This window comes from Monodelphis domestica, chromosome 8 (genome assembly GCF_027887165.1).
Source record: "Monodelphis domestica isolate mMonDom1 chromosome 8, mMonDom1.pri, whole genome shotgun sequence".
Lineage (NCBI taxonomy): Eukaryota > Metazoa > Chordata > Mammalia > Didelphimorphia > Didelphidae > Monodelphis > Monodelphis domestica.
This window is the reverse complement of record NC_077234.1, coordinates 104629994-104702082: the sequence shown is the minus strand read 5'-3', so window position 1 is coordinate 104702082 and position 72089 is coordinate 104629994. Positions and strand designations below refer to the sequence as shown.

The 72089-nt window shown below is 35.8% G+C and overlaps 1 protein-coding gene and 1 long non-coding RNA gene across 2 annotated transcripts; one reads left to right on the top strand and one right to left on the bottom strand.

Annotated features, from left to right (window-relative positions):
• Positions 1–904: 904 nt before the first annotated feature.
• On the bottom strand, positions 905–12004 carry LOC130455935 (uncharacterized). Its single transcript, XR_008914224.1, has 3 exons — positions 9822–12004; positions 3103–3169; positions 905–2032 (listed from the first exon to the last, which is right to left on the bottom strand). It is a non-coding gene; the product is annotated as an uncharacterized LOC130455935 (long non-coding RNA).
• Positions 12005–37276: 25272 nt separating this feature from the next.
• Positions 37277–38874, top strand: LOC100012818 (casein kinase I-like). The gene has a single exon (XM_016425012.2). It carries the CDS (start codon positions 37614–37616, stop codon positions 38574–38576), a length of 963 nt encoding a protein of 320 aa, XP_016280498.1. The 5' UTR covers positions 37277–37613; the 3' UTR covers positions 38577–38874.
• The last annotated feature ends 33215 nt before the right edge of the window (positions 38875–72089 follow it).

Genomic DNA, 72089 nt, shown 5'->3' with positions numbered 1-72089 from the left:
TTTTAAATCTCCTCCTATTCAGATTCCCTCTCCTGCATGGAAGCTTACTGCTGGAGCAGTCACAGACTCTCCTTCATAGGCTGCCCAGTTGGAATGTAGGTGAAGCGAGCAGGGAAAGGCGACACAAAAGAAATTCCCCTTTGTGAAACTGCATCTTAAACTCTTTCTGCCTCTTCCTTTGTTTAATCTAGCCACACAAAAACAATAAAGATTCAACAGAAACCCATAGGACACACTCTCACACATTCATACACCTTTGCTAACCTACTTCCCTTATTCAGACGACTTCAATCACAATACTACTGAAACAGATACGCTTAGGACTTGACAAAAACGAAAGATACAAGTTTTCCATATCGCCACTCACCTCCTCATTCACTTTTATCAGAAGAAATCCTGGTCACCATCCAAAAGGCATCCAGTGTTCCCCTGGCAGATAGGCAGGATCTGTACCTTCGGGTCTTCTGCCAGCATATCTGCTTGGCACCAGGGAATTCTAACCCCTGCTGGGGACTCTAACCCTTTCTGCCGGGTCTTTTACATAAAAAGTTCCCAGTCAACTTGCAGTGCTTCTCTGGGACCTTTCGAAAAGGATGCTAGCAACTTTTCCGTCTACGAGTCACAGTCTGGGTTTGGATATGAGTCTAGGCCTAGCAATAGGCTTCCCTGTATAAACCCTGGGTTCAGAGGGGCTGAGCCCAGCCAGAAAGCTTTATACCTCAGACTCCTGAACTACCTCTCGCAACACATGTTGAATCTGATGCCTATTTCCACACAGAAGAGACCTCCACGGGAATTCCCTGTTGGGTGTTTGCCGTTCCAAGATCTGAGGATCCCAGATGAGCCCCCAAATGTTTGTCCCAAAATCAATCCTGAATGCAAGGAAGGCATCACACCAACTATGTAATCACAAGGGAAACTTTATTGCTAGTTCAAGTTAGGGTCCAGGACCAAAAGTACAAGTCTGGACCCCGCCTCGGGGTTGATGCAGGGTTTATATTCTGTTCTATAGGTGTAGAGAACAGTTTTCCAATTACAGCTACTGGCTAATAAGGGTCACCAGGCTGTTACTGATAAGGGGCTTAGGGGCATCCTGTTCTGCCTGACTTCCCGGAAGGAATGCTCCTCTTAAATTGCGATTTATGGGGGTCCTAAGTTTTTATCTGAGCCCAACAAAAATAAACACAGTCCCCTGTATTCCTGGTTCCTATGTAATCTCTTTCTAACAAGGGGCAACATGACTTTGGGGAAAGAGCTCAGACTTGGAATCAAAAGAACTGAATTTGAGTCTGAAATCTTTTAAGAATTACTGAGTCACTTAAATTCTTTGTTTTAGACTCCACTTTGGGGAGTGATCATTGTATTGCATTCCCTGTTTCACAAAGTACTTGTGAGTCAAGTATTGCAGGTAATACAGTAATTAACAGGATATTTGGCACATAAATAAGGTGTTCAGGGAAGACTAGCATCTCCGGAATCAGGGCTGGCCTGAACCCCTTTCAGGACTACCTTCTCCTTTAGAGTCTACCTCCCACCCAGCTCTAATCTTACTCTCTAAGAAGCTGCATTATGGGGGTAGGACCTTCCCGTAGTGGGGGAAACTCTCCAGTAACAAGGTCAAATCCTGTGGTTTCTACCTCCCGACTAAATAAACTGGCGACTTCAAGATTTCCACATTGACTCACCCCTCTTTTGTTCAGGACTAAACATCATTGACCAAATATATGGACAAATGAGTAATGCTATATGGGGTTGGGCTCCATCGCTAATGGTGGGAAAACCTAGGGTACAGATACTGGTAATTGGCATTTGGGGGCATTTCCCAATGCCAATGGCACATTGACAATTTGAGTCAGAAAGGCAGGCAGTCTGCCTTTGGCAAAATCTAACAATCAAAATACTACCCCATTTCCCCAAAGTCTTTAAGTCTCTCAAATCTGGTGGGACTTGATATGATACCTTCAGCCTCTTCTCATGTAGACTTCTGTCCTCCTGCAGGCTCCTCCTTTTTATTAGACCCACTTCCTTGCAGCTACAAGAGAAAATGAGAGAAATCCATAAATACATTCTTTAACAGGATTTGATCAACTCTCTATATGCTTATTCACTATAAACATTATCCATGCTGCTAACCTTAAATTTGCAATCCCATCTTATTAATTTTAGTAATGTCTTTTCTTCACTTATAAAAATTATGAAATTTACATGATTAATCAGAAAGATTGCCTTACTTTACCAAAATAATAATATAAAAACCCTACAAACTATAGAAGTATAAAAGCAAAACAAAATCCACATCACAGGTTATTCAAGACTTTGTAAATCTGGAAATGGCCCTACCTCCTGTTTGTGGCCAAAAATTAAAATATCATCCAGCATTAAGTAAAATTACCAGGCTTTGAGGAATCTTTAAAAATAGAGGAATTTACTGAGTGAATTGGCTGGGAGGAAAGTGCAGGTGAAATCTGCCTCCCAGAAGAGAAAGGGTCCAGGGTTTTATACCTTAAAGGAAAAAAGCCTACATAGCCAGGACCAAAGGTGGGGAGGGGGATAGACAAGATGAATAAAATGACAGTCCCGTGTGAGATTCCATGGTATGTGGGATAGAGGCACAGGTATACATTGTTTCTGACATGCCTTAAGCATAAAGAGTGTGAATTGAATATCTCAGAAAATCTAGTGATGTTTGAGATGCAAACAGAAGGGTGCTAAAAACTTAACAGAACACTAGAGGAAATGCAGCTGAAGCAGAAAGAGGTGTATTTCTCAGAGACTGTTTCGATAATGCAATTTGTGCCTTTAGTTGCATCAGGGCCAGCTTTCTTTATCACTAGTACTCCTAGGCGTCCAGGTTTGGAAAATTCCTCAAGTACTCTTTGACCTGGGATTCTTCTAGAGATTTGGAATGTCCAGGGGAGCCTGTACCCCCATTCCATGGTGTTAAACACATTAAGGACGGTGGTCTATTTTCAAAAATATTGTTTTTGTGAGAAATGCCACAATAGCCAATATTAAGGTGATAGTCAGAGGAGGGCATGAGCAGGTAAGATATATTAAGAACTAGTTAACAGAGGAATAATGTGAGTAAAGAACCTTACTCACAAAATGTGAAGAAAAAAAAGTCTAGGATTCAGCCTCCAGTGCACGCAAATGCTTCTTCCTGAAGAATCTATAAGAAAACATATACAAGAATCACAGAAGAAAAGAATGCTTGGGAGAATATCTCTACAGGTGAATAAAATACCTGTATTGACAAGGTGACAAATCTGAGAAAGAATCAAAGCTTCATAATATTACTATGACAGGTGTCAACATGGAATCTAGGAATCCCAAACTTGTGGCCTATGGGATCTGATGAACCCCAAGTTTCAGGGCTAACTTATAGGTTGGAGACCCCAAAGCTTGTCCTTGTCCCCTGTTCCCCTGGGAATCCACCCTGAAGGGAATCCCAGGCTAGCAGTTTCAGACTTGAGTGGGAGACCTTCAGGGGAATGACAATCCTAGCTGGGTGAGACTAAACATAAAGGATGACCCTCTCTGTTTTAGGTAATCTCCCCTATTGAATCAGACCCTTTCCCAAGAAGATCCACACCCAGGCAGAAACCATCATTTAGTATCCATTGTTAGCAGCCTCTTCTCTTACACCCTAGCCTCCAGCTATGATTCCTTTCCCAAGCTTGATTGTATCCTGTCAGTGTAGTTTGAACACTCCCATTTTTAGCTTATAGTGATGTCAATCATCTCTTCCTGCCCCTGGATTCCCCAAATGGTATATAAGTTCCCCAAATTCTTTTGTGCCCTGGAGTCCATCTAGAGCGGTGGCACTCCCCTGGCTCAGTGACCAGGGCGGCCAGAGTTCAGTCCTCGGGCTCCGTGCAGCAGCTCTGTTGAGGAGGCCTACTAGGGCTGAACCCCTTTTTGCCCTTGATTGAAGAGTGATTTTGACCATTTAATAGTTCTGTGTTTTTTCCCAGTCAACACAGGGTATTTTGGAGGACTGGAATAGGTTCCAAACAGTATAGTTGTGATCTATGGTTTCAAATGCTATAATGTTTGTTATACCTTCATGTTTTAAATAGGATACAGCCTTAAAAAGTGAGAATGTGAGGAGTTGTTTAAAAAAAACAAACCTTTAACCTGAAATGAGTGCTATATGGTGTTAACATATTTGTCTAAGGACAGAGTCAATGCTTTATTCTAGGTTAGGCAAAGAAGGATGGAGGTTGTGTATGGTTGCTTAAGAATGAAGGCACATGTAAGATTAATGAGTCCTCCTGGCAAAGAAAATGCCTCAGCCCATGGCAAGTATTCTGAAATGAATGGGGCATTCAGAATTAGTTGAACATGCATTAAGCTCCTGATCACCAAGGCAGATATGCTAATTCTCCTTCCTAATAGAAGGAAATGTTCTTCAGAAGCCCTAGGCTAATACAATAGAGTAGGCAATGAGAAAAACAAGGAGAGAGAATAGTTATGGGAGGGAGATGATCAGCCTCCTCCAGGGACCTCATTTCTTTTTCTTGCTCCTGATCTCTCATTGCCCTCCTGTCCTCTCTTTGAGACCTAGACAAACGCAATGAAGGAGAGGCAGTCCTCTCCATCTGAGACTTTATGTGCTACTTCTCATGAATGGGTAAATTTTTGATATGTGTGAATTAGGGGAATGGAAATATTTGAAATTCCAATGGTAACTAGGTTCTTATTTATTAAGTATTGCCAACATATGTGATTCTCCTAGAGCTATATTTATTTTCTTCAGTTTATTTTCAAGTTGTTATTACATATAAGGAAGGGTCTTCATTTTTTACTTGTTTAATTGTTAACAGTGCAGTGATGGTGACTATGACAATATTGGGAATCCTGCAGGTGGAAAGCAATTGCTCTTTTTTCAAAGCATATATGTCAAACCACAACTCTGGTGCATCCATGGACATGCTTTAGGAAGATGTATATATCTATTGCAATAGATGAAGGGATTAAGTAGATGAGGGGGAATTTCCCCACTCTATTTATTTATATCCCTCCCAAGGGAGAAAATAGTTCACAATATTATTGAAGACAGTTTTTGTTAAAGAGAGAAGAAAAACAAAAATTTGTGATTTAAAAAAATGTTATTCTGGCCAAAATGACCTACTTAATGTTTTGGAATTATCATTCCACTCCTTTACCCATGCATTTGCAACAGTCTCTCCTCATACCTGTAGAGCATTACCACCTAAAATCTGTCTTAGAATCCCTAGCTTCCTTCAAGTCTCAGCTCATAAGCCATTGTCTCAAAATTCATTTCTGATCCTTTTAGTTGTAAAGATTGATTTTACTCAGAAGTTATAATATATTTATTCATTATTATCTGTTTATATGTTGTAGTGGTCAGGATGGAACATAATATTTATGAAAGAACTATTAAAAAAAAAAGATTTTCCCTATATTCTTACCATCTAGTTGAGGGCTTTACATAGCCACTTAATAAAAATGTTCTCCCTCCACCATTCCCAGGGGAAGGAGGAAAGTGGACTGGAATAGATGGAATGGATCAGATCCAAAGATTTGTTTATGAATTGCATCTGAGTAATGAAAGCTTCTCTCTGTGGTGCCCTTCATCCAAAAACTTTTCTAGATCTAAACATTCTTAGTAACCTCTGCTTTTTTTTCTCTCTCTTTTTTTTCCTATCCATCAAGGTCTTCATGGCCACCATTTTATCAGGCCGAGATTCCATCAGTGTGTTGATGCCATCTTCCTCTACCACCATTGTCACCAAGCAGGCTTTTCCCTTTCTCGGACTCTTGCCTTTCCAAGTTACCTGTTTTACCTATCAAAATCAGAATATGTGGGGGCAGACACTTCATTGGCCAGAAGCCACACAAACTGGAAGGGATAGTCAAGAAACAAATGCCCCAGTACTCACTTCTCTTTGCCCAGGGTTCAACCTGAATTTCAGTAATTGTGTAACTTTTTGTGTTGGATAAACACTTGCAAATCCACGAAATTTGTCAAACTGGTTCAGAAGAAGAAAAATAGCTAAGAATGAAGGACACACATAAAGTTTACAAGACATTTTAATGTCAATGAGAATCAGTGAGTGTTGCCTATAATTAGCACTACTAAAAGCTGTTGTAGTCTTTATCTTCTGCTAATTGGAACTGAAAAAGGTGCATACCATTTACTACCTTTTAAAAAGCTGCATGGAATTAGCAGCACTCTCTCTGATGTCATTCTTGTAACTTAAAAAAAAAAAAAGAAGGTAAATTACTTCAGGAAAAGGTTTGTGGTTTGGAAAAATAAGCTTTTCTTTTTGTTTTGTTTTGCTATAATCAAAAGATTGCCTCGAGCATAGATTAATGAAATTAAAATACTTTGAGCTTTCACCATGGGAAACAGGGCTAGAAGGCCACACTATGAGAAAGCTCAGAAGGGTTTTCATGATAGGAGAGAACTATCCTTCCTAATATAGATAGATGGGCACTTCACCAAGGGAGTTTACCTACCTACTACCCACTGGAGGGAAGACCTCAGGGGACTAGAGAGGAGACCAGAGGGTTGGTGGGACAGGAAGGAGTTATGGAGAGGACACTAGAAAGTGCCTCTCCAGTGATTCTATTCTGCTAGCTTTGGATGTCTCCCCTGAGGCCAAATGTTCACACTCAGTTTCTTTGTGGTGTTAAAAAAAAAACAAAACAGGACTATTACATAGTCAAGAAAACCACTCTGTAATCAAGGAAAAGGGGTTCAGAGCTTTCCTCTCAGGAGGCCTCCACACAGAGCTGTGTACTACACACCCACACAGACCCCTGAGTTGCTGTGGTCACTAACCTCTGGCAACACCAACCATAAGAGATTGGACAATTCTGAAAAGTCATGAAAATTGGAAAGCTGATATACCCTTCAGGGAAAGTGAGGGGCAGAGAAAAATGATTGATTGACATTGCCATGGCTACAAGAAAATGGGAATGTTCAACCTACACAGACAGGCTTGGGAAAGAAACCATAGCCAGAGGCTTGGGTGTGAGGGAATGGACTACTTACCTATATAGTAGTCTCTCAGTAACCAAGGATGATGATTGTCTTTGTGTGCTTTCATCTATGGTGTATAGATGAGTGTGCACAAAGACACTTGTGCGTAAAGGAGATTTAAGTGGAAAAGTCAATGCACAGAGACAGTCCCACTCTCTCAGCGTTGGAAGCCTGGGTCCAGTGGCATGAAAAGTCATTACACCTGGAGACTTCCTCAGCTGCATTGGATGGCCCTGTTGTCCTTTGTGCTCCAACACGCCCTAAGCACTCCACAGTGCCTTGCTGAGTCGCCCTCTCAGCCATTGAACCTTCTTATTGGTTTCTTCAGTCTGTTCAGCCGAAGCAGTCTTCACATGCTGGGTGAGCAAAGCCCTAGTTCACCAGGGGTCGACGATGACCCAATGGCTACCCTCACAAGGTTTTGCCGGCCTGTCGAAGCCGTTGCCTGGGATGTGACCACTGTCGCATGCTAGCAGCTACTGGGAGCCCCAAGTGAGAGCTGGGTGTCAGGTGAGGGTCAGAGGCTGGAGAGCTGCCCTAAAAGGGCAGCTGATAAAAATGGGAGAAACTATTGGGAGAAAAGGATATTTTAGTATTTTATTAAAATCTTTTGACTCCACCTAGCTAAGTCCATTAAGTATCTTAAGGTCCATTATTCAGTCTGAAACTGCTAGTCTTGAGATTCCCTTCAGGGAAGATTCTCAGGGGAAAGAGGGCTAGCTTTGAGGTCTCCATCTTTCAAGCTGACTAAACTTGGGGGTTCTCTTAGATTCCACATGGACAGTGTTCAGGGAGAATTTTTGTTTGCTTGTTTGTTTGTCTTTCCCAGGCACTGTTCCACACATCTGTTTTGGTGACCAAGCAATTTTCCAGGGCAGAACTGGAAATGTGAGGAATAAGGCATCGGATTGCTCCTCTTTTCCCTTCCTCTCCTCCCACAGCTATAAATGGCCATGTCCATCTGAATATAATTAGAGAGCAGGAGAAACTCAATTGGGGCAGCCTAGGAGGGGGAGGATAGGAAGAAGTGGACCCCATGCACTGGCCACTGACTGAAGTACACTCTAAGACTCTCCAATATTTCTACCAATGTGAGAGAGCATTAACAAAAGAAACCCACAGACTCCATATAGACAATTTAGGCAAAGAAAGTCAAATAGCCAAATTTCTCCAAGTCAAGGTAGAGAGTTAGATTTTCCTGGAAGAGGGCCAAGTCCTCCAATAAAAGCGTTCTCTTGCATGTATTACATTGTTGGACCCTGGCAAGAGACAATGCCCAGAGGCTGAGATCTGGTTTATATAGCAAAATGAATACTTCCATACAAGATCACAAGACATAACATCATATAGACCTTATTTAGAAACAGTTACCCAATCACAAAGCTGATTGGTTAGTCCATTTCAGAAAGCCCATACTAGTCTTTTGACTAATGACTTAGTCAAGTCAAGTGACCTTTACCTCTCTCATCTGATCTGGGGGAAGAGATGACTATTTCCAAACAGGAAAGGGTGCCTGATGCTTGTGCTATGAGTTTCAGATAGTCAGCATCTTATGATAAAGGGAAGTATAAACTTAGGAAGGGGTTAGATATCCCATTAGAAGCAATTTTTATGCTTTAGTTAGAAATCCTTGTAAAAATTATGAATTTTACTGATTGTATTAAGATTATAATGGGATTAATACTAATCACTTTAGAATCATAATACTGATTATCTTAAACCTATCCCTATCACTAAACTCCAATCAAGTATAAGGGGCTAGGGGTCTTTTTTCCCCACAGCATGCTGCCCAGGCAGAGATGGGCAAGGGATCTAGGACTTTGGGGGGAAAAGGGGAGGTTGCTGCTGCCTGGATCTAGGTGGGCAGTGTAGGAAGTGCCTATTTTAGTATGGTACAGAGTAAAGGACATATGAATTGAAATGGACAATCCAGGTTACAATCTCAACTGATCCCTGCTACCCCTAGGGAACTTGGATTTCATAGAATCTCTCTATTTCAACAAGGGGACTGAATGATATGATTTTTGTATGCTTGACAAGGACTATGAACTCTGTTTCTCACCCTAAGGCAAAGCCTAGCTTTAGCTTCTCTGTCCCACCTCCTCCATACTTTGGTTTCTGTCCAACAAAGGCATCTCTGAAAAGACATCTAAGATGGAGGTCTGGACAGAGAAATTTCCATTCATGAGAAGTGATCAGAAAAAATGAAAGAATTTCAGATTTCTTCTAACCTACACCATGCTAAGGTTCAGTTAATTAAGTCTTAACTCAGTCAATCTGGGAAACATGGATGTTCACCTGGACAGGTGAAATGCTTGTCTCAAGACATAGATTAAAGTATCATTTTCTTTATGGATTCAAATGGTTCTGGTACAACTGCTTCAGAGCTACTGTTACCAGTGTGTTAATAAAAAAACTGTTCTGTTTCTAAAAATTGGTCCAAATCTCAATGAAGACATATGAATCAAAAAGACAAGCACATCTAGATTAAGCATGCAGCTGGTACAATAACGAAAGAAAGCTTTAGAGTGATTATGAGATTTCCAATCAGTCTCCAATTGTTTGCTGAAAGCATGCTATCTGTGCTGGCAATAGGAGGGCAGAAGTTTAACGAGCAAAATGATTTTCATTCTGCAAATATTTACTTGAATGCCTACTATGTGCAAGTCACTATTTTAGGAACAATTTCTGTTGATGTATATTGACAAATGGGCATGGGCATTCATGATAAATATTCTGAGTGTAATAACTGTTCATCCTTCATTTTTGAAGATAACCAATGGCATTGTGGGATGATATCTTGACTTACGTATGAACTTGATTGAAGTGAGGCAGTTTCACAAAGTCATCAGCCTTACTCTCTCTTGTAGAGGTGCTCATATCCAGTGACAAGATGTGTCAGGATGCCTAGTGATGGCCCATGAATCAGTGGATAACATAGTGGCTTTAAGGTCTCACCAACCTCTAAGTTCTCCATGGCCCCTGCTTTAGAAAGAGACTCCAAGGACATTGGAACAAATAGTTCTCATCCACCATTCCCCTAGGGAAGTCTTCACATGCTTAGGGTAGACATTGCCTTAATTCACCTGACAGGTTCAAGTCCTATCAATTATCCTCAACCTGGTTTAACCTGCCTGGTGAGAGAGGAGACAAAGGTTAAAAGAGAGGATCCAGGAGCTGGGTCAAAGGTTGACACCAAAGGTGGATGAGTAGTGTAAACCTTAAAATTTCTTAGACTTGTGAATGTTGGAAATTTCACCATTGGAATGTGAACCCCATTGGCAAGGGAGGTTCCTCCTCCTCCCTTCTTAAGATTACTTTAGGACAGAAACCTTTTGCTGAACAATGGAAAGGGCTGCAGCATAGATCAAAATTTAATTATTCCACTCTCCACCCTACTCAGGGTAACAGGAATTAGGAAGGGCTGTAGCAAAGGATCAAGATTTAATTATTTGAGAATATGACCTTCAACAGACATGTGCAAAGCCACAGTCCTCTGGGAGGTCCTGGGTTAAGGTAGAGCCACAATTGGCACAGGGAAGACATGGACAGTGATTGGTAGATGTGAGAACTGAGGGGAGGGAACTTGGATGGTTTCCTTAAAGATAGCGGGGTCTGAGGGCTAGTGGGTGGTTGGTTGGAGAGGTGCTCTGAGAAGCTTGCTCTGAAGGAAGCTGGAGGTGGAGGCCCCTGAGACTGTTTCTCCATTTTGGTCACGTGAGTGATAGGGACTGATCTCTTTCCTTTGCCTCAGCTATCTAAGGGCTTGGGCCTTTTGGCCCAGCCTAAACAGAGGGGGTATTTAAGCCCTATTCCCTTCTCTCCCCTTTCTCTCTCCCTCTCTCTCTCTATCTCTAATACCTTTCTTCCTCCTGTTTGTAATTAAACTCCATAAAAGGTTGACTGCTGACTTGAGTTTTTATTTAGGAATTACATAGCTGAATTCCTTGGCAACCTTAAATTAATATATATCAGGCTTTTAAAGTGATTTCCTTGTCACAGTAGCCCTGAAAAGGTTTTGACAAGCTCTCATACAAGAGGGGCTAGAACTCTCTGAAACACCCCATGTACCCACATCCACACCCACAGGGAGACAGAATATATTGTATCTATATCTATTTTCCATTTAATTCTAAGTCTATAATAACAACAACAACAATAATAATAAACAGAATAATACAGCAGGGAAACAGAGGGATAGTGGTGAGGAGGAGGAAAGGGGTTCCACAAATTGAAATCCAAGGATTTGGTTTCAATTCCAGCTCTGTTACTTAGTACTTGTGTGATTTTGGGCAGGTCCTGTCATATCTCTGAGCTCCATTTCTTTCATGTTAAATGAAGAAGCTAGACGAGATAATCTCTAAGGTACCTTCTAATGTCTGGTTCAGTGATTCTAAATGTGTGATGATATGAAATGAATGTGAATTCAAAACCCATTTCATATTATCAATGTATGCACTTCTCTTTCAATAAATAAAACATATGCTATTATAATAACCTATTAGGATTATAATTATCTTGTGGCAGAAAGGTAGTATGGTGTAGTGATGGACTGCCTTGGGATCAAGAAGTCTTGAATACAAGTACTACATTCACACAAAACATGTAACTAACTATGGGCAAGCCATTTAACCTCCAAATACTACAAGCAACTCTCTAATACTTTACATTATACATAAAATGAAGATCCACATCATTGAAAAGAGTTTTTGTACTGAATGTTTCTAACATAAATGGTATTATAGGTCTGATTCCTCCCCCACCCCCAAAATGAGAGACAGAGACAGAGATAGAGATAAATATAGAGACAGAAATATACATACACACACACACACATACACACACAGAGAGAAAGACAGAGACAGAGGCAGAGAGACAGAGAGAAAGAGAAAGAGAAAGAGAGAAAGCAATAGAGACAGAGAATGTGTATGCATGTGCAGAATAGTACAATGGGAAAAGCACTAGCTCTAGAGACATGGACTAAAGGTTCAAATTCTATCTCTAATGATTACAATTTGCATGATTTTGGTTAAGTCTTTCTTCTTCAGTTTCCACATCTGTAAAATGGGAAGTTTAGATCAGGCAGCTTCTGGAATTCTTTCTAGTTCTGTATTTATGAACATATAATAATAAAAAAATTAATTATGTTTAATAGCTATGTTGCAATCATTTCTATAATTAGTTAATTAACCTCATGTTTATAATAATATAATTAATCATAAACATGATTATTTAGTGATTTATTGGTATTTAATAAATGTACTAATCATTATTTTATATAAGAGCAGAGAAATACTTCACAATGAGTGACAGAATCATATAACTCCAGTTAAAAGGGCCCCTAGTGTTAGGCTATCCTACACAATAGGTATAGTGGGTACTCTATTTAATAGCTAGCATGCATATTGTGCTTTAAAATTTGCAAAGTATTTTCTAACTATTAATCCATTTTATCTATCAAGTTATATCTTTCAAGTAATCAATGAATTTATCCTTATGAAATTCAATCTGATGTGTATTATACAACCCCCAGAGGCAGTATTTTTTATTTGGGATCAGCTCAGTAAAGACAGTTTATCCTTACATAGAGGCCAAAATATGAAACCCTAAAATGTCCAATCACTTTTTCTAGTTCTGTCATCTGGAGCCAAATCATTTAATCTTTGAATATCAGAATGTTGGATTTTCAAAGCCCTCTTATGTTCTCTCTCTCTCTCTCCCCCTCTCTCTGCCTCTTTCTCTCCCTCTCTCCCTCTCTCTGCCTCTTTCTGTCCCTCTCTCCCTCTCTCTCTCTCTTTTTCTCTCTCCAATCTCTCTTTCTCTCCCTCTTTCCCTCTCTCTCTCTGTCTCTCTTTTTCTCTCTCCAATCTCTCTTTCTCTCTCTCTCTCTGCTAATAAATGCTTAGCCTCCAAACCACCTTTTAACCACCTTTTATTTGTTACAAGGCAACATCCAGGAGACATATGCATTCATATATGTATAAAATCTTTCATGTTTCCATTTTTCAGTTTTAAGTCTCTCCCCAAACCTCCAGGGGAACACCTCCCCACCCCCACAAAAAACCAAACCTGTTCTAGTCAGATGTAGATCAAAGAATACTATTTTTCATGTTAATTAATTTATGATTTTATTTGGAGATTTTGGTTTTATATGAGTATTTTTTTATAACAATGACCAATATGGAGTATGTTTTGCATGATAATACATGCATAATCCATATCAAATTGTTCAGCATCTCTGAGAGTAGGGAGAAAATTCTTATCTTATAATTTTGGAAAACTTTGTTGAGTTGTTATAACCTAATTGGGAAAATAAAATATCTTTGAATAAAAAATGTACATTCAAATAAAAAAAGAAAAAGCCATAAAAAAAGTATACAGGTCAGATTATGACAGAACATGACATCAGAGATTCTGAGATAGAATGGCATAAGAGGCCACAGATATTTCTAGATATTTGAGTTTATAAATAAGAGATTACTTTAAGTGTTTTCAGAATATATCCTATAACGTTGTGCTTTTACAATCATTTCTCCCCATCCCCACCCATCAGTTCTCCTCCATGATAAACAATGTTGTATAAAAGAAAGTTGAATTTATAAACCCTTAGCTCTGTGACACAATGCAGACTTCTTTGTGTCTGATTTGGTTTCAAAGTCTCTGAGAATTTACATTCTCTCAGAGTTTTCAAGTGAGTTTAAATAACAGAATAAAGGAATGACAGAATGCAGGCTAAAATCCAGAGATCATGAATAGGGCACTGGGAAAGGAGTTCTTCTAATGGTTCATATTTAATATATAATTCATGTATTGAATTTTTTATGGGTTTCATGTTAGGGTACGAAAGTGGTACCTTTTCCCCTCCTGAAGAATAACTAGCAGGTCATTTTGCAAAAGATAATAGAACATGTATAACATAACATAACATAACATAACATAACATAACATAACATAACATAACTACAATTAAACTAATGTAGAAAAGAAAAATGTTCAAGTCATTATTGAGGTACACTTTGGAGTCAAAGGAATCAAAGATCAGGGTTCAAAAGAAAGCACAGGCTTTGAATCAATATTGTCCAATGTCAATAATAAATGGAAAAAAAAACTTTCAAAAGAAATGATGTGAATAACCAAGACACATTTAATATAGAGAGGAATATGATGAAACCCTCTGACCACATTTTTTTTCCTCCTTAATTGAATTCCCTTCCTATTATCAGCTACTTTCACAGTACTAGGCATATTAAGGTTAAACAATGTGATATGTCTTTGTGACAAATAAGATTGATCTATAAAGCTCTTCTACAGTTCTATAAACTTCTCCAATCTTCACCACAAGGAACTGTAATGATTAAAATTTAGGGGAGATGGGGAGACTGAGGCATCTGAGGCAGGTAGAAATTAGTTTCTCTCTGCAAGGAGTATTATATTTTTTAGAGGTTTATTAAAGTTAAGGATTAAAAGAAAATACAGGATAAGAAAAAACACGTGTCTAGGCCAGAGGCCTAGACCTCACCTACATTATGGAAAGAGCCGTGTCTGCTCCAAAACGGAAGTCCAAAAAGAGCCAAAAGCCCTTCAAAAGCCTTTGAATCAACTTAAATACCTTCTCGATCTCGGCCCAGGTGAGATTACAAGGCATTCTGGGGAAGTGGAGCAAAGGCTCATGGGGATTGTAGTCCTGTATTCGAGTCTATTTTTTACAGAACTATGACAAAAGTTTCCCACTTTATAACTTTATTTTTGCAGGTGTGAGAAACTTTCAAACTCAATGGAAAAATGTTTTTATACTGTCTTACCAAGAACAGGACTTAGTATTAGTATTTTGGTAATGGCTATATTTCTTTTATTCCAGTTAACTAATGTTTTAATTTTAGCATTTTACACCCTTAGGCAATTTGGTGGAGGACTCCATTTAAAAAAAATGGAATAATAACAGAACCAGTAACTGTTCTGTTTAAGATTATATAAATTTAACAATAATCATGGACACTAACTTAAAAAATAATCTTTAGTTGTGGAGAACATTTTTATTCTGATTTTCCATGAAATATATTTAGATGGCAACAAGAGAATTTAAATCCAGAGAAGCAGTACTTTTTTTTTTTTTGCTTAATTGTGATATTCTATATGCATAGGATCAGATTTAGACCTGGAAGGGACTAGAAGGTTATTTGGGCAAAAGATGGAAAATACATGCTCCATAGTAATCCCAAGTATAGTTTAAACCAGATTAAATACAATTGGGAAATATTTAACAAAAAATAAAAATATTAAAAAGTATATATCATATTACATTTTAAAAGAAAGTCAAAATATGGCCAATAGGGATCCTTGCATATTGCTTAGTGATCCCCATGCTAGTCAAATTTAACCTTATTGGTCCAAACAAACCCAAACATTTTACATGTAACAAAACAGGTCAAGGTCAGTTAAGTAACTTTTCCAAGGTAATATAACTAGCAAAAAACAGATTGACATCACTTGGTTTGTTATTTAATAAAATAAAAAGCCTAAGGAAAAGAAATGGGAAGATATAATAGTATTAGTCATCTATAATGATACTCCTTAAATAGTTATATTTTGAAAATTATAAGTGTAATTGGGAATTAAAAATGAAATTCTGGGGTACCTATGTTCCTGTGCTTGAGAAACCTCTAATCTAAATAGAGAGGGCCATTATAATTAAAAAAAAACAACAACTGGCCAAAAGTTGTGATTCCCTCTAGTCCCACAAAACACTTTTGATGCAAGTTCCCTACTGGAAGATCCCTACACTGATTTCATAAGTTCACTTACAACTCATCTATTGATTTCCTGGCACAAGTAGCTTGATCTTGAAGACAGGAAGACTAGACCTCAAGTACCAACTTTGTTCCATAACTGCATACTGTCAGGGTGACCCTATTCAAATCACTTAAATGTTAAGGTGCAAGGCAATTCTATTGGTGTGTACATGCATTTATAATCTCTCCCTCCCTCTGAAACAAAACAAAAAAAAAAGGGGGGGGAGGTTATAAGCATGCAAAGTCTAGCAAAACAAAATTCTACTTTAGTCACATCTAAAATATGTCTCTCTTTCTGCATTTTAAGATCATTGTTTCATGTCAAATGTAGTCCTCTTAACTAGAGGTATATCATTGCAATGATTTCAGTTCTAAAGTCTTTCAAAGTTGTCTTTCTTCTGTTATGGTCACTTTATAAATTATACACATCCTGATCACTTTTTATTGGTTCACAAGTATCTTCCCAGTTTCCATTTCATTCATATGCCATAATTTATTTATCCATTTCCCAAGAGGAGGACACTTCCTTAGTATCTAGTTTTGAGCTAATATGAAAAGAGAAGCTAGAACTATTTTTGTCCTTTCAGGTTCATTTGATCATTCTTTTATTTCTTTGGGTGAATAGGCCTAGTAGGGAACAGCTGGTTTAAAGAGGATGTAAGATATAAGAGTCTGGTAACTTTTGGGGCTTAGATTCTAATTGCTTTTCAGAGTGGTAGCACTAATTAACAGCCCCAGTGTGTAGTGGTATGTCCTAGACAACTCTGTGAGGCTAAGTTGCAGAGAAGTGCCAGTCTCTGCTGAAAAGAGGGAATTTCCTCATCCTGGCATTCAGTGTACTAATGAAATCATTGGTCCAGTCCTTATCACTTACTCATCTGTGTAGGAGTGGGTTAACTTTTTTCATTTGTTTCCTGATCATTGAGCACCTTGCCTAGAATCTAGAGTCTACCAATAAATGCTTGTTAAACTGGACATATAAATTAGAACTACAAACTTCTCTAAAGGGGTATATCTGCTGGGACAGGGGTTGGGGTGGGAGAATTAGCCTGGAGGTCCAGAGATCCACTTTTTAGGGCTGATTCTATAACTTGTTCTCTGTGTAACTTTGAATGGTTCATTTAATTTCCTCGGGCTTCACTTTCTTCATCTCTAAAATGAAGCTATAAGACTAGGTGATGTCTAAGTTACTTTACAACTGGAAGATGATTGCTATACACTAAGTATTTGGGAAGTTTATAAGGATGCAAAGGATCTATAGTGAGGATGACTCAAAAATGTTCCACTAAATTCAGTTATGCTGGAAAGGATTTGAAGAAAGGAGAAAGTTTTGTATTATGTAGAAGAATACTGATGTGACCTAGGGGTGGGTTGAGAATAATTCTTTGGCTAATGCTTTAATGATAATAGTAGTAACAATATCTGGAGTTGATAAAAGTTGGTACATTGAAAAATTAGAAGAATCTGGCAAAATTCTTTGTATTAAAGAGTCAGAAGAATTGGTGGATCCTATTAAATACCAGAATAAGATTTTCATTTAAGAAACAACTAATCACATGACCTTGTGAAGAGAAGAGGCAAACACAAAAAGAATATGAATAGAGATAAAAAGGAAGAAGAGAAAAGTCAAGAAAATGAGAGAAAATGAGAGTCTGTGTATGTAAAAGATGTAATGAGAAGTTGTCTATAAATTAGTTCTTCCATTTTAATTCTGTTCTTTATATTTAAAAATTGAGGATTCCTTCATAGTCTGAAAATGCCAAGAGTCTCAAAAAGTTCTGATTCATGTTGGAGGTATGTGTTTATCCATGTATTATATTTACCATATTAAAAATTAAAATAAATACTTAAATAATTATTAATTCACTCAAAATAACACTAAGCTCATTACATACTAACATAAATAAAATATATGAAAATAATATTTTCCACAACAAAAATATTGGTGAGAAGGATGTCATTTTTTTATATACTTTTGCAAATTTGTTTAATCTCTGAATTAATAAAAGGTAACTAGATTCTCATATCAACTCCTGCCTTTAATCTATTGTGATATTCTTTTTTGAAGTATATAAAGATAATACATGTCCACATGGATAGATGGTTAGAAAATGGAATAATATTTCAATAGGCAAAATGTCAAAGTATTATAATTTTCTATTATAAGGGAAAGAGTCCTAACCTAAAGTTAGAAGAAAGTAACCCATTTGAATTGACTCCATACCTCACAGTGTTGTGAAGAAAATATTTTGTAAATCATAAAGAATTTTATAACGTATATTATAACAATAATATATTATAATCAACTGTGAATGACAACTATTATCAATGGGGCAAGGATGAGGGACAATGTCAGGGCACTCATGATGAAAGAGCATATCCATTGCCATAGAAGGGACAGGCAGACCTCAAATGCAGATTGAAACACACAATTCTTCACTTTATTTCCTTCATGAAAATTTCCGAAATGACAAAAAATATGAGTTATATGATAATATATGTACTACCTATATCATATTACTTATCTTCTTGGAAAGAAGGGAGATGGGAGAAAAGGAGAAAAAAAATGAGACATTTTTTGAACAACTAATGTGAAAATCTGTATCTCATATAAGCATATTTATTATAATTTGTCAAATATGTATAAGAAACAATACATATTATATTATTGTTATATATTATATTGTATTTCATATAAAATAAATGATGACTCAAAAATAAAATAAAAATTTATGAATGTTAACTATTATTTCAATTAAAAATGAAGGAAATATCATTACTCCTGGAATTTTACATAAAATATACAGAAGGGGAAGTGGCTAGAAGATGAGCTAGTAAGAGCAACAGTACCAATTTAGTGATTCATTTTTTTAAAAAAGCAATATACACACACTGACAGAAAATACACGTGAGGACATGACAGAGAAAAGAGAATACAAGACCAAAGGAGTCAAAATAGCTGAGTTATAGATCTGCTTTGCCAAAACCTAAAAGTATAACCCTCAATAAGATGCTCTGCTCCATAAAAGGCCTCATTTTCCTTCTAATTAAGAGGATTGGTTTCCATAATTTCTAAGGTTCCTTCTAACTATATGTAAATTCTAAATTTCTTTCAATATAGACCTGCAGGTATGAGAAAAGATAGGGAGAGGAAAACAAAGAGGGTGGAACATAAGGCTTTCTTAAAAAAAAAAAAGAAAAGAAAGAATCCTTTAAGATATCCAGTGGAGGACATATTTTCTGACCTCTTCTACCTACCCCACTAAGAAACTCACAAGCTCTATTATAAAAAGTTAGCAGATCTGACATTTTGTGAATCCCCTTAGTTTGTTAAACATTTCTTGAAGAATCAGTAAGAAATAATGTGACAATTGTTGAGAATATTCATGACAGGCAGTGATGCATCTTTTGTTTCTGTGAATCCCATGCATCCGTAATAGAACCTGATTGTCACCTTCTCACCTCAGCCAAATTGACATTGCAGTAGTCTTTTGGGGCCATGCAGGCCTGATCAGCCCTTAGGCTCACTTAATTTCTACAATTCTAAAGAAGATTGGTCCTGTAAAAAAATAGTTCTTATATTGCAAGAAGCACACAAACATGCATCAAGAGCAATTCTATTAGTACCTTCTGCTATTTGGAGTTAAATCATCAATCAGCTTCTGGAACTCCCATCTTCTGCATTTTCCAGGGAAGTTAGAATGAGTGCGATGGGCACAGATTGGACAAACTTTAAAAGGGAAAGCCAAGAGTATTATGAGAATTGAAGAGATTTGTTTTTAACAATAAAATAACATTTAAGGCTATAATTTTAAACTTATTGGGATGAGTTATAAATTAATGAATAAAAGTGTGGTCGTGAGTGGCTAGCCAAACCTAAGGGTATTATGAGAATTCAACAGATATATGTTTACCAATGAAGGGCCATTTAGGCAATAGTTGTGAAGTTATGCAGACGAGTTATAAATTTTAAGTCAAACTTTTCTCACTCAAATGTCTCCCCTCATGATAAACAATTGCTTTTCTCTCCTATTACTCTAGTTTGATTCTTTATAGAGTAAACTAACACTATTTAACTTAATGTAAACAAGTCATCTATGTGAGTTTTTCTCCTCAGAGTGGATGATTAAAAATAATGACTTCTTAAAGGGTAATAAAATAATTTTAATACAAAGATCATGAGCACTATGATTAATAACCCCCTTACTTTTTCTAAGTTCTATCTGAAATAAAAAGTACTTGATATCATGTAAACTTCTAAAGAAGCCCCTTGGATGATCAAAGCTACCCCCACTTTCCAATCGTCATTGTATATATTCATATAAACATATTTCTACATACAATTTTTTTGAATATATGTACATTAAAGATCATTTTATCCATTTTATTAAATCCCACTGCACTATTGCATCAATATGAGATGCAGTTAATAGTGTCCTGTGGGGCTTTTCTCTGTATTCCCAGGTAATGAGAACAGTTTGCCATTAGAAGCAATAACCCTTGACTGAGGCGAGTTGAGGACTAGTCCAGTATTTGCTACCAACTGTGTTATGTCACTTGACCTCTGTAGGCTTCAATGTTCTCATCTCATCTACGTTGATAGAGTAGCACTACAGTACATGATATCTAAAATTCCCTCTTACTCTATAACTGTCATCTATTTTTGGAGAGATGTCTAAAGCCATTCTAATTCTGTCAAGATGATTTCAGTGTTATCTCCAAATATGAGGGACAGAAATCTGTTGAAATCTTAGCATTACTCTTTCATCATTGAAGTAATTTAGGAACAGAAAAATAAGTAAATTAATGTTTCCTGCTGATTTTGTTGGCATTGTTGAATGTAGCAAATATGTCCTTTGACTATTGTGAATGTAGTTTTCATCAGTCTTTTCATTGAGGATAAAGCTCTTTCCAATAAAGAAATAACATCCTTCATAAGTAATATACAAATTATAGCATACATATGTTTATTCAATTAATAAGTATTCTCTCCTGATTTAAAAGAAAATATGATAACTCTTTATAGTAAGTATCAAGATGGAGAGTAAGGCATATGTTTTTAGACACTGAATATGTATGGTATAGGGATTTGTTTTGCTTGTATAAGTATATATATGTAGAAATAAACATGTTAAAATCAGTATAAAGTGATAAGAGCTTCTTTTTTATCATTGCCTGCATTCAAACTTTGCATCAGTTGCATCAAACTTCATTTTGAAAGCAACAGGAGCAGTGGGAAATACTTTTTGCCTAAGGATGCTGAAAAAAGCCTCAGTTTGACTATAGGTCTTACATTTATTAGCTATTTGCCTCTGAGCAATTCATTTTAGGTAAGTCTCAGTTTTCTTTTGTGTGAAATGGGGGTAATAAGTTCAACATTACCTATCTTCACTTGTGAGGATTAAATGATATGCTATATAGGTCTATATGAATATAAATTGCTATTAATAACAGATTTGGATTTGGAAAGATATAAAAGAAAACTACTTCCATTTTGTTGAATGCTTAAGAAAATGAACACTTTCATGTTCAAATTTAGTCATTTGGATTAATTATTAAAACATTAAAAAATTTAAGTACATGGCTAATTACTTTTGCTGATGTTACAAATTTAAAATAGGATGCTCATAACATATAAAGCCAAATTGATGAAACTGAATGAAAAGAGCAAAGCAGTCATTTAATTTACCTCCTCTCCCCCCGACAGTCTGTGGCTTCTGTTGGCAAATAACTGAAAATGAATACATTATCAACATCTATGGCCCATTATAATTAGAACATAGAGAATACTCATTTATTAACAGAACACCACAAAATAGATGGCCAGCATGACTATCTCCATTTGACAAATAATGAAAGAGAACAGATTAAGTGACCTGCTCACAGGAAAGCAGCAAGACAATTACAGAGCCAGGATGGGAATTTTTAAGCATTTGTCTTCTTTCTATGTTTTTAACTTGTTTGGCACTTTAGTATATAAAATATCTATTCTCTTCTCTCATAAGCAGCCTGAGGCAAAACTATAAAAGTTAGGAAAAAATTTTAATATCCACTTTATTCTTCTTTTCCTGTCTCTAAGCCATGGTAACTATCAATCTCTTTTTCCTCCAGATAGCCAATGTTTTCTCTATCAAACTTTTGTTTTATGAAAGAATTTAATACTCAACTTTTATCATTTAATTAGGTTAAGTGACTTCTCCAAAGTCACATAGGTAGTATCAGAGACAGGGTTTCAATTCTGGTCCTCCTGACTCCAATTTGAGCACTTACAATTTTGTTAAGACCTTTTGCCTATTTGGGATTAGATCCTCAAGCAATTTCTAGGAATCCCACCCTCTGCATTTTGTCTGAGGAAACCAGCTTTTTTTTTTTTTAACCTCACCTTCTTTCTTGGTATCAGTTCTAAGACAGAAATGGAGCAAGGGCTAGGCCATCAGGATTAAGTGACATGCCCAGAGTCACATAGATAGGGAGAGTCTGACATCATATTTGAACCTAAGTCTCCTGACTTCAAGCCTGGTACTCTATCAACTATTGTAGAAACACATTGATGGACAAATTTTTGAACTTGTTTCCTTAATTCTAAAATGGTTATTCTAATACCTGCCACAGTTACCTCACAACATTACTATGATACAAGTAAGAATAGTGATGTGACTTATATTTGAATCCAAGGATTCAATTCTGTCTGGCATACATATGATTATCAGCTACATATTTCTTACTCAATATGCTGCCCTAGTTCTTTTATGTTTCTCGATATTGAAGTCTTCTTTATCTTCAGGTAAGTATTTAGTTATATGTTTACAAGCCCAATTCCCTCAATAAAATGTAAGCTTTTTGAGGGAAGATTTTTTCTTTTGTAATTTTCATTTGTTTTTCACCTAGAGTGAAGTCCTTTATTTAGGAGTATATGGGCAAATGATTAATAATTGGCTGCCAAAAAATAAATAAATAAAAAGTTATGGCACACAATGATGTCTAATCTTCATCACTAAATTCCTCCTTCACTTGATTATGTCTAGACAATAAACAAACAATAAATCAAACCCTGATATTCAATATGTACTGATTCCCGAGGGATAAATGCTCCCTCTTAAAATGTAACAATTGGCTTTCTTAAGCATCTGGAGATAGTTCCAGCATATTCCAGCCTGTATTTAAAATGTACTTAATCAATTAATTTAAATCTTCAGGAATTCAGACTCATCTCCAGGTCACAATAAGGCATCAGAAGAAGTCTTCAGTGGAGCAAATCAGGAGTAGAAAAAAAATAGAATCAATCATTAAAAAAGAATTTGTTAGTAGTAACCTGCATAATGTCAAACACCATGCTAGGGAGGGAGGATGCAAGTACAAAGAAAGAAATAATCTATGTAGGCAGAAGTCTCTGGGATTCATTTACTGCTCATTCATACAGATCTCTTTGTGACAAAATTTGGAGTTTTCTTGGCCAAGATACTGGAGGGACTCGCCATTTCTTTCCTTAGCTCACCTCAGAGGAGGAAACTGAAGGCCACAGGGTTGTGACTTTCCTAGCATCACAGGCTCATCTGTGTGAGAGGTCAGATTGGTGGTCAGGAAAGAGGTCTTCCTGACTTCAGGCTCTGTCTACTGTTCCATAGATCTTCTACAAATGCCTCTGACTGTTAACACAAAACAAAAGCAAATTAAAACAAAACAGAGAAGTGAACTCTTCCGAAATGAATGGTTGTTCATCGCTTTTCTTGGAGTGATTTAATATTTTTAAACATCTGCCCTGGGTCACATGTGCCAGATTGCCTCGAGATTCTCTGAACAAACATTGGGCCCTTTGGTGTGAATCAAAAGGGAGCACTTACTGGCTTTCACATCCTCCTACAAACAGCACTCCAGTTTTAATGAAAGATTTTCAATCAAAATATTGAGTTGATTCAATTCTATTTATTTAATCTAATAGAACTACACTCAAAAGTAGTGGACTGCAGGTATAATTGCAATTGAATGGGGGAACTTAGCTGATTTCTGTTAATCAGCTTCTGATATGATGTTATAGCACCTTCATATTCCACCAACATTTAAAATAATACATTTAATCATAAATATTCTTTACTGAAACTCATTAACAGGAAATCAATGTAACTATAAAATGAATTTGATCAAGCCAAAACCATCTTTCTAAATTTATGTTGAATTTTAAAAATCACATTTCCTATTGTGGAAAGGAAAACTGAAGCAAGTTTTGTTCTGTCACTCACGTGGAACAAACAGCAGTTGGAATGTTAGAGAGAAGATATTGACAAGAATAACAGTTGGTGGGGGGAGAGGAACTTGTGGAGTGACAGTTGGTCTTGAGGCTCTCTTTCCTGGCCCTCAGACTAGAAGGAGTCTCTCTCCCTGTCTTGGGATAGAAGTACTTCTATACCTGAATTTCCCCAACTGTGTGCTCTACCTGGATTCCTGTGATCCTGTCATCAAATAAAAGGATTTAAGGAGAGTAGTCTGAACTGTAAGGCAGGTCTTTAGGGGCATCAGCTCCAAGAGACAGGTCCAACCAGCTCTGAAGGTCAGAACCTTTACTTCCTCTTGCTGTCTACTCCTAAAGTGTTTGAACTTATGAAAGCTAGCACAGATTAGAATAGACAGGAATAAAATAAACCCTCCACCTGCCTGGGAGGCCTGGCCTAAGCTCAAAAGCTGAGAGAGACTCAAACCCAAACTAGGGAAATCCCGATTCTCTCTTCCCTGAAACCTCCCAATCCAAACTTGTTATTAAATTCATCTTTATTTAAATACCGCAGTCAGATAAGAGGACTATCATTTCAGGGAACATAGAGGGAGCAAAACCCAAGGACAGTCATTTCAACCATAGATGGTCCTTATCAGATCCTTTCTGGGTGACCTTGGCCTGGGGAGAGGCTTGTTCCTCGGGGTGGGGGGGGTCTATGCTTATCTGCTTTGGGTATCTTTAACATCAATCAATAGAGAAGACATCCCCTCATGGTATTATAGGTGGCTCATTTCTTGGGAAGCCCAATTTTCAAAGACAGCATCTCAGCAGGGGGTATGTCCTTTTACCTCACCAGTAGTCATATTCAGTCCCTCTCTTCAACCCCTCCATTTCCCTGTTACAAAACCTTCCTTTATTCCCTTATACCTCTTCAATATCCCTACAATCCTATAAATATTACACTATCCATTCAAAATAATACCTTACATTTGTATAGGGCCTCTAATCTACAAAATAATTTTACAAATATTAGGCAGCTAGGTGGTCCAGCAGATTGAGAGTCAGACCTGGAGACAGGAGGCCCTGTGTTCAAACTTGACCTTAGACACTTCCTAGCTGTGTGATCCTGGGCAAGTCACTTAACCCCCTTTGCCCAATGCTTATTGCTCTTCTGCCCTGGAACCAATACACAGTATTGACTCTAATATGGAAGGTCAGGGTTTTAAAAAATTATGGCACATAGGGCAATTATTTTTATCTTCTTCTTGCAAATGAGGAAAGTAAAAGAGAGATTAAACAACTTGTTCTAGAACAGATATTTGAAACTTATTTTTTAATGTAATGGATCCCTTTGCAGATTTGTTGAAGTCTATGGTAACTCATTAGAACAATGTTTTAAATACATAAAATACAAAATATCATAATGATGGCAAATTTTCATTGATAATAAATTACCAAAATATTGTAAAATGAAAAACAAGTTCTGAAAAATCCTGAGTTAAGGAAACTGCTAGAAATAGGACTCTTCCTAAAATTTTCTGGTTCAAATTTCAGGGCACTTTCCAGGAAACTATCTTGATTCTCTTACCCTTTTAAGAATTAAATATATATGTAATTATTTCATTAAGGCATCCTGCTGCAAGAAAAGGTAGATACTGTGCCTAGAGACCAGAATTCAAGCCTCAGCTCTGATGACAGCCAGAAGTATGACATTAGGTAGAGTATTTAGCATCTGAGACTATTTCATTATCATCAAAACAGATAGAATAACACTTGTGCCACATAAATGGCATTTATGGGCATTTTTTAATAAAATTCCTATGTACATTTAATTAATAATGTTTAGTTACAATAAATGATATTTTTGTAACATTTTTGTTTTCTTTAAGATATTTGGCCTGAATTATCCCATTTGAACCATCTCATTTGAATTATCTCAATAAATCTATCAGTTATGTCCTATAGGTTTCATTTTTCCAGTTTTTCAGATAAAGAAATTAGGGCTCAGACTGAGAATGTGATTTACCCAAGGCAATGCATTAGGCATTCATTGTATCATGAAGAATTCAAATCCAGGTCTTTCTAAATCTGAGTCCTGTGCCCAATCTATTGGTCCACTCTTTCTTGTGATTATTTAATTTTATTTCATATAGCATAAATATTAGCAGGCTAAGAAATCACAGAATCATATTCTAGCTAGAAGAAATATTAAAATTATTGTAAATCTATCTTCTGATTTTATTGATAAGGAATCTGAAGCCCATAGAGTGTAGGGGGCATTATTAGAGTCAAATCTCCTTAAAAACAGGGACTTCTCTTTGGCCTTTCTTTTATTGCCAGTGTGTTGCACAATGCTCAGAAGGGATGTTTAATAAAAGTTGGGTCACTGACTAAATGATATACCAAATGTCTCATAACTAATAAGTGCTAAGAGATGAAATTCAATCCTGGGTCTTCTTGTCTCAAATTCAAGGCTTTTTGGCTATGTTACCAAGCTCTGTTTTAGTGTATTATAGTGGTGAGGGTCCTGGTCGTAATACTGGGAGATAACTCCATTCAAATCCTGCCACTAACAATAGTTGAGTGGCAATGGGTAAGGTACTTAACTTCTCTATGCCTCAGTTTCCTTAACTATAAAATTAAGATAATCATAGGTAAAGTATTTAACTCACTTATTATAATTTAAAAATTGTTATATAATACACAAAAATCTATATATAAAGTAAAACACAAACCTTAAAATACTTATATAAGTGTCAATTTTAATTTGTTGTTACTTGAGTTAGAGAATTGTTGGTAATTTTTTTTAAATTAAGACTCAATTCTTATCACAGAAGTACTATGTAAAAGGGAATGAAAAAGTAGTTCTGTAAAATATTATTTTCCAAGCTCCTCTCCATTTTTGTAAGGTGATTAGATGCACAAAACATTTTATTTGTTCCTTTAATAAAAATGAATGCAAGGGATTTTATATTATCCAATGCAGTTGTGGGGCTTAATATCTTTTTTAAAGTAGCAGAAACTGGATTCTGGCCTATTCTGTCATAGAAGGATATGTTTCTGTTATTTAACTGTAGTTAGTGAAAATCATCACCATATGAAATTCTTCATGTAAATAGATGATAAACTGGACCAGTTATTCCATGGAGATCATTTAAATCAGTCAGTGACTATTTCTGGCTTCTGAATGGATTGCTGAATAGCAAGGCACTAAATTACAAGTCTAAGGCAATACTAATCAAAGTTATTTAAGGTACAACTATAAATGTAGAACTACTTATTCAAAAAGAATTAAATTATTGTGAAAATGTCAGTTGACCAAAACTTATTGAGTGATTGCTATGTGCCTAGTTCTATAATATTCCCTCTCCAGATACCTTGCAATCTAGTTTGAGATTGTTTTCGCACAGATGTGTGTTCAATACATGATTTATAATACCGAAGCTTCATACTCTACTTACATGCAAACCTCTTCAGTCATGAAATAGGAGTCATTCTCCATTTTAGAGATTGCATATGATCATCTTGGCTTTCACATAATAAAGCCATATAATTTTAATCACATAATTGACTAAAAGATAGAGACACAAGATGCCAAATTATTTACTACTTTTTGACTTAACATTAAAACAAAAGGACAAACATTTGCTTTGGTGGAGCATTCTCTATTTCTTAAGAACTGAGACTTGCATTTACAGGTTGGGTGACCCTTGACAAATCACTTTCTTGTCATCAGATGTGTTTTGTTTTGCTTTTTAATTTCTAAAATACATGTTTGGACTAGATGGTTTTTAAAATCACTTCCATCTTAAGCAGTCTGTGATTCTAGGCTCTTATGAGATAATTAAGCTATATATTATAATAGGGAAAAACAGATTTAGTCATAGAAACTAGGTTAGAATCCTAGTTCTGATAATTGTTATACTTAGAAAGGATCTGGCACATAGAGGTACTTTACAAATGTTTATTGATTGATATTGACTACTTACTTGATTTTAAGCAAGTCCCTAAATTTCTCTGGGTCTCAGTTTATCCACCCATACTTCTAGAGGTTAGGAAGGGATTTTCTGGCATTCCCTTGCTTGTCATTGTGCCTTTGAGCAGGCTGTATCTTCAACCCCAGCCTGACCTGCAATTCACTCCCTGGCCCCATCTTTCCATCTCTAGATCTCACAATCATTAGCTGTCAAGCTACTATTCTAGTGCCACCTCCTACAGAAAATTTTTCATGATCTCTCACTTTGTTAGTATTTTCTCCTTCCTCAAAGTTTCTTGTATCTTAATTTACTTATTTAAACATTTTTATCAATTTTTTATGTCTCTTTTCTCAGTAGAAGATATGCTATTTAAAGATGTTTTATCTTCTTTAGTTAGCACAATGCCGGGTTCATAGTAAGCACTAAGTGATAATATAAAATTAAATGATTATTAAAATTCTTTCTAATTTAAGATCCTATGAAAAAAGGAGTTATGATCTGTACTGATAGAATGTCTATGATAGGTAGGATCAGGGATACTTTCTTTAAAAATGGGAAAAATATTTCTTTTTATTTTGTTTTTAACTGGTATCATCAAATTAGAAGTGGCTAGAAACCTGGAAATTCATTATTGATAGAAGTGACTTAATATCCCAGAAAGACAAATATCATGGGCCACATATGGGAGCATGCATTGAGAGAGCATTCCTATTGGTCCTTCCTCGGGGGCGTGCTATCATACATCGTCTTCTCTGGACCTCCATGTACTACATCTATGCCATCCTTCATGTAGCTGTGGAAGTGAGATTATTAAAACAAAGATCTCTCAAAAACACTCTTCAAATCAATATACTTCAAAAGATTCCTATTACTTGGAGGATCAAATTCAAACTCCTCTATTTGGCATTTAAATTCCTTCAGAATCTGCTTCCAGTGTACCTTTTCAGACTTATTATATATACACTACACTCCTTCTCCTACTGTCCATCTAAAGTGGCCTTTTTGACATTCTTCACAATTTGTTTGCTACCTGTGCCTTTCCAAAGATTGCCCTCATGCTAGCATTTCACTCTTTCCTCACCTTTGACTCTCTGAAACTCTGCCTCCTATATGGGTTTTTCCTTCTTTCCTCTTTCCATTTACTAGTGCATCATCTCCCAAATACCTCATACTTCATTTATTTTGTCTATATTTCTATGGCCTTTGTTTGAATAATGTATTTGTGCCCCAATGCCTGGCACATAGTCATGGGTGGAGAGTTGAGAATGGTGTTATTAAATATTTTTGATTGATTCTGGAAATTAGAATGACTATTTTTTTTTGTATGCACTCACAATGAACATGTAAACAAAACCTAAGTCCTCTCTACATTTATCAATGAGAAACATCTAACCAAGAAAGCCATATTTTGTTTTGTTTTTGTTTTTTCTTTCATCTTCATTATGTCATATAAGTGATTAAAAAAAGAATGGAGAAAAAGCCTTATGGCAAAAAAAAATATTGCCTTCCTTAAATAGTCTTTCTTTTCTCATATTTTGCTTTTGTAAATTAGGGAAATCTCCATATAGATTGCAATAATAGAGACCTCTACCAAAAGAGTTAATTAGAAATAAATATTAATTCTGAAACTTCAGATATCAATAAAAATTATTTTGATCTCAATAATTTACATAGAAAAATATATTTTATAAAATGTAGTTTTCATAAGATTTTATGAAATAAAATTATCTACACATGTAGATATGAGGGATGTTTTGTAACCTCTACTTCAATAATTAGAGATGGCCAAAACTTTTCCAATGAATTCATTCAACAAAAGTATGAACTAGGGGTCAATAAGGTTAAGACTTGCTACCAAAACAACCTGTTAGTCAAAAGCATTAAACTAAGAACAAAACAAAAAGAAGCAACAAGAAAAGAAGCAAACAGACAAAAACTAGTAAACGAGTAGAAAAGTGACAGAGAATGGATAAATTAGAAAGAGCCTGGCAAAGGAGTTACATTGGGATTCTCTGAAGAGATTCACTCAGTCCTGACTAGTGAGCCTTATACAAAAGCAGTAAGCTGGGAAGGAATCAGGTATTTCTAATATTTGTCAGACAAAAGTAGATAACAGTCTAGTCAAGCTGCTAAGAGAGAATCTTATTAATAGGAAACCCATCAAACCAATGATTATGTCAGTTTTGTAAATTTTATTTACACTCCATCAGGATCCTCAGGACCCAATGACCCTTTGATTGGAGGGCTGAAGGCCAGAGCAAAAATCTCATTCCAAAGCCTCCATTTAAAAAAAGGGCTCCTAGTCTAATCATTGCGTACTGTAAAAATTAAAGTTAAATCTCAATAATAAAATATGATATTTTAGGAGGTTTATTAATGATCATTAGAAATCAAGGAATAAAGAGGATACAAAATAAAGACCACATGCCCATGGCTGATTAGCCCATTTAAAATCCCATCACTTAGCTTACCACCACCATCATTCTGGCTGCAAACTAAAAGAAAGAACCCAAGAGGACTGCCCACTCGCTAATATCATCTGTCTTCAGGAAGTACGTAATGACAGGAAGTCAGTGGGATCCCGGGAAATGTAGTTCTTTTTTAGGGTAACAAATTTTCAATTATATAGTACCCACAAGCTGCACCCCTTGGATTGAACTCCAACATTATGTCCATCCAGTATGAAAACTCCTTCTACCAACACTGATCACAACTTGTTCATATCTTAGGGTTGGAGTATCATAGACCTAGTGCTAGAAGGGACCTTGAAGGTCATTTAGTCCAACTCAACTTCTTTATTTTTCAAATGAAGAAATTGAGATCCAGAGTAGTGAAGGGACTTGCTAGAGGTCTCAAAGGCAGATAGGGATAGCACAGGATACAAGTCCATGATCTCCCATTCTAAAACCAATGACTACAAAGTCATTATACATTGATTTCAAATTAAAATTCATTAAGTGACTCCATGGTCACACAGGTACTACACAGGGAGTATCAGAGATGGGATTAGAACCCATATCTCCTGGGTGGCAAGCTCCCTTCTTCAGACACTCTGCTATAAATTAACTAATGTGTAAATGGAATTATCCTCCTTTATTTTAACTTAATTGAGAACTTGGAGTGTTCATCCTTTTACACTTAGTCAAACACATGGAGAACCTTTTACTAGAAAAGGAAGTTTACATCCTCAAAGACAGGAAGTGGATCCCACAAGCACTGTCCCACCCTGGGCAGTGCCAGAGAAATCAAGAAACTATGACTGGTTCCTGAGAAGTAATAGACCAGACTACAGTGAAAGGAATAGAAATCAGAGAGACAGGAAGTGACATGGGGAAAGTGTTATAAAAGGTGGAACTAGAGAGATGAACAGGCATTTCTTGGTTGGAGGACTTCTTTTTAGAGGAGGACTTCTTCCCTTTTAGAGGGATTCTGCATTGGTGGCTCCTGCTGAAGAGACTCAACCATGACTCCTGGTTGGAGATCAGGACCTGAGGAAGCCTTTGTTGGAGTTGAACTGGATTCCCCTGGATCAGCAATTATGGAGTATTTAGCTAGGGTATTTGGCCTAGGCAATATTTCCTACCTCCTTCCTATATATTTCCCCCTTTTACTACCACTACTGTGCTGTAATAAAGCTACTGGAGCTACTAACAGCCTTGTGACTCAAGAGTTAATTTTTATACACGGTGACCACAACAACTTTGTATAAGTCTTAATTTGACCAAAACCAGTTTTAACTCTTACACTAATATTTAGTTAACATATAATACATAAACATTAAAACATATAAAACATAAACATAAAAATTAAACATAGCACAACACATATAGTATTCAACATATGTATTATGATATGACTTATATACTACACTGACTTATATATGGTATACAAATATGAATTATATTCATCTCTTAGCCAATATAGCTTATATACAAAATAAATTTCTTAGTCAATACAGTATATATATATGCATTTACCCATATATACCCCACATAAGTGCATCATGTATTTTTATAAACATACATTGTATGTGTGTGTATACATATATACATATATATCTTATGTATATTATGTAAAAAAAAAGCAGCTTTGTGGGAAAGATTTTTTGCTTCTACTAAAATATTTGAGAATTCTCATTATGACTGTCAGAACTCAGTAACCATTTATCCCTAAGATCCACCTGGCATAAATTGAAATAGCATCCTTCTTGCTTGAGGGTCTTAATTAGAGTCTTGCAAAGCAGAACTATGGGAAGTTTTCTACTGTTGTTTCTCAATGGTTAGAACTTTGATGCTCTGGTGATGTGCTTTAAAAAATGGACTAGGATGGTAAAGAGTAAGTCGATTCTTTGCCCCTGGCTGAGACATTGGGTCATTATTTTAAGTTGAATTGACTAGCTTAACACTCTTTGACTGACATGACATTCAATTATTATCCCATCATTTTTCGAAGGTATCTGTGATTTGTAGCCCTAAAGTTGTTGAAGAACTTTAAGGGGTTTTAGCACTTGAGAGTTTCTTGCCTCCTTTTATTTTTCTCGAGACTGACTTGTATTTTGATAAGTCTTCCCTCCTTTGAAATACTGGATTTCACTTTTCCACTGAATTCTTTTTTTCTTATGTAATGAGATCAGGCAGCTGGTAATTAGTTAGATATGTGATTGACCTTATGATTTTAAAGATATTCCCAGAAAACTGCCTCTAATGTGTGCTCCTTGAGGGCAGCAACTGTGCTCATTTTTATCTTTATATACTCAGAATGACATATACTATGTACAAAATAAATGGGTACTGAATTGAGCTAAATTGGAAAATAATTAAGTATCTCACATTCCCTTTACTAACCTTCAATATTGCATTTTCTATTTTTTGTTATTCTGCCTGCTTTCACTTGCAGCAACATTTTAGAATGATTAATATATTTTCATTAAAATAATCATTGATTTTCATGTTACAGCTTAACTTAATAATGATGATTTGGCTAATTCCTTATGTAATTTACTGCATAAACTTGTTCTTTTGATGATTTAAAATTATTCATTGTCTAGCCTAGATTTGCTACAACCTCTATTTCACCTTCTTGATTTTCCTTCTCTAATTGATTTATTTTCTATTACTAATTTTTTTCAAAATATCTATACAAATAGGTTACATTAATATCGAGCTTTAACTTTATGTAGCACTTTATCTACATTGGCTGTTTTATTCTCAAAACAACCCTCAAACTGTAAAGTAGGAAGTAAAAGGATTATTATCCTCATTTTACAAAGGTATCAAGAATGAACATGAGCTGTATAGGCACAGAAAGGAAAAACCTCTTTAGGATATCTGAAACATTTAATAACTTTAAAATTAAGTTCAGTCTTTGAAATAGGCTTATTCACTGCTAAAAAAAAAGCTGTCAATTGGGTATTCTGCTGTCAGATAGGTGTGGTATTTCAGTCATAGGTACTAAACTGCAAATTTCATGCTTTTTGGGGATTCCATTAGGTTTCTCCCTTAAAGTCCCATTTTACTACACCATTTTGAACACTGAAGATATAACTGAAAAATTCAACAAGTTCTGGTATTTGTTTTGAAATGTTTGAAAGAATTCATTAATCCATCTGTTTCTAGCGATATTTTACATCATATGTATTAGTTTTATATATAAACATGTATATATGTGATATGTATATGTGCATATACACATACATAATCTAACATGTATATATGTATGTTTTATGTGTGAAATTGGTTCTGTCTATAGATGGATAGATTTAGATACATACACAGCATATTTATTTATTTTGGCTATTGTTACTCAATATGTTATATATATTCATTTATTTATAATGCTCAAATTTGTTGTCATATAGCTGTGTATAAATTCTGTAGCAACGTTATTTATTATTTGTAGCAATTCCCTCTTCATTTAAAAAATTGGTAATTTGGTTTTCCCTTCATCTATAGTTATCTCTTTTAATGGTTTCTAATTAGAAATGAACTCTTATCTGAAGTCATACTTGAAACTACTGATTTTCTGGAGTCAGTAAAGTAATTTTTCATCCTCAACTACTCATTTATGAGAGGAGTGAAAGCAAGAGCAAGAACAAAACAGAAATACACAGAGAGTAGAGTAGAAAATTGGTTATTCACTTTTATCCAGTCTATAAACTGTTTTCTTTATTTAGGCTAATGAAAAGAATGAATAATGTTATCTTTTACATCTTTCTGGTGCTCAGAAATAATTTTTCTCTTTGTAAAATATAAAGTTTATCTAAATTGCCTTTAATTATTCCAATTTCAATTATTCTAATGCTTATCCATATTCTCAGGATCATGATGGCCTTTATAAATATAAATCCTGACATTCACCTGACATAGCTATAGCACTGACCTCAAGATTCTATACTACTTCAGTAATCATTATACTTTTTAAAAAAGAAATAGACATTCCACTCTTTTACAGAGGTATCATACAATCTTATACCTCCACAACAATAACTTCAGTTGTTACTCTGTAAAATGCTAAATTTATTATTTTTCTTTTAATATGTTTAAACCTTCTGATTTGTTTTACTTTTTCTGTTAAAATGACTCACTCTTCTTGTCCTTTTTTTCTTAACTTGTTTATTTATTATATGAAACTCATAATAAAAAATCTTACTCCTTTTTCATTTTTATTAATGTAGTTATAACACATATATATGTATATATATACATATATATGATACTAATTTTTGGGTAAAATATTATTTCCTACTTCTCTCCAGTAATGTTTTTAACTATTATTTGTCAATGAACTTTAATGCTGGTCTTTTGCTAATCAAGTGAAAACAAGTAAAATAATAAAAAAAAATTTCATGTTCTCTGATGCATTCAGCTTCAGAGCAATAAATTTGAGGTATTTTTTATATTTATCAAACCCTTTATTATCTGCCCAATTTATTCCACTCTCACTAATCATACACAAATGCCTCTCTGTTCACAGGATCCTGATGGACACCATAGTCATTATACTAAATGTAAATGTAGATACATACAATAATGTATAGAGGAGCTCAATCATTCATAAAAATACTCATAATTGAGGTCTCTTCTGATCATAGCAATCCTTATAGATTCTTCTTTTATGTTATAATTTCCATCACCAGTCATTTTCTTTTTAGTGATAATTTCAGTTCATATTACTTCCACTGTGCATTTTTTTGTTTTTTTGTTTTTAACCTCTGGAGAACATTCAAATTCTCTAGTACTAATTTAGAGATCCTGGGTTTTTTTTTTTTTTATCATCTTCATAATCAGATCAAATGTTACTAAATCCTCTCCAGGGATTATCTTGGAATTTTCTCCTTGGTTTAGACTTTAGTTTTTGTTTATTTTTTTTTCTTGTCAAAACTTCTAGGAATGTGGAGGGGAATCAAAATTATATTTTAGTATTAAAAAAAATTTCTAGTTTATCTGGGTATGAAATTTTCCCATCACTTTCTGGAATCAAAATTCATCTTTTTTTTTCTCTTCTCATAATGGATTAATATTCCTTTTAAGTTCAAATTAGCAGTACCTTTATAAGCAGTAGTTTTATCCTTAGCATATTTTAAGATTCTCTATTTAGATGAATCTCTGGAATTTAATGACTAAGTATCTGATGAATAAGAGCCAAATTTCTCCTTGGAGTCTATCAAGTGAATTATATAAACTTGTGGCTGTCTATTGATTTTTTACTAGCTCAAGAAAATTCACTTGATCAATTACAGAAAAATTACCATTTGAATTCTGATGATTTTTAGATTTTCTCACATAGCTTTGCCTTTTAGTTCTGTCTCTTTCCTTGGAAAGTCTCAGAGTCTCTTCCCAGTTAAATTGTTCTTTAATTTATATTATTCTGTTTTCTATTGCTTCTGTAGGTTTGCTTTCTAATCAATGACTGTATTTTCCAATGATTTAATTACACTATTTTATTCAAGTTTTCTACCACTTTTCAATTTTATTATCCTTTTTCTATTTAATTTAATTTTATTTATACTATATCTCTAATTACTAATGCAAGCTTTCTATACCAATATGATATGGTATTGATCTCACATTACTTTACATATATATATGAAAAAATATACCACACATGTTTAATATTCATTTAGATGTGGTTTTCCAGGCTACACCTGAAATATATCTTGTTATTCTACTCCTTCCCCAAAAATATTTGTCTTCCTATTTGTTTATCCTGTTGATCTTTTTTCATCCCCTTAGTTCAGGGTTTTGTCCTTGTCTAAGGGACTCTTTGATTGATTCTTTAATTTATGTTCCTCTCTTTCATACCTGGGATGGTGGAGGGGAAAAATTTGGAAAGCTGAGCTACTTTCAACCTGTTACCATCCTAGTTTGCCTAAATTTGTCAGCCTATACTTTGAAATAAACAAAAACGAGATAAAACTTAAAATCTTTTTCAATTGTTATGTTGAAATATTCGTTCCAATACAGTTCATCCCAAAGTGCCTTCATAAGCCTCTAATTTCCCACCAATTCTTTCTCTGTTGGGCAAAGCATTGATCTCTCTGTCTCTCTGTTTCTGTCTCTCCTGCTTCCATCTTCCTTTTTTATTCTTTCTCTTTCTCCCTTTCTCTCTAACAGCCCAATTTTAATTTTATAGCTCTCAGAGCCCTTCCCTCCTTCCTCTACCTCAGGCTCTCTCATAAGAAAAGAACTATATTTTATCAAGTTACTCTAATGTGAACCGCTTAAGAATCCATCCATCACGAGAAAACGGAGAGAATATAATTTGCAGAAGGGCTAAGGATTTCATTTGATTTCATTTGTATAGGGAACTTCCAGGTAAGGAAACGCAATTTGATCAAATGCTACTCAGCTCCTCTTTTGAAACATAAAAATTTTATATATATTTATAGAGTTGTTTAGAGCACTGAGAGGTGGTGACTCGCCCTACTTCTCACAAGCTTGAACCCAGGTCTTCCTGATTTCAAAGATGCGCTCTCTGGCCACTTTGTCAAGGTGCCACAATTTACAAGGAAACACAAAATCGGGATTTTTTTAACCCAGATAAACAAGCCTTTGAGCTGCAAGTCCAGGTAGGGGCTAAATTTGACCTCTTTCCAGCGACGAGTTCCTGGCACACATTTTTACAGCATGGTTTGACCCATCCTTACCTGTCCATCTGCCACATCCCTGCCTACCTTGGGATACTGCCTCGCGGTTACAAAAGGAGGCAGGGGCCCTGCAGAGGGGCTGCGGTGTAGGTGCGGGTGCGCTGAGGGGTGCGGTGGGGGTGGGGGTGTTCTTAGAAATGGATTTAATTCAGCCAGAGGAACAAGATGGCCGCGATGGCGGAGTGACCTTAGTGCTGGCAGGCGGGCGGCCGCCGGCGCAGGCGGGAGTGAGCCGGCGGAAGGAGAACGGCCAGCCCAGCCGCTGGCCTCTTCCAACTCCAGGACGTCTCCTAGAAGCATCTCCACCGAGACTGCTGATCCTGGAACCGCAGAGCCGCCGGCGGACTCTGGCAGTGGGCTTGAGGCTGCCTCTACTGGGTAGCCTTCAGCCTTCAGGATCTGAGCATCCTGGTCTCCACTTTTTCCCGCCGGCCAGCCGCCTCCCCAGCCTCCCCAGCTCTCCCCCTTCCATCTTCAGGCTATGGCCATGGCGCACAAGAAAGGCTCTAAGAACTCCGAATTAGTTTTCGGAGGTAAATATAAGCTAATGAAGAAGATCGGGGCCGGCTCCTTCGGGAAGATCTACCTGGCGGTCAACGTTTCCAACGGTGAGGAGGTGGCGGTGAAGATGGAGTCCCAGAAGGCCCGGTCGCCCCGGCTGCTGCATGAGAGCAGGCTCTACAAGGCCCTTCAGGGTGGGGTGGGCATCCCCCACATGCGCTGGTATGGCCGGGATAAAGGCTACAACGTGCTGGTCATGGACCTCCTCGGCCCCAGCCTCGAAGACCTCTTCAATTTCTGCTCCCGCAGGTTCACGATGAAAACCGTGCTCATGCTAGCCGACCAGATGATCAGTAGAATCGAATACGTACACGCAAAGAACTTCATACACAGAGACATCAAGCCAGATAACTTCCTCATGGGGACCGGCCGTCATGCCAATAAGCTATTCCTTATTGACTTTGGTTTGGCCAAGAAGTACCGAGACAACAAAACCAAGCAGCATATCCCCTACCGAGAAGATAAAAATCTCACCGGCACTGCCAGGTACGCCAGCATCAATGCACACCTTGGCATTGAGCAGAGCCGCGGAGATGACCTGGAGTCCATAGGGTACGTGCTTATGTATTTTAACAGGACCAGCTTGCCCTGGCAAGGACTCAATGCTGCAACAAAGAAACAAAAGTATGAAAAGATCAGTGAAAAGAAGTTGTCCACTTCTGTTGAGAGTTTGTGTAAAGGGTTCCCGGCAGAATTTGCCATGTATCTCAACTATTGCAGGGGCTTACGTTTTGAAGAAGCACCAGATTATTTGTACCTGAGGCAACTTTTCCGGGCCCTTTTCAAGACTCTGAACCATCAATACGATTATACATTTGATTGGACAGCAATGAAACAGAATAGTTCCCAGCCAGCAGCCTCATCCAGTGGGCAGGGTCAGTAGGTTTAAGCCCTCAGGGATTTCTAAGCCTAAAGATGAACAGATGAAGTAGAGCAGATCATTGGAGCAGAATTTGCTGCTCCTCAAATGTAGAAGTTTTAGTTCATATGTGCACTTGCCAGTGGTTGTGGGCAACCATTTACTTGATGTAAAGAATTTAATTTCATTATAAACTGGCTCTGGGTAGTTGTAGCCACCATAATTGTGAATATTAACTGAGAGAATGAAACATGATGTTCAGTTTTTTGTTTCATTTTTTAAGTGAAAAAAAATTAAATGTTTGACACAAGTGTTGGAGAAATTGTGAATATGCCTTTTTTGTTACCTTTTCATTTTGAAAATGTACTGCTTTGAGATCTCATTTTCAAAGATCTCATGAACAATATTTAGTAACAGTTTTGACATTTTGATAATTGTAAATATGCACAATTTTGCACTTTTAAGGTTTTTCCCTCCCTGGGGTTTGAAAGTTTTTAATTTAATCAATTTTAATGGTTCCTGTGTGCATGCCAATTGACATGATAACAACTGAAGATTCCAGTTTTTCATCATATGAAAGACTGGTTACTGTGCTAGAAACAACAGCATATACAGTAAAGACTTAAAACTTAGTGTACTAGATTATCTTTAGGACTCTGCATTATTCTATAATGTTCTTGGTATAAAAAAGGAAAATAGCATATTTGTTACAGAAATTTGGTTACAGTCTTACAACTGAGCCTGTATGCAAGTTGCCTAGATAAATGTAATCACCGTAAACATTAAAAACCATGGATATAAGTTCTTTTGGAAGTCATACAATGGTGACCTATGTCTTGGAAGCAGAATCAATACCTATATATAGCCCCACCCTTTGCTTGGTCAAATTTCCACCATGGGGAGGAGAATTTCCTTGGATGACACAATGGTTAGAGAACCATCATGTAGATACATGCTGTTGAATACACAAAATACCAATGGTCCTCTCACATTCCTACCTTTTTTTCCACTAGAAGAATTCAGGCTCTTATGTCCTCTGTCATGTGCATATCTTCCTAAATAATTTCATTGCCCTTCTTTCTTTCCACTGAAATGTCTTTCAAACACAACTGCATTAACAATAATGGTAGAGATCATAAGTTTTCTAAAGCACAGTTCTGACCATATCAGTCTCCTGCTCAAAACATTTGAGTGAATTCTAATTGCCTTCAGAATAAAATAGAAATTCCTTAACCTTGAATTTAAAGTCTTATGCAACCTGGCTCTACCCAGTCTTTTCCAGTTTTATTTCACTTTGCTTCTCATCATGTATTCCATATCAGTCACAAGACTATAAACTATTCACCAAATGTGTCATGGCTTTTCCTAACATTGTATATTATCTAATCCTTTGAATGCTCTCTCTCCATATCTCCACCTATTCAAATCTTTTTTATTTAATCAAGGTACAGCTCATGTGCAGTCTTTCTCTTTGAAGACTTCCAGGTATCCCTTAAAGTTGTATTTCCTGATTCTTTGTATGAATCTCTTATCTTTTCTTTTAACAAGTCCCCCTAAACCTACCCACCCCCCTTTTTGCACAGTACTTGGCTATGCCTGTGTATTTCTCTCCTACATTTAACTTCGTGAAGTTAGGGACTATGTTGTTATTCATCTTTGTTTCCTCAGCATCTAGCTTAGTGCCTTGAACATATTAAAGGGCTAATAAATAATTGTGAGTTAAATTGAATTGAATTGTGCTTGGCACAGGAGCCTTTTTCTTATCGATTTAGGAATCTGTCCCCCCAAGAACCCTATACTAGCTATGAAAATGTAGTATCTATTAGTATAAATGGAGAAATTTTCATATATGATTTTCCCCAAGTTTATCCCAATCTGTTTTCTTTTTCTAGAAAGAAAATCCCCTAGAATAGCAGAGGGAGATAGCAGCTGAAATTCGCTTTATGCTATATGATGAAAAATACATCTATTTAATAATACTACTGTCACAGTATCAATGCGATATCATCACTATTGACTTTATCATATATAATAATACTCTTCATATAATAGGGATATACATCCTTTAATTCTCCTTTTACAATTTTTATCCTGTAACATTTTCCTGATTCCAATGACTCAATTTAACAACTTCTGCCACTCTTATCTTCAAGTCAGTCTTTTTTTTTCCTTTTCTATTTACAGTGAATAAAGGAGCTGTATTGATGTGTATGGTGTCTTTTTTGATCTCTTGGCTCAACTGATTACAGGGTGATTGCTAAGGACTGCATGGAAACATCAAATGACCAGTTTGTTCATCAAGATAACTTAAATAACTGATAGCAAGTTGTCAGTCCAATATTTTAAGTCATTTTAAGAACCAGATCAGATTGACTATTCAGTGCTCTGATCCATTGTCCCAGTATTATTCTGAAGATTTTTGAAGACCACGGATGAGGAAATGAAACCAGATAGTTCTTTTTGCTGTGTTGTATAAGCACCACATAAGCAAATCATTAATGATATTTAATTTTTTTAGACATTAGTTTTTAGACATTAATTTAAAGACAAAATTCAAAGTATTTATGGAAGACTAGGATATGCTATATTTTAGTTACTAATGGTGACAAAAATTCTAGCCAATATTTAGGAAATAAATATAAAATAAAGAGAAACCAGATCCAGCAAAACTTCATGGTCATCCAGTATTTTAAATGTCAGGACGTAGAGTAATGTTAATTATTGGTATCTTTCATATTCCTATGCCATAAGTGCAAATCTCTAAAGATCTATGCTAATGTTCTCTTTAGAGGTTCATAATACAAGTTTCAAGATTTTTAAAACTGTTTTGATAACTATTTTTCAATATAAATGATTGTAGACCTATATGTTTGATGCATTTAAAATTATTATTCTGAGAAGGGGTCCATAAACATTAGACTGTCAAAGGGGTACCATTAAAGACACATACTAGACACAAACACAGACAAATTAGTAATTCCTTTCCTAGAGTGATATGTGAATTCAGCCATATGGTCAATTATTTGGATGGAAATGAAAAAAAAATATAAGGAGCCAAAATCATTGTGAAAGTTATGAGTAAGATAACATGTAATTTTTTAAAAAAAAGGTTTTTTATAAGACATGGAAATTGTCAGGGGCCAAAAAAAAGGGAAGAAAAATGAACATTTGACAAATACTTTGTCATATTTGTTATGTACTTTATTAGTTTACAGAAAAAGCATATGAGTTTTTAGAGCTTAGATCCTTGCACACTTGGTTATATACTTGTATAAGTCAAGTATGGGGATAAGAATGGGGATAACCAATTAAAGAAATATATTGCCAGCCCATTTCCACTACCAATATGAAGATAGGTTGTGATAGTCTAGTTACAGACAATAGCTATATATATGTAATCAGTCGTATCAGGTAGGTTAGGATGACATCCAGGAAAGAATTATAGTCACTATAGCTAGAGCATCTTTCCCCTTGGGTAATGTTGGGTCAGGGGTGGGGGTGGGGGGTGCTAAAAAGTAGTTAGCTTGTCATTATAACCACTGATGATGCTAAATGCTTACTTAGTGGTGATGATCTGCTTAGTCCCAATTTCTAGATACCTTAGTGAAATTACTGTAGTGTGGAAACTGTTTATATAGTCATGACACATATTTTTTAATTGTATTGATATATATCACACACACACACACACACACACACACACACACACACATATATATATATATATATACACATAGAATAGATACTCTACAACTCGAATTCAAATAAACTTTCTTAAACAATTCCCTCAAACAAATCTGAATAAGGCTGATAGTATAGTTGCCTGTGGTTTACAATTCATGTCACTTTCCCTTTTTTATAGTTTACTAGGTTTTCTTAGAGAGTACTTTTTAAAATATATTTTAGAACTATCTTTATGCCTTATAATTGATTGAGAATTATCTCAGCATTTTCTTTACTATTGTAATCACTACATCAATACATACATTATTTGCTTTGGTTGCATCACTCTATCATTTCATCTGAATCCTTCAATATTTATCTAAATCATCTTATTTTCATTCCTTACAGTGCAATAATATCCTTTACATTAATACCTTTTCAGCTATTGTCTGGTCATTGGGTTTATTTTATTTCCAGCTTTTTATTATCACAATGTTTTGTGTTCTCTAGATTGAAAAACATAGAAATAATTTAGTATAATACTTTCTTGCATAATTCTAAACTTTTCAAGGAAGAATCAAACCAACTGATGACTACCAGCATTGAATTAGTAGGAGTCACAAAGACAGTTTTGCAAAAACTCCTACCCTCAGGAATTCCACTCAAAAAACTGGGGAATTTCTTCTTCATCTACTTCTCTGGTGAGTTTGTTTTCCTTAATCTCTATTTCAGAGCCTTAGATAACCAAAGAAGATGAAGGAAACTTCTTAACCTTGTGCTTTCAAGTGAAAGAAGATCAAGGAGTGGCTCCAGGCAAGGAATATTAGGTCCTTGTTCAGTAAGGTCTCTGAAACTCATTTTGTCCTTACTATCAAGGAAAAACACATCAAGAAGAGAATCATGTACCAATGGGTGCTTGCCACAGTTTCAGGATTGAGTGTTACACCCTCATGTCCCAGGGGAAATAGGTTTCCTATAGATGTTTTTAGGGATGACATTAGGACGTTGTTGGGGGTTGCCAAATTTATATTCTTTAAGTCTCACATTTACTTAAAGTCAGTGAGGTTGAGTCTGCTTTACATTCATAATCTTTCTGTAGCTAGATTGATTACCCTTAATACAAATACTAGATTTACCTAAGGGCCAGAAATTTTCTGATTTAAAGGAAATCTCTTTTTATTAATTTCATTTGTTATTATTCCCAAAGGATGGATAATTGATGATAAATGGGTCTTAATTTACTGGAAAAAAAAAAAAGACAGTTTCCCTTTAGTATTTCCTCTATCCAGCCACTTACACAAAGTTAGTCAGCCACGGCCTTATGGACCAAACTACCCTTACTATATGTGAAGAGGCATAGAACGAAGGACCTCAAATTTAATTCAAGCTCCCACCACTCATTCTAATACTTATATAGTTGTTATATTTTAGTTTGCGATCTCATGCTTGGCTTTTTAAATTTTATTTTCCTATTTGAATACTCAGTTTTCTTTCATTTTGATTTATAATTTGTGATGGAAACTTCTCTGGAATATAATTTCTCATTCACTTTTGTTACCTCTTAATAAGATTTAATAGTTTAACAATTCTAATTATCTTTTACACTGGTTTTCTGTGAGTCTACCTAAACTTTGAAGACAATATCTGTGTGTGTGCACATGCACACACATGCACACGGTTTGCATGACTTATGTGGTACTTTCAGTTAAAACTTTCTAATTTTTACTCAAGGATTAATAGGACATCAAAATAACAAATTTAATTTAGATTCCATTTAAGGTGTGTGTGTTTATGTCTCCCATCTTTGTCCCTCCTATTATCGATATAATCACGCATATCATTCCAGTAAGTAAGGAATTTTCAGTTGAGGATGTCCCTTGGAACTTGAACTTCTTCCCATGCAACAAAGCACTGGTTCCAGACCCTTTCCCATATTTAAATGGAGTAAGTTATTTTGAATCTCTCCTGTACTTGTCCTCACAATGAAATATATTATTACCTTCTATGAAAACTAACTATGTTCGGAGGAGTCATAGAACAGTCAACATGAGTGAGCTACATTATAGGTCTTTGTTATTTATTACAATAATATACAGCATTATTGAAAAGAATATATTGGCCATTTCCTTTTACAAATTCATGTCTAATGATAGAATGTTCTCCTTTCCAATGGGGCAAGAAAAGCTTAATCTCTACCCCTCCTACCAGGATTATCAATTTACTCTTATCTTACTTTACTGAAATCCCTCTGACATCATTTATAAAAAAAAATATTTTGTGACTGCCACAATTAAAGTATGGAAATACATCTAAATCTTCCTGGATCAAACTAGTTTTTTCTAAGTCTATTTCTAAGTTGAATTCCACATGGAAATCAGCAGCCCCATAGCTCCATTGTTTGACATGTTCTTTACATTATAATTGGATCATTTATAAACTGTGTAGATTGCTTATTCAGTCTTTACCTTTCGATCCCTTTCTTACAAGATCACATTTTAGGTATTTGACTTAGCTAAGTGCTATTCAAAATTGATTTGTGTTCAATGTCTAAATTGTTCTTAATGCATTTACTTCTAGTGTGTAATTAGGTGGTAGAATAGTCTGTGATAAACCTACAAAAAGCTGTTCTCTGAGGTTCCATAACAATCACATAATCATAGAGTTGGGAGACATTTCAGAGGTCATCTAGATCAAACCCCTGGTGTGAATTCCTTTAACAGAATTCTTGACAAGTGATCTCAATCTCTGAATACCATCCATAATGGGAAATTAATTCATGAGGCAACTCATTACATCTTTATGGACTTCTAATTAGCAGGAAGTTCTTTCTTGCATCTTTTTTAATAGTCTATTCCCTCCCATTATAAAGTATATCACCCCAACACCCCCCCCACACACACAAATTATCTTAATCTGCCTCCTATTTATCCTTGCTTGAAACATTAAATAAGTCATCTCTTTCCATGTAGCAACCTCTCAAAACTTTGAAGATAATTATCTATCATGTTTTCTCTTCTCCATGCTAATATTAACTATTCTTGGTTCTATCAAATGGCTCCGTTATGACATGTTTCAAGCTTTCTTACTGCTGAGGCTATCCTCTTTGTGATATACTCCAGTAGAGAAATATCACTGTTAAAATGTGTCATTTGAAAAAATGAACACTTCTATAGATGTGGTGTTCTGAATGATGCAGAATGTATAAGTGTTAATTTATTTCCAGTGAGCACGTTAACAATTTTATTTAAAATGTCATTAGAAAAATGAATATAACTCATTTTATTAAATACAGAAGTTGGGATACTCTAGTTGTCCTTACATTCTGCTGTAGTACAATATTTTAAATTCTGAGATCTTAGTAATGGTAAATGAATTCTTATAGCCTGTTCTCGTGCCAATAAATCTCTCTCTCTCACATACACATATGCATGCACACACATATACACAAACACATATATACATGCATTGATCTTCCAAAAGCAAATCCATATTTATCAAACACACAGAAATACAACTACTTTGGACAATTTCAAAGCCAATGAGGGAATTAACTTTATTAAAGTAAAATTCAAAACCTGTTACAGGGGTTGGCTAATATGAGACTAATGTCACATTCACTATAGTCAGATCCAGGTCTTAATTCTAGGTAGTAGCTTCAAGGTGAGGAAGAACACTAGCACACACCAGATCTTGCAGCCACAGGGAAACATGAGCACCCTAGCAAGAATTCTAAGGCAGAAAAGAGTGATTATGGTTACTCACAGACCAGAGCACAGGCTTAGAGAATATTAAACACATCTCTCTGTACATTATACCACTTTGGAAGAACTAAAAACAAACAAAAAAAAAATCCCAGAGTTAGCTCTGAAGGCAACTGCTCAAAAAACCAGAAGCTTGGATCAACGGTACTATCATCACAGTTACAGAGCTCAACTTTAACAGTTTTTGTTTGTTTATTTTTTAAATTAAAGGAAAAAAGATAAAGATTGGGAAATGAGAGAACAACAATAACAACAAAAAAGAAACAACATAGAAAATTATTTTGGTGAGAGGGAAGACCAAAGCAAAAATTCAGAAGAAGATAACAAGTCAATTCTGTTGCATCTAAAGCTTCCAAGAAAAATAAGAATTGCCCCCTATCCTGAAAAGAATTAATGTAGGAGCTTTAAAATGATTTTAAAAACTAAAGCTATCAGAAACAATTGTAGATTTCATTAAAGAGAATGATAATGAGGAGACATCATATCAAAACCTATCAGATATAGCCAAAGCAGTACACAAGGGAAAATTTATATTGCTGAGTGTCTATACCAACAAAATAGAGAGGAAAGAGATCAATGAATTGGGCTTGCAAATTAAAAAAAATTATAAAAAGAACAAATTAAAAATCCCCAGATGAAAAATTGGAAATCCTAAAAATTAAAGGAGAAATTAATCAAATTGAAAGCAAAAGAACTATTGAACTAATAAATAAAACTAGGAGCGAGTACTTTGAAAAAACAAGCAAAAAAGACAAAGTACCAGTTAATCCAATACAAAGAAGAGAATCAGATTAACAGTATCAAAGATGAAAAAGGTGGTCTCACCTCTAATGAAGAGGAAATGAAGGTAATTATTAAGAATTTTTTGCTCAATTATATGACAATAAATATGACAATCTAGATGAAATGAGTGAATATTTACAAAAATATAAATTGCCTAGATTAAAAAAATAGAGGAAATAGAATTCTTAAGTAATTCCATCTCAGAAAAAGATATTGAACAAGCCATCAAAGAACTCCCTAAGAAAAAATCCCCAGGACAAGATGGATTCACAAGTGAATCCTATCAAACATTTAAAGAACAACTAATCCCAATATTATACAAATTATTTGACAAAATAAGCAATGAGAGAGTTTTACCAAATTCTTTTTATGACACAAATATGGTACTGATTCCAAAGCCAGGCAGACCAAAAACAGAAAGAAAACTATAGAACAATCTCCTTAATGAACATAGATGCAAAAATCTTAAATAGAATTAAATAGCAAAATGAATCCAGGAAGTGATCATGAGGGTTATTCACTATAATCAGGTGGGATTTATACCAGAAATGCAAGGATGTTTTAATATTAGGAAAGCCATCCATATAATTGACCATATTAACAAGCAAACTGGCAAAAATCACATGATTATCTCAATAGATGCAGAAAAAGCCTTTGACAAAATACAACACCAATTCCTATTGTAAACACCAGAAAGCATAGGAATAGAAAGGCCATTCCTGAAAATAATAAACAGCATATATTTAAAGCCATTAGCAATTATCATCTGCAATGGGGACTAGCTAGAATCCCTTTTAATATGTGTAAAGATTAAATTTAGGGGAGACTGAGGCAAGTAGAAATTAGTTTCTCTCTGCAAGGAGTATTATATTTTTTAGAGGTTTATTAGAAGTTAAAGATTAAAGAAAATAACAGGATAAGAAAAACGTGCCTAGGCCAGAGAGGCCTAGACAAGATAATCTCACATCATGGAAGAGCCGCATCTGCTCCAAAACAGAAGTCCAAAGAGAGACCACAAAAGCCTTTGCAATCAGGTTAAATCCCTTCTCAATCTCGGCCCACCTGAGAATTCAGTGAGATTACAAAGCATTTTGGGGAAGTGGAGCAAGGGTTTGTGGGGATTGAAGTCCAGAGTTCGAGTCTATTTTTACATGTACCCCATTTGATCGTTTGAAAAAAATATTTTTTTCCCAAAGGATCATGAAAACAATCAATTTAAAGATTACAATAACTTGAGGATAAGAGAAAAAAAAAACAGAATAAAACCAATAATTGCTGAACACATTGACAAAAAGCCAGTTTGGGGCAGTCCCCTTTGGCATGAAAGTATAGATACAAATAAATGTTCAATCAACCACACCCAAAGTTCAATTTTTGTGCAGCTGGCTGGTTTGGAGGCTTCTTCATGGTGGCTTCTCCAACAGTTCAGTTCTGGATTCAGAGAGGTATCTTCTTTATTTACCTAAAATTCTTCTCAAAAGGAATTTAAACTTTGCAATTTAAATAATGATATGTTTTTTACATTCCTCCCGTTAAGAGGGTGATTAAAAAAACAGGATCACTTAGGGATGCATGGCTGAGGTATGAGGTATATGAATCAATTGGCAAGAGATATTAAAGAGATATCAGAAAAATCCAAATAAAAAGAAAAAACTCTGGATGAAAATATAGACTATCAAAGTCTTATGTGTAAAAATTCCAAGTAAAAAAAAAAATAAGTCTATAACAGGTCCTTGAATCAGGGCCCAATCAAAATGATCTAAGCAATGATGCATTTACCCAATCAGTAGCCAGGATGTAAAGATTAAAATTTAGGGAAGACTGAGGCAGGTAGATATTAGTTTCTCTCTGCAAGGAGTATTATATTTTTTAGAGGTTTATTAAAAGTTAAGGATTAAAGAAAATACAGAATAAGAAAAACGTGCCTAGGCCAGAGAGACCTAGACAAGATAATCTCACATCATGGAAGAGCCGCATCTGCTCCAAAACGGAAGTCCAAAGAGAGACCACAAAAGCCTTTGCAATCAGGTTAAATCCCTTCTCGATCTCAGCCCACCTGAGAATTCAGTGAGATTACAAAGCATTTTGGGGAAGTGGAGCAAGGGCTTGTGGGGATTAAAGTCCAGAATTTGAGTCTATTTTTACATAAGATCAGGAGTGAAGCAAGAATGCCCATTATCACCTCTATTATTTAATACTTTTCTAGAAACACTAGTGATAGCAATTAGAGAAGAAAAAGGAATTGAAGGGATTAAAGTAGGTGATGAGGAAACTAATCTATCCCTCTTTGGAGATGATATGATGGTATACTTAAAGAATCCCAGAACATCAACTATAAGACTAGTGAAATAATTAACTACTTTAGCAAAGTCTCCAGGTATAAGATAAGTCTACATAAATCATCAGCATTTATATACATATATATATATATATACATATACAAATATATATATATATTTCCAACAAAACTCAGCAGCAGGATTTAGAAAGAGAAACTCCATTTCACAAATTAAAACTAGATCTAAACAAATGGAAAAGCATTAATTGTTCACAGGGAGGATACCTGCTATAATAAAAATAACAATTATATCTAAATTAATCTACTTATTCAGTGCCATAACTATAAAACTACCCAAAAACTTCTTTATAAAATTAGAAAAAAACAATAATAAAGTTCATCTGGAAGAACAAAAAATCAAGACTATCAAGGGAAATAATGGAAAAAAATGTTTAGGATGGGGGCCTAGCAGAGCCAGATCTTAAACTGTACTATAAAACCGTGTTTTTCAAAACAATATGGTACTGACTAAAAGACAGAGGGATGAATTGATGAACTAGATTAGTGGTAAATGACCTCAGTAAGCTAATGTTCGATAAACACAAAGACAAGAACTCAGTATTTGACAAAAACTGCTGGGGAAAATTGGAAAACAGTTTGGGGAAAATTAGGTTTAGATCAACATCTCACACCCTATACCAAGATAAATACAAATGGGTAAATAACTTAAATATAAAGAGTGAAATCACAAATAAATTAGGGGAACATAGAAAAGAAATGATGCAGAACACAAGAAGCAGAACAAGGAGAACATTGTACATCAGAGACTGACACATTATGACACAATTGAATGTAACTGAATTTTCTATTAGCAGCAATGCAATGATCCAAGAAATTCCAGAGGAACTTGTAAGAAAGATTGCTGCCATATCCAGAGAAAGAACTGTGGGAATGGAAATGCAATAGAAAAATATGAGATCAATCATGTAATGCAATACAGATATGATTGGGGTTTTTATGGTAAAGGATCATTCTATTGAAGATATGAATAACATGGAAATAGGGTTTGAACAATGAAACATGTATAACCTAGTGGAACTTGTCAACTTCTGGAGAGGGGAAGAAAGAGTGGGGGTAGGGAGGATCATGAATCATGCAACCGTGGGAAAGTATTCTAAATAAAAAAAGAAAAATAAATAAATGGAAGAAATATTGGGAGAAGAAATGAGAGTGATAAAGAAAAATCATGAAAACATCAAGAGCTTGGTAAAGGAGACACAAAAAATATTAAAGTAATAAATACTTAATAAAAAAAAAAACAACAGAATTGACCAGTTGATAAAAGAGGCACAAAAATCCACTGGAGAGAACTCTTTAAAAAGTAGAATTGACTAAATGGGAAAAAAATAAACTGAAGCGAACTCCTTAAAAGGTAGAATTGGTCATATAGAAGAAATACAAAATCACTAAGGAAAGAATGCTTTAAAAAAATAGCATTGGCCAATAAAATAATGTCATAAAATTTAGAATTGGGCAAGTAGAAGCTACTGACTCCACGAGACATCAAGAAGCAATCAGAGTCTTAAAAGAATTAAAAAAATGAAAGAAAATGTAAAATATTTTATTGGAAAAACCATTGACTTACAAAATAAATTCAGGAGAGTTATCTAAGAATTATTGAATTACCTGAAAGCCATGCCATCATCAAAGATCTTTCAAGTAATTATCAAGGAAAATGGCTATAATATTCTAGAACCAGAGGGTAAAATAGAAATTGAAACAATCTACCAATCATCTCCTGAAAGAGATCTCACAATGAAAACTCCCAGGAATATTATAGCCAAATTCCAGAAATCCAAGATCAAGGAAAAAACATTGCAAACAACCAAAAAAGAAACAAGGAGGAAAGAATTCAAATAAGAGTCACCCATCAAAACTGAGCATACTCCTTCATGGGGAAAAAAATGAGAATTCACTGAAAAAGAGGACTTTCAAACATTCCTGATTTAAAGACCAGAGCTGAATGAAAATTTTGACTCTCAAATATAAAACTCAATGTAAGAATAAAAAGGTAACTAGGAAAGAGAGATCAAAATACATTTAATAAGCTTGAACTCTGTGCATACCTATATTGGAAGATGATTCTTGTAACTTAAAAGAACTTCATCATTATCAGGACAGTTAGAAGGAGTATACATAGACAGAAAGCATAGGTCAAGGTTGAACATGATGGAATGATATTCAAGATAGTAAAATTAAAGCATGAGAATGATGAATGCATTGGGAGAAGAGGAAAAGGTGAAAAGAAAGAGGTATATTATTGCATGTAAAAGATATGAAAGAACATTTACAGTGGAGTGGAAAAAGGGGGAGGTTGGGAAAGACACATGTGAACCTTACTCTCACAGAATTGACTCAGAGAGGAAAGAGCCTACATACAAACAGTAGGTAGTCTCTCTAGTAAAGTCCTTGTATAATGAATGCATAGAGAAATGAGTCAAATGTGTAAGAATACAAGGTAGTCTCTATTTGATAAATGGTCAAAGCATATGACCAGGCAGTTCTCAGAAAACGTAATTAAAGGTCTCTGTGGTCATGCTAAAAATGTTCTAAATCACTACTAATTAGAGAAATGCAAATTAAAACTCTGAGATGCTAGCCCACATTTATCAGATTGGTCATTATGACAGAAAAGGAACATGTTAAAACTTGGAGGGGATGTGGAAAAGTTGAGACATTAATATATTGTTGCAAAAGTTGTGAACCATTCTGGAGAGCAATTTGGACCTTTGCCCAAAGGAATTTTAAACTATACCTACCCTTCAACTCAGCAATACCAGTTCTAGGTTTGTATCCCAAAGAGATAAAACCAAAAAAGGGAAATATCTATAAGTATAAAAAAATCTAAACTGGCTTTTTTTGTGGAAAAAACAATTGCAAAGTGAGGGAGTGCCCATTAATTGGGGAATGACTGAACATTTTATAATATATAATGAAATACTATTTTGCTGTAAGAAATGATGAGCACCCAGAACTTAGAAAAACCTGGAAAGACTTAGAAAAAGTGAAGTTGAGTGAAATAAGCAGAAGCAGGATGACTTTATTAAAAAGTGGCAGGAACAATGCATGAAGAATAATTGTGAATAATTTGCTATTCTGAGCAATACAATTATCCAAAACAATCCCAAAGCACTCATTAAATAATGTCATCTGCTTCCAGAAAATTAACTGATTTAGTCTGAATTCTGTCTGAAGGAAACTTTTTTTCACTTTCTTAATTTTTTTCATGTCCTTCCACAAAAGGATTAATGCGGAAAAATGTCTTACATACATGATTATACGTGTAAAATCTGTTGGTGATTGCTTTCCTTTGGGGATGGTTCTGAGGAAGGGAAAGAAGTCAAGAAAATTATTTTAAATTGTTGGAAAATTTTTACATGTAATTGGGGAAATATAATTAAAATAAAAAAAATAAAGGGTATTTCACTAGAAAAGAAGGGTTAAACATAATTATTTGTTGCAGCAGCTGTCTTACATTTTATTACCTATTCTCCACTTACTCAAAGAGAAGAGGAAAGGACTAATCCTTGATTGGTCAATGTGGTGTTGTTCAGAATTCTGATTTCTTTCTTTGTTATTTTCCTTATCAGGCCATGTGTACATGTTCTCATGTGCCCATTACTTCATTCTGTATGGATTCATATAATTCTTCCCAAATTACCTAAATTTGATATATGCATTATTTTTATGGCACAAAAAGAAGAAAAATCTTGATTGATAGAATTGGATTGGTTATAAGTTTATTGCTACCACAAAGTGCTAAAATGATTGTGCACGTGTACACATAAATTATATGTTATACAAATATGTATATACACATGGATGTGTATAAACATATATGTATTTATTATATGTATTTGTATATGCATAAATGCATTAGTATATGCCTAATTTCTAATTAACAATGAAACCCATACTTTGAATTCAATAATTCTAACTGATGATCCTCATATCTTGAATGTCTTTTCCCCGTAGAGTTTCTGCTTCTTAAAGATCAACCCCTTGAAGCTACTAGTGAAAATAAGGGTCAACTTGTAAATCTTAGACATTTTTGAAGGGAAGCCACTACCAAAAGGAGGTAGAATGAAATTGTTCTCACTTCCATTAATGTAAAATTATTATTAATAATAATCATTATCAGTGATGATGACAAATATCTTTATCACTTTATTTTTTGTACCTGTGATTTGAGTGAACTGACATTAGTATTATATATGTATTACTGCTAATCTAACATAAAAATTTCTGTTACTGAATCTGTGCTAGTCTTACTAAATGAAAATGTCAAAATATCCTTTCAGTTATTTTTAATTATTATACTTATTTTGGAGATAAATTCCCATTATAATGATCTCCTTTGACCCCTCAAATTGTTTTCCGTCTGTGAAGACATCTAAAGTTTTTTCTATCACTGAAAATTAAATATTGCTATACAGATACTGAAGGGGGAAAAATCAAAATTCAACTTGGAGTAAATTAGCAAGTGAAAAGGACTTGTTTTCTCAAAAAGACAAAGAGAAGAGTATTACATAGAATCTAATACTTTATCTATGCAATCTCTGGATCTTTTTATGTGTTTTTCTGAATAGATGGTTTGAAAAACTATATTAATTTTTCATTGAAGCATATAATTTCAAGGTGCTCTAAGAATATCAAGTCTTACCATATCTAAATAAGAATTCTCCTGACTTTAAAAGATCAGATATTTTCTTAACTCCCTGAAATTCATCTCACCATGAAATCTCCTGTACCTATCAACCTCCTCTTTATTTACCTTTCACCAAGACTCTGGGTCACCTAGCTCTGGTAGGTGAGATTTTGTCATTTTTGCAGGAACCTAAGCCTCTAAGCCACTTCCAGGCTCTTTCTCCTCACCAAGCTGAAAGCAGATTCTTCCTCCCATGTCCAGGAACTGCAATGTATGTTATCTTCTCTTATTGGAATATAAACTCCTTGCAGTTAGGAGGTGTATTCTTAACTTTTGTTATTTCCTAAGAGCTTAACAAAGTGAGTAAAACAGAGCACTTAACAGTTGGTCTCTGTGTCTCTCTGTGTATCTCTCTTCATCCATCCCTCTGTCTTTCATCTGTCTTATCTAGCTATCACAGGAGAACCCACAAGCTCTAGACATAATCCTTTTAGATAGCACTACTTGCTAAAAAGTGATTTCCTCCCCCTTATTCCTAGTTCTACCTTATAGTACCAAATAAAGCAAGTCTCTTCCCTTTTGTATGTGAGTCAGGTGTTAACAGCCATCTAGCTGTGGAAAGGAAACAAATATCTCACTTGAGTCTTCTCTTCTTCAAGGCAAACTTCTTCAGTTCCTTCAGTACTCCATATGGCAAAATCCTGAGACTCTTCACCATCCTGGTTGTCCTTGTTCAGACACTCTTTAGCTTATGAATATTGTTCTTAAAATACAACATCTGCAGCTTTCAATAATTCCTTAGATGTTGCATGATTGAGCCTTGGAGTAAAAAATATTATTTTCTCCTTAGCCTGGAGACTATATAGTTTTCTCTCTCTAGCAAGAAAATCTATAGGACAAATGATGATTTTTAATAGATTAAAAAAAACACCTCATACTGTTGAGAAAAATAGATTTTTTAAATATTTTAAAGCACTTATGAAATCAGCAACATTTTTCTTGGGATAAAATGGTCCAAAATATATCAAAAGCAGTTACAATTAAGTCCCATCACTGTGCTAGATGCAGTGGTTGTATATAAAAAATAACAAGAAATGTAAAACATGGTCAATTATAACAAGGTTTACTTTATAAGCTTAGTCTCATTGGAGAGAGCCGCATTGGTGAGAACTGTATGAACCTTATCACTGAAGCTGAGTAATAAGAGCACATGCTTCCTCAAGCAGAGAGCCAAGATCTAAAAATTTTGCTAAACAAGACTTAAGGAAGTTTCCCCTAGCCCAGTAAATGTTAGAACTAATGTATCCCGTGATAGCAAAAAAGTGTAATTTATACTTCTGTATCACAAACCATCATTGCATAGACCAAAATGGCCTTTATGGACTTATCTATGGATTTGATTTTTAAAAGGAGGACAAATGAATGGAGGCAAAGGACATGACTAGAGTTTTCTCTTCCTTTGCAATCATTAGTCAAGCTCACAATTGTCAATAGATTAAGAGGTTTGGAAATCAGTATTAGTGGAAAAGTAGAACAATAACCATGAGTTAATGATTGACTTCTCAAAATGAATCTTTTCTCTTATTGTCTACTGAGCAATTGTTCTTCAAATTATACAATAACCAGATCAATTCAAATTACACATTGGTGAATATGTGTTTCTTTATTAAGTTGTTCTGTTTTCCTCAGGTAGAATGTGTGTTAAATGATGTAATAGTTACCATGGGAACTATTTGTAATGAGAGGTTTCAAAAAGAGCCGAGAACTGGTGAAAGCCCATCAGTCACAGGAACTCTATCTGTTCCTAAATACTTAAATTCATTATTAATAAAGAACCCCTCATTATAAGTGCATATAAATGTAATTATGACATTAAACAGGAAGAACTAAAAGTCAATGTCAAGTATTTTTGACCATTTTTAATCTTTCAACTATAAATAACAAAATAAACAAGGATTTTTAGGAAGAGGAGGTTTAGTCAAATTTTAAAGGAAAATATATTGAAAATCTCAATTGAAGAGACAATGTGTCTTTTTTATAATGCAGAAAACAATGCACTTTCCTTGTTATTTTTTGCCCATTTGACTATAGCTCTAGCTGGTCTTGTAACAAGTGATATAAAAGCATTCACAATATTGGCTTTAGTCTTTAAGGGGAAATTCTCTGAGTTAATGACAAAATAATCACATTTGGCTTTTGACCAAGAGCTGGATTTAGATGCTACCCTCCCTGAGCCACTGATACATCTCTCCTTTTGTTCTAATACTTCCCCAAATTAGACTCCCATGACTAATATTTTAGATCAAGCATAAGCAAAGTTGTGTTTCTGAAGATGCTATGATCTCTTTATTTCCTGTGCTTTCAACATTTTCATATTATATAGGGTTGGTTGGAGTGCTTTAGAGATTATAGAAGATTTCCACCCCCCTCAGCTTAATATTCTCCTTGTATCCAAAGGAGCAAACAATTATTAGAGGAAGGAATAGACTGGCACAAAGTCCTACAAAATGGCAGCCCCAGACTTGCCCAGTATGGATGTTAGGCAAAACACACCTTTGGAACAAGTTTCTGATAGTAAGGGGATGTTGCCAGCAGAAGTGCTTCATTAGTGACTAATTAAAACAGCTGCCTGGATTGTTTGGCTGAGGTTTGGCTCAATCTTTGTTCCTGGTTCAGCTGCCTCCCCACCATGCCTGAGCAGCTGGCCTGACTGACAGCTGTCAACTGTCAAGAGGCCATATGTTGTGATGAATTAAGTTACAGACTTGGTGCTGCACAGAAGTATTACACAAATTCTTAGCCCGAGGAAATGGCAAACTACTTAATTTTAAGAAACGGGACTCCTTTTGGCCATTCGGAGATCAGGAAAAGTCACTGACACGAGGGTGAGATGTGGTTTTAATGTGTGATGAACCTGTTTGGGGGATCAGCTAATAGTCAGGCTACTCTCTGAAAACTATGACAAATGATGACAATTGATCATTTTGGAAGCATTTAAAAGTTTTAAAATTGCATTGGTTATATTATGGATATTACTATTCTCATTTTACAGTTGAAGAAACTGAATATTAAAGAATTTAAATGACTTTTAAAGAATTTTAAATGACATTTACATGATCACAAAACTACTGTCAGAAATGAAATTGGAACCCAGGTTTTCCTGGTTTTCTGTATAAAAATTCCATCCACTGTCCAATCTACCAGGTCGACAAGTATACCCATTCAAACTATACTTTCTCCACAAAAACAGTTCAGTGGACAATCTTCTTCACTTAGATATTGCATGCCTGACTAACACAAAAAGACAGTCTATTTTTCTGGTTCAAATGAGACTTAATGTAAACATGAAATTAAAGAATAAAACAAAAAGCTATAATTAAAAATATTTAACGATTATTTGAACCATGATTCTTTAGCAAGTAGTGATCAAATAACAATGTGGAATTACTATGTGTTAAATTCTTCTGTAAGCATAGACAGCAAAGTAATCCTTCTCCCAGCTGCCTTAAGCTATGAGTTCACTTAAAAAAGCATCTTTCTTTATCTTTTTAATAACTAGAATATTAACACTTTAATATGAAGTGTTTCTTATGAATAAGAAACTAATCTCAGATGCCCGGGCTCTCCAGAATCTTATAATGGTCATGCCTAATTTGAAAAATTAAATCTGATATTTTCTCTTGGGCCATGTAATGTTTATTATCTTAGTACCAGCCTATTACTGATTATGGAAATTCCTGTACAGTTGGCTTCCTATAGAAATTCCTGAAGAAACTTCTAGAATGTCAGTCAATGAAGGGTACTTTGTTTTACTGGAAATAACCTAAACGCTTCAACGTGCTACTTTAAGAATCAGAGTCGTAGAATAAGTAGTCTTGGGTTTAGAAAGCATGACAGGCATTAGGAGAAACAATTGCAATGACTTATACTATAAGAATAATAATAAATAAGAAAGTACTGATTCTAGTAGTGCAATAGTATTTGTCGCAAAATTTTGGTTGTTTGTTATACATACTGTGTAATATTTACCTTTTCTGAGAGCAGCAATTTTTAAAGGGAACAGTTTTAAGTCAAAATAAAATAACCCCTTTTGGAAATGCCACCAGATTACTTTGTTTTCACCCTTAGTTGAAAAAAACCTCATTCGTGGATACAGATAGGCAAGCTGCTTCCTACTAAGTGAAGCCCCAAAATCAGTAAGTCAGGAGTCCCTGAGATACCTCTAACAATACTATTCAAAAATGCCTCTTAGACCCAGAAATAAGTGGAACGTGTCACCCTGGCATCAACCTTTAAGCTCTCCAGTGACTGACCTTAGGGGTGCCCATTTTCTGACAGAATTCAGAAAAAAATAGACCTTGAGGGTCCACAAGAAAAACCTAAATTAGCCTGCTAATATTGTCCTTGAAGCAGGAGAAAGGCCGGACTTTCTGAATATTTTCCATTCTTAAACTATATCTAAATATGATTATTTCATTATATCATATGGTATTAGATTGTAGTTAACACTTTTTCGAAGCATGGGCCTTACAATTACATAAGCATGCCTTGATCCATGTATTTTTAATGTTTTATATATTTGTTCTGCCTCACTCTCTTCCTAGCATTTCCTCTTTGTATCAAAGATGAGCGGATGCTCCAAGAAAAGCCCAGTGACTGTGTCTGACGGAAAGGAGGAAGTTGTGTTCCTTTATCAGATCCTGTCACAACTCCTGGTCAAAAAACGCATCTGACTTCTGAATGTATTTCAGTGTCTTAAAGACTATGGATGAAAAGCTATGCCATGGGCAGAATTTTCAAGTGAAATATGTCATTACAAGGCTTTAGGATGGAGAGAATTGATTTTGCTATTGCTCTCTTTACCTGTGACTAGATTCCCTGCCGACATTTGCTTACTGTATTATCACTTAGTGAGGATTGCCAAATTGTCCTAAAATCCTTCTGCTCTCGTGTACTGCTAGTTCAGAATAGAAACTCCGAACATTCTACAACCGAATCTCAAAGTGGAATTCAGCGAAGGCGGTCGTTAAATCCCAGATGACAAAAGCCACGAAACTCCTGCTCTAAAAAAAGTTTTTGTTACTTCTTCGGATCTCATTCAAGATTTAGTTGACTAGTGTCCATTTCTTCACTTTCTTACTTAGCCGGGTTTCCAGATCCCAGGTTAGAAGCAGACAACGACAAGAAGGTTGAGAGGAGGTTGTTAGAAAAAGATAGGCTGAACAGCAGCTGAAGGAGCAGCTGGCAGTTTAATTTTGAAAGGGGAAAAAGAAAACGAGACATAAAACTCTGTGATGTTCTCAATCACCAAAGCTCAATAGCACCGAATCTCAGAAAATCTGAATTTGAATTCTGGCTACCGAAGGCATTGGACTAGATGGCTCTTGAGGTCCTTTTCATTTTTAGAACACGACTTTGTATTTTTTCTCTATGAAGGTAGGGAAAAGTATTGCTCATGCACACATACACATACACACACATATCCATTCAAATAGAAAAGTCTTAGTACTAGAAATGACATTTGAAGTATCAGACAAATTTCCTTATTACTTCCTCATTATAATGCTACCTGAGAAGAGACAATATTGTAGCCTCAAATCTTTCCCCATTTTTACTCAATCCTTCATATAGCTGCCATGGAGACTCTCCTACATCACTGTTCTGCCCAAAACTCACTAGTGGGTCCTCATCCCTTTTAGGCTAAAATGGAAACTCCATTGCCATTTTAAATCCTCCCCACTGACCTGAGCCTATCTTTCTAGCTTCGCTGCATGTTTAACTCTGTCACTGTCTCACAGTGTAGATCCCAAACTGGCATCCTTACTCCCACATAACATACAATTTACTCTCTCCATGCCTCATTCCTGGAATGAAGTTCCTCTTTACTTCTGCCCCTAATAATCCTTATCTGAATTGAAACCTCAGCCCCTGTCACTTTTATGATACATCAACTATTAGTGACTACCACTCCCTTTTAAATTATACCTACCGTGAAGAGATTTTTGTATTTCTTTTTGTGTTTACATTTTTTCCCTCTTGATAAAATATAAACATTTTGAAAGGAGGGGTAATTTGATTTTGCCTTTTTATCTCCAGTACCTACACAATGTCTGGTAGATGGATGCTAAATAAATTATTATCAATGGATTGATTTATTAAAACTAATATATTTTATGTTTATTAATTACTTTATAAACATATCACTTCATGTAGTATTTTAAAAACTATTATAGTTAACTTTTAAAAAGATCAAATCTCCCTGTCTCACTCCATTTGGAAGTGTACTATTAAAGCATCTAGGTGACACAGCAGACAGAGGACCAGGCCTGGTATCAGAATATCCCAAGTTCAATTTTAGCCACAGAAACTTCCTAGCTACATAATGTGAGGCAAATCACCCAACTTCTCTTTGCTTCCATTTCTTCATCTATAAAATGAGAATAATAATAGTACTTACCTTCCAGGGTTGTTAGGAGGACCAAATAAGACAATATTTGTAAAATATGTAGTACAGTACCTGATGAACATTAAGCACTATATGAATATTTATTATTATTATTATTATTGTAATTATTTTTGGAAATTGTTTATGAATCAATCCCATCCCACTACTCGTTTTTGCAAGTGCTTTGACCTATTCTGTTTCCAATTTGACCTATTTGCATCTCCTTAGGGCCCCGATGAATTTCTATTTTTTAGGGTTTGCCACATTAATATAGTACCTATTGAGGACATCTGATAGAGAGTCCTTTGAAGATCAGAACTCCCAAGATGAAGAGATCTACCAGCTTCTGTCACTCTGGTAGCTGGTATTAAAAGGCACCATCATGCCTAGATTTATATAGAATCTGGAGCTGCAGAAAACATGTTTTCCAGAACAATCCTGTGAGAAGCAACATTAACTTCATTTTCTATATAAGGAAATAGGCTGAGTAATTAAATAATGAAGCCTTTCGCCTATCATACTGATTGTCAGAGCTAGGATTCAAACCAGACCCAGACTCATCATTTAATTTTATTTCCCTTATATATTTCAGCCTCTATAAACTATAGATCTCAAAAAATGATTCACCACTGTTATTTCGATCTACATTCTTTCATATATTAAAACACTTCAGCCAAAATCTCATTGACTTAATGAAATTTCACAGAATTTTCAGAATGACCTACAGTCATACTTTGCTACCTCTTCAGAATAAGTGGTCTTTTAAAAATCATTCAACCATGGAAGTGTTTATTAAGCACCTACTATGTATCAGGCCCTGTGATGAGTGCTAGAGACACAAAAAGAGACATTAAATATTAATTGATCAATTGTCGAGAATTTATTAAAAGTCTAGCTAGTGTTGATGTTAGACAACGTGCTACCTGTTGGTGATAGAAAGACAAAATACAAACAATCCATGTTCTTGAAGATTGCAGTTTCTCTCAGGAATCATACACATAAACGAGTAAATACAAAATAATTTTGGTAAAGAGGGCAGTAGGACTTGGGGCAAGAGGAGCGAGGAATGTCTTCATATAAAATGTAGTTTTTGAACTGTATCTTAAAGGAAACCAGAGATTCCTAGAGGAAGATGGGAAGAGTAAGGACATGAATAAAAAAGCAAGAAAGTCCATCTTATTAATGAAAGAGTATCAGGGAAGTAATATATAATGGGCCTCTCTGGGTAAGTTTGGGGCAGTTTGTGAAGGAGTTTCAATGTCAAGCCCTTTAAATTTTGTAGGAGGCAGTAGGAAGTAGCTGATGTTCACTAAGAAGGGGAATGACATGCCCAGACCTCACTTTGTTATCCATTTGGGGGAGAGGCTTGAAGGAAGGAGAATGGTTAGGAAGCAATAGGCTTTTCAAGAGGTGATTAGGGAAATGGCAATGTGAGTAGAAATAAGAGGTCGAATGGGAAATATCTGGAAGTAGAAACAAAATCTGACAACTGAATTTATATGTGTGTGGAGGGAATCTTATCCCTTCCCCCTCCTGAGTAGCTTGACCTCCTTAAACATTCCTCACATAACACAGTTATGCCAGGTTTTGCGTCCATGTATGTGCTATATGTCAAATAAAAGTGAGGGGGTGGTGATGGACCAGGGCTTTTGGGTTTGAACGAAGATGGGAACAGAGCAGGCAGGTAAGGGGGAAAGAGGAAGGGACTGGCAGGCTAGGCAACTCGTGGTCAGGTTACTTAGAGGAATGATGAGATTTAAAACTATGATTGTCTACCCTTTCTAATAAACTTTATAAAACATATATCTGGGTAGGGATATTAATTTAATTTTTACATATGTAGGATGAGAGGAGACAAAAAATGTGGTTGAAAGCTTGGGTACCCTTTGAAGAGACAGGAATGTTTGGAGGTAGGATAGGTTAAGGGAGCTGATGATGACGAGGTATATTTTACTCATGTGGAGTTTGAGAAGAGCAAGGTATGGGATATCAAGTTTGAAGTATCCAATATATCACTGAATATTACTGACTAGTTCAGGAGAGACACTATGTAGGAACACTTTTAATTTATGGGGGGATCAAGGGCATGGGCATCTTTGTGTGAGGCTAAGGTGGAGAGAAGGGCAAGTCATGAGAGTTGAAGACAAATAAAGAACTAAGAGTGTATAAGGGTGTTTAAGGAAAGGTTAAGGTGTATGGTCTCATCATCTATTATAAGGAAAGGAGTTGTGAGGGAAAGGGAAACTGTGAGCTAGAAAATCAACTCTTTGAGAAAGAAGGGAGAATGATCTGTGGATCAGACATGGGGATCTGGATGAAGAGATGCATTCATGCAAAATGAGCTTTAAGCAGAGAGGTGGTAGGATGATACCAGCAAAGAAAGAGTATAGAAAGAGAATTTTTTTATTTTATTTTATTTTTTTTGCTAAATTGCCCCAGTCTATTTGCCAAGATTTATGAATGGTTATAAGTTAATGACATTGTCCTATTATTCTCAAGTTCTCTTTCTTTATCCTTCTCTCATTAAGCATTAGGACTTAGAGGTCATGAAGAGCATGCATCCATTCCTCTGCCAACTGCCTCTTAGGAAGTAACAAGAAACAGTCATGATATTCAAAGGCAAAAAAAGGGGCGAGGGTAGAAAGGTTTGTGGAGAGGTTCTCCCTTTGTACACCTACTGAGTCATCCTTTCTTCCAGCTCCAAAGCTCCAAAGGCTACAAGAGAGCTCTTTACCTTTACCAAGAACAAGTTCTTCTAACCCTAAGTCACACAAGGCCATGAGGAGGCCCCCAAATGCCCACATGGTGGCTAAGAACTAGCAGGTGTCCTAGACAATGCTCCTGGTGGGCCCCATGAGATGACTTCTGTAGGCCAATCCAGTTTCACTATATATGAAGCCATCTTGTAAAAGAGGGAGGAAAGTACATGATGGTACATCTTCCAACACATTATATTATCTTGTTAAGTAATAGTGTCTGAATAGTTGTGTTTCTAATCAGCCAACCAACCTAATACTTTGTTAAATGAAAAATTATTGATATATGAATATGCAAAGGATCTGTGATTTCCTTAGTGCAGAAAAATTTCCCTTACAATTTTAGCTTTGTATCTATCTTCTTTAGTAGTCTGAGGGAATGGTCCAAGGCTCATAGATATCAAGATACCAATCCAGGTACATATAGCTAGTTAGTGTCAGAGAGGATATTTAAATTCAGATCTTCCTGACACCAAATGCATGGCTAACTGCCCACTAAGTGAGAGCTATGAAATGTTTTCATTGTATTTCTGCATTATCTATTTATGATACTACCCTCTCATGAGATCCATTTCCCAGAAATGTGATTTTTTGCATGTTACAATAGCAAGACTCCTATCTGCATGAATTATGAAAGCTAACCATAAAGAAGAACCTTAGATTTCTTGGCAAAACTTGAATGTTACACACAAAGCAAATGTACAATAATCAGCCAAAGGGAGGTATGCCTCCTTCTGTAGAATCCCAACTACAGAATGAAATTACAGCTTGCAGAATGAAAATGGATAATTAAAGGTGCAAAAGTCACGCTCAGCATTATTCCCTTGGATTTTGTTCCTTCCTGACTGGTCTCAGAGCAGCGAACACTATTATAAATGAAGCAAAGTTTAGCATGCCAGATGATTTTCTGAAAATAAATAGAATAAGATTTTAAGGCACTTTATCATTTTTTGAGATGATTTGAGATGAGCTAAATGTAAATGGAGGGAAATATACCTCTTCCTTAATCATCAGTGGTACCACTGAGAGAACTTAAAAGCAAAAATGACTGTGTAATGAAAAGTCTAAAAGAAGCAACAGCCATGGTTGTGTAGGACCCTGAATCCCTCTTTTCTGGTAATGACGTGGAACAATAATCATATCAAACACACAATCGACAACAAAGTAGGCAAATGAATATTTCTCAAATGATTTTGGGGTCTACATAAGAGAAACACATATATGAAAAGGTTTTCTGTAATTATCTAATGTGACTAGTCCATATAAACTGAATTTGAGAAATTTCAAGAAAAGAACTCTCAGGTAACCTAATTTCATCACAGTGCTTGATCACCTATCAAAAGACATAACATAAGCTTTAATTTACTTTGAATACAGTTCTTTCTATCTCTTTCCAAGTCCTACTTCATGTTGCTAATATAGAAATGACAGAATGTATAAAAAGAAATCACAAATTCTGAGTTGTATTACAAAAGCATGAGGACTATTCATGTTTATCCTCCCTTTAAAGGAAGTTCAATCCAACAAAGATTTTTGCAAGATATTTGTTAGATGTCAGAGGAAATAAAGATGAATGTAAAATAGCTGCTGCCCTCAAGAAGTTTTCATTGTCTTTGCTGATATAAATGTAATTAAGTAGTTAATTGTATGGAATCTTATGGTCTCATAGGTTCATAGCTTTTAGAAACTAGAAAGAACTTTAAAGATAATCTAATTCAACCCTTCCTACTTTACAGATGAGAAAACTGAGACCAAGTTAAGTGATTTGTGGCATCTTAACTATAATTCCCATTAAGTCCACTACATTTTGTTTATTGGATAGTTTGAAAAATGTATTCCTGAAACCTGAACAATATATATTCATTTCCAGTTTTATAGGTATAATATTAAACTGCACACATACAAGGTTTCAAATGCAATACTAATGTAAAACCTACATTAGTGGAACTTTTTGCATCAGGATTCCTAAGAGCACTAGATTCTAGGACTGGTCTTCTCCCTTTTAGCATTACCTTTCAGAAAGCCGATGAAAGTCATTTTGTGTGGCAGGTGAAGAGAGTGTTTCCTCATTCTGAAGCTAGATTTAATAATTTTTCAATCTGATTCCACCTTGAGATTACTGATTATTAGAGGTGTTAAAGCTAAGAGCTATCTCTTGGGGATCCTGCAATCTCTGAAAAACGGTCTATATGCAGGGCAGTATGTAGAGTAAAACTCATGTTCAGAGGCCAAAAACAACTTTCAAGAAATTTTATTATTAGTATTGTCTTTAAAGTCCTCCTCATTTCCATCTCCTATGCTGTAGAGACCAAGTTTCATTAATATTTCTTTTGAAATATTTCTCTTTTCTCATTCTTCCTCTCCATTCCTATAACTAGGAGTGGTCATTTAATTGGATTTAGTCTATATGCCGTGTTCTGTTTTCCTCCCAGTACATCATACATACTACCATAGTATCTTAGAAATCTAAGAACATAAGGGGGCAGCTGGGTAGCTCAGTGGATTGAGAGCCAGGCCTAGAGATGGGAGGTCCTGGGTTCAAATTTGGCCTCAGGCACTTTCTAGCTGTGTGACCCTGGGCAAGTCATTTAACTGCCACTGCCTAGCCCTTACCATTCTTCTGCTTTGGAACCTATTGGTTCCAAGATGGAAGGTAAGGGTTAAAAAAAAAAATCTAAGAGCATAAAGGGATATCAAAAATCTTCTAGCTCAACTCCTGAAAGAGGACACCCCCTACCTGCTCTTCATAGAAGTGAGAAGTGCACAAGTGTTACACATTGCACTTGTTGCCAGACTTTTTCAATATATTGATCAGTTGCACAGATTTATTTTTCTGTTCAAAAATATTACTTCTTAGGTTGCTGGAGGAGTATACTTAGGATAACTTTGATGATGTAGGAAACAGAAGACATCAATCAAAAACTATTTAAAAAAAAGACATCATTGGTGAAGTCTAATCCCTTCAGTTTATAGTTGGGGGAAAGTCTTAAGGAGGCGCAGTTATTTGCCCAAGGCCATTTCAGAAATGGCATTTAAGTCCATTTTCTCCAACTCTTCAGTCTATTTTCTATCTCCACCATCAGATATCACCACCATCCTGAGCTCTGTCATGCTCAATTCTTTTTTTTTTTTTAAACCCTTACCTTCCATCTTGGAGTCAATACTGTGTATTGGCTCCAAGGCAGAAGAGTGGTAAGGGCTAGGCAATGGGGGTCAAGTGACTTGCCCAGGGTCACATAGCTAGGAAGTGGCTGAGGCCAGATTTGAACCTAGGACCTCCTGTCTCTAGGGCTGACTCTTAATCCACTGAGCTACCCAGCTGCCCCCATGTCATGCTCAATTCTGATGCTCTCATTTGGCTGTTCAAGAGCTTCCCCAGCACCCCATAGTTTTTAGCTGAAACTCCCTTTGATTTCCAGTGCTCTCCATACTTTGTCCACAGGCTACCTGTACAACTTGCTATCCAACTGTACTCCACCAAAAGATCTTCAGTCTAGAGTAATCTGTCTCTCAAAATCCATGCTCATTCTTACATAGGTGATTTCCCAAAAGATAATTTCCATTTCCCTCCCTTTGTATCTATCCAAACCCTTTGCATTCTTCTGCATTAATTCACATCTCACCTGCCTTCCTGGAATGTTCCAGGCCAAGATAACCCCTAAATTCTCTGAACACATATACGACTTATGGTCTGTATCAATACTCTTCAGTTGTACTTGCAAAAGATTTCATAGGGGACTTCCGGTTAAGATGGTGGCTTAGAGAAAGCTGAAGTTCAGATCTCCGGAAAACCCTTCCCGACCGATCTCAAACTAGAAGCTCCTAAGGCGCCGAAATTCAAAATGATCAACAGCACAGACCCTGGGAACCCTCCTCCTGGACCTGGACCCGGTTCAAAAGGTACGGCTCCCCTTAAAAGCCAGAACCCGAGATCCCTCGGACCTCAGGGGTAGGAGCGCAGAGTCCAAGGCTCCCGGAAGCGGCAGCCGCGCCGGGTTCAGAGAGCAGGGTCTGAGGAACAACAACCCTCAGGGTCTTCTACCCAAGTCCCAGTCCGGGTGAAAGTTACTGCCTGGGGCTTCCGCTGCAAAGAGCCGGTCGGTCAAAGAGCCGGGTCCGGGTGAAAGTTACTGCCTGGGGCCTCCGCTGCAGAGAGCTGGTCAAAACAACAGCAACCCTCAGGGCGGGCAAGATAGCCTCACGGGCTGGATCCTGCTATCCAAGTCTCAGTGAAAGTCTGTGCTCTCGGAGCTTGGGGAAGCGGCAGCCCATCCCCCCGCAGGCCGACGAAACAGCCTCACGGCCAGGGATTCTGAAGGCAACTTCCGGAAATCGAGCCAGGGGGAGAGTGTGGCCTCGTGGTCCGACCCTTCCATTCCAGTTCCAGTGAGGCATATTCAGTTTAACCCAGGGAACGCTCATAGAACCAACATCTGCCCAGGACTAAAGCCTCTGATCACCAGACAAAGACAAGAAAAGCCAATCCTCCACGTTCAGAGATGACAAACTCCACAGAAGCACAGAAGCCCCAAAATACCAAGAAAAATAAGAAGAAAGGGGCGACTCTGGACACATTCTATGGAGCCAAAATACAAAATACAGAGCAGATAGAAGAAGATATACAAGAAAATTCTCCAAAATCTTCCAAAGGAAATAGAAACTCTCCACAAACCCATGAAGAATTTGAATCAGAAAGGACCAAAAAGATGGAAGCCCTCTGGGAGGAAAAGTGGGAAATGATGCAAAAGAAATTCAAGCATCTACAAAACCAGTTTGACCAAACTGTAAAAGAAAACCAGGCTTTAAAGCAAGAACTAATAAAGCAAAGCCAAAACACCAAGAAATTAGAAGAGAACATAAAATATCTCACCGACAAGGTGATAGATCTGGAAAACAGGGGGAGAAGAGAAAATTTAAGAATAATTGGACTCCCAGAAAAGCCAGAAATAAACACCAAACTGGACATGGTGATACAAGATATAATCAAAGAAAATTGCCCAGAGATTCTAGAACAAGGGGGCAATACAGCCACTGACAGAGCTCACAGAACACCTTCTACACTAAACCCCCAAAAGACAACTCCCAGGAATGTAATTGCCAAATTCCAAAGCTATCAAACAAAAGAAAAAATCCTACAGGAAGCCAGAAAAAGACAATTTAGATATAAAGGAATGCCAATCAGGGTCACACAAGACCTTGCAAGTTCTACGCTGAATGATCGTAAGGCATGGAACATGATCTTCAGAAAGGCAAGAGAGCTGGGTCTCCAACCAAGAATCAGCTACCCAGCAAAACTGACTATATACTTCCAAGGGAAAGTATGGGCATTCAACAAAATAGAAGACTTCCAACTTTTTGCAAAGAAAAGACCAGAGCTCTGTGGAAAGTTTGATACCGAAAATCAAAGAGCAAGGAATACCTGAAAAGGTAAATATTAAGGAAAGGGGAAAAATGTTATCTTCTTTTACTCAAACTCTCTTCTATAAGGACTACATTTATATCAACCTATGTATACTAATATGTGGGGAAAATGTAATGTATAAATAGGGGGTAAAGAAAGACCAAATAGAATAATGGTTCTCCCACAAAGATTCACAGGGGAAGGGGAGGTGAAGAAAACTCCTATAAGAAGGAGAGGAAGAGAGGGGGGGGGGTTACTTAAACCTCAATCTCAGGGAAATCAACTCTGAGAGGGAAAAACATCCAGATCCATTGGGATCTTGAATTCTATCTTACCCAACAAGGGTAAGGAGAAGGGAAAACCAAGGGGGGGAGGGGGAGAGGGAGAACAAAAAGGGAGGGAAAGAGAGGGGGGAGGGGGAGGGAACAAAAAGGGAGGGACTAAAAAGGGAAACATCAAGGGAGGGGACAAGGGGGACTGATTCAAAGTAAATCACTGGACTAAAAGGTAGAGCCAAAGAAGAAAAGGTTAGAATTAGGGAAGGCAATCAAAATGCCAGGGAGTCCACAAATGACAATCATAACTTTGAACGTGAATGGGATGAACTCACCCATAAAACGTAGACGAATAGCTGAATGGATTAGAATCCAAAACCCTACCATATGTTGTCTTCAAGAAACACACATGAGGCGGGTTGACACCCACAAGGTCAGAATTAAAGGATGGAGTAAGACCTTCTGGGCCTCAACTGATAGAAAGAAGGCAGGAGTGGTAATCATGATATCTGATAAAGCCAATGCAAAAATAGACCTGATCAAAAGGGATAGGGAAGGTAATTATATTTTGTTAAAAGGGACTCTAGACAATGAGGAAATATCATTAATCAACATATATGCACCAAATAATATAGCACCCAAATTTCTAATGGAGAAACTAGGAGAATTGAAGGAAGAAATAGACAATAAAACCATACTAGTAGGAGACTTAAACCAACCATTATCAAATTTAGATAAATCAAATCAAAAAATAAATAAGAAAGAGGTAAAAGAAGTGAATGAAATCTTAGAAAAATTAGAATTAATAGACATATGGAGAAAAATAAATAGGGATAAAAAGGAATACACCTTCTTCTCAGCACCACATGGCACATTCACAAAAATTGACCATACATTAGGTCACAGAAACATAGCACACAAATGCAAAAAAGCAGAAATAATGAATGCAGCCTTCTCAGATCACAAGGCAATAAAAATAATGATTAGTAATGGTACATGGAAAACCAAATCTAAAACCAATTGGAAATTAAACAATATGATACTCCAAAACCGTTTAGCTAAAGAAGAAATCATAGAAACAATTAATAATTTCATCAAGGAAAATGATAATGGCGAAACATCCTTTCAAACCTTTTGGGATGCAGCCAAAGCGGTAATCAGAGGCAAATTCATATCCCTGAAAGCTCATATTAACAAACAAGGGAGAGCAGAGATCAATCAATTGGAAATGCAATTGAAAAAACTCGAAAGCGATCAAATTAAAAACCCCCAGCAGAAAACCAAATTAGAAATCCTAAAAATTAAGGGAGAAATTAATAAAATCGAAAGTGATAGAACTATTGATTTAATAAATAAGACAAGAAGCTGGTACTTTGAAAAAACAAACAAAATAGACAAAGTACTGGTCAATCTAATTAAAAAAAGGAAGGAAGAAAAGCAAATTCACAGCATTAAAGATGAAAAGGGGGACAGCACCTCCAATGAGGAGGAAATTAAGGCAATCATTAGAAATTACTTTGCCCAATTATATGGCAATAAATACACCAATTTAGGAGAAATGGATGAATATATACAAAAATACAAACTGCCTAGACTAACAGAAGAGGAAATAGAATTCTTAAATAATCCCATATCAGAAATTGAAATCCATCAAGCCATCAAAGAACTTCCTAAGAAAAAATCCCCAGGGCCTGATGGATTCACCTGTGAATTCTATCAAACATTCAGAGAACAGTTAACCCCAATACTATACAAACTATTTGACATAATAAGCAAAGAGGGAGTTCTACCAAACTCCTTTTACGACACAAACATGGTACTGATTCCAAAACCAGGCAGGTCAAAAACAGAGAAAGAAAACTATAGACCAATCTCCCTAATGAATATAGATGCAAAAATTTTAAATAGGATACTAGCAAAAAGACTCCAGCAAGTGATCAGAAGGATCATTCACCATGATCAAGTAGGATTCATACCAGGGATGCAGGGCTGGTTCAACATTAGGAAAACCATCCACATAATTGACCACATCAACAAGCAAACTAGCAAGAACCACATGATTATCTCAATAGATGCAGAAAAAGCCTTTGATAAAATACAACACCCATTCCTATTAAAAACACTAGAAAGCATAGGAATAGAAGGGTCATTCCTAAAAATAATAAACAGTATATATCTAAAACCAACAGCTAATATCATCTGCAATGGGGATAAACTAGATGCATTCCCAATAAGATCAGGAGTGAAACAAGGATGCCCATTATCACCTCTACTATTTGACATTGTACTAGAAACACTAGCAGTAGCAATTAGAGAAGATAAAGAAATTGAAGGCATCAGAATAGGCAAGGAGGAGACCAAGTTATCACTCTTTGCGGATGACATGATGGTCTACTTAAAGAATCCTAGAGATTCAACCAAAAAGCTAATTGAAATAATCAACAACTTTAGCAAAGTTGCAGGATACAAAATAAACCCACATAAATCATCAGCTTTTCTATATATCTCCAACACAGCTCAGCAGCAAGAACTAGAAAGAGAAATCCCATTCAAAATCACCTTAGACAAAATAAAATACCTAGGAATCTATCTCCCAAGACAAACACAGGAACTATATGAACACAACTACAAAACACTCGCCACACAACTAAAACTAGACTTGAACAATTGGAAAAACATTAACTGCTCATGGATAGGACGAGCCAATATAATAAAAATGACCATCCTACCCAAACTTATTTATCTATTTAGTGCCATACCCATTGAACTACCAAAATACTTCTTCACTGATTTAGAAAAAACCATAACAAAGTTCATTTGGAAGAACAAAAGATCAAGGATATCCAGGGAAATAATGAAAAAAAACACATATGATGGGGGCCTTGCAGTCCCAGACCTCAAACTATATTACAAAGCAGCAGTCATCAAAACAATTTGGTACTGGCTAAGAAACAGAAAGGAAGATCAGTGGAATAGACTGGGGGAAAACGACCTCAGCAAGACAGTATACGATAAACCCAAAGATCCCAGCTTTTGGGACAAAAATCCACTATTCGATAAAAACTGCTGGGAAAATTGGAAGACAGTGTGGGAGAGACTAGGAATAGATCAACACCTCACACCCTACACCAAGATAAATTCAAAATGGGTGAGTGACTTAAACATAAAGAAGGAAACCATAAGTAAATTGGGTAAACACAGAATAGTATACATGTCAGACCTTTGGGAGGGGAAAGGCTTTAAAACCAAGCAAGATATAGAAAGAATCACAAAATGTAAAATAAATAATTTTGACTACATCAAACTAAAAAGCTTTTGTACAAACAAAACCAATATAACTAAAATCAGAAGGGAAACAACAAATTGGGAAAAAATCTTCATAGAAACCTCTGACAAAGGTTTAATTACTCATATTTATAATGAGCTAAATCAATTGTACAAAAAATCAAGCCATTCTCCAATTGATA

Coding starts and splice junctions, on each gene's coding strand:
- LOC100012818 (XM_016425012.2), top strand. CDS start 37,614: ATGGCCATGGCGCACAAGAAAGGCTCTAAGAACTCCGAATTAGTTTTC.